Source organism: Brassica napus, chromosome C7 (genome assembly GCF_020379485.1).
Source record: "Brassica napus cultivar Da-Ae chromosome C7, Da-Ae, whole genome shotgun sequence".
Classification (NCBI taxonomy): Eukaryota; Viridiplantae; Streptophyta; class Magnoliopsida; order Brassicales; family Brassicaceae; genus Brassica; species Brassica napus.
The window spans coordinates 34,135,951-34,196,898 of NC_063450.1; the positions used below are offsets into that span (position 1 = coordinate 34,135,951).

The 60,948-nt window shown below is 35.9% G+C and overlaps 4 protein-coding genes, 1 long non-coding RNA gene, 1 other non-coding gene and 4 pseudogenes across 7 annotated transcripts; 9 read left to right on the plus strand and 1 right to left on the minus strand.

Annotated features, from left to right (window-relative positions):
- Positions 1–2,331: 2,331 nt before the first annotated feature.
- On the minus strand, positions 2,332–5,459 carry LOC125589825 (flocculation protein FLO11-like). 2 transcript variants are annotated; one of them, XM_048762387.1, is made up of 9 exons: positions 5,107–5,459; positions 4,646–4,727; positions 4,475–4,555; positions 4,303–4,377; positions 4,136–4,216; positions 3,968–4,039; positions 3,617–3,878; positions 2,813–3,508; positions 2,332–2,680 (listed from the first exon to the last, which is right to left on the minus strand). In XM_048762387.1, exons 1-9 carry the CDS (start codon positions 5,303–5,305, stop codon positions 2,492–2,494), a joined length of 1,737 nt encoding a protein of 578 aa, XP_048618344.1. In that variant the 5' UTR covers positions 5,306–5,459; the 3' UTR covers positions 2,332–2,491. The 2 variants fall into 2 exon arrangements, with proteins under 2 accessions (XP_048618344.1, XP_048618343.1); XM_048762386.1 differs by having other exon boundaries at positions 3,968–4,042.
- A 4,772-nt stretch (positions 5,460–10,231) lies between these two features.
- On the plus strand, positions 10,232–15,013 carry LOC125590567 (annotated as a pseudogene).
- A 2,598-nt stretch (positions 15,014–17,611) lies between these two features.
- On the plus strand, positions 17,612–19,217 carry LOC125590568 (annotated as a pseudogene).
- A 188-nt stretch (positions 19,218–19,405) lies between these two features.
- Positions 19,406–20,198, plus strand: LOC125589826. The gene is made up of 2 exons (XR_007326010.1): positions 19,406–19,805; positions 19,871–20,198. It is a non-coding gene; the product is annotated as an uncharacterized LOC125589826 (long non-coding RNA).
- A 599-nt stretch (positions 20,199–20,797) lies between these two features.
- LOC125589827 lies at positions 20,798–23,751 on the plus strand (annotated as a pseudogene).
- Positions 23,752–32,941: 9,190 nt separating this feature from the next.
- On the plus strand, positions 32,942–34,113 carry LOC125589829 (60S ribosomal protein L32-1-like). Its single transcript, XM_048762389.1, has 3 exons — positions 32,942–33,101; positions 33,591–33,772; positions 33,849–34,113. Exons 1-3 carry the CDS (start codon positions 33,012–33,014, stop codon positions 33,976–33,978), a joined length of 402 nt encoding a protein of 133 aa, XP_048618346.1. The 5' UTR covers positions 32,942–33,011; the 3' UTR covers positions 33,979–34,113.
- LOC125591007 lies at positions 33,372–33,522 on the plus strand. Its single transcript, XR_007326996.1, has one exon. It is a non-coding gene; the product is annotated as a small nucleolar RNA F1/F2/snoR5a (small nucleolar RNA).
- Positions 34,114–34,226: 113 nt separating the features above from the next.
- LOC125589828 (pentatricopeptide repeat-containing protein At5g46460, mitochondrial-like) lies at positions 34,227–37,829 on the plus strand. The gene has a single exon (XM_048762388.1). The coding sequence runs from the start codon at positions 34,475–34,477 to the stop codon at positions 36,596–36,598; it is 2,124 nt and encodes a 707-aa protein (XP_048618345.1). The 5' UTR covers positions 34,227–34,474; the 3' UTR covers positions 36,599–37,829.
- Positions 37,328–53,737, plus strand: LOC106411216 (annotated as a pseudogene).
- Positions 53,738–54,044: 307 nt separating this feature from the next.
- LOC106407950 (protein VARIATION IN COMPOUND TRIGGERED ROOT growth response-like) lies at positions 54,045–59,824 on the plus strand. The gene is made up of 4 exons (XM_022706398.2): positions 54,045–57,033; positions 57,163–57,841; positions 58,181–59,263; positions 59,355–59,824. Exons 2-4 carry the CDS (start codon positions 57,707–57,709, stop codon positions 59,361–59,363), a joined length of 1,227 nt encoding a protein of 408 aa, XP_022562119.1. The 5' UTR covers positions 54,045–57,033; positions 57,163–57,706; the 3' UTR covers positions 59,364–59,824.
- Positions 59,825–60,948: the final 1,124 nt, after the last annotated feature.

Below are 60,948 nucleotides of genomic sequence, written 5' to 3' on the forward strand. Positions count from 1 at the left end.
AGTGTACTATTTTCGTCTGGTGGAAATATCACGAGGTTCAGTACTTTCTCTGAATTCCTCTTCGAACCAAATGCCTCATTTGATATCATCTCTTTATAGTTAGGTTTTGCTTGTCGATGGTCTCTTGATTGATAAGTTTGTTGCTTTAGCTTTTGTTATTGTCTTTAGATTTTATTTCTGTCCTTCAGATTTTTTTCCATTTCAGCTTTTTGTTATCACGGTAATTATGTCAAATTTTTTAAAATTGTAATGAATTTCACATTTTTACCAAAGAAAAAAACAATGATGATTTGTTCCGATAGAGATCCACGTGTAAACAAAGCAACATAAGACATAACAACAAAGGACATACTACTGCGACTTGTACCACTTTCAATCCAGGTTTGATCATAAAGTAGTGCTAGTTTAGTGCAGTTCGGTAATGTACTAGACAAATTCCAGGGTAGTGTTGTATATTACGGTATGTGTGTCTAATCAGAGTTTGAGGCTCATAGACTTAACAATTATATCTGAAGTTTGAAGGTTGAAGTTTGAAAGAGTTGGTTTTCATTTCCTTGAATAATGTTGCTTTTGTTTGGTTTTCTTTTGGATCATGAATATTTCTTGGTATTCATTTCAACAGTGCTAATCTTTATTTGGTTTCAATTTTAATAAAGTTTTAATGCTGTTTTTACGTTTGTGTCTGATTTACAAGTTTTGTTCTGTATTTTTGTGTCTGATTTTAGTAAATAGAGGTTCTTTTAGCACATGATCTTTTGGTTAGCCATGATCTTTTGTTTAACGTATATGACAATCACTGATACATACAGATGCTGAGTACATTCAGATAAGTGTTCCTTACTTGAATACAGTAGTAAGTATTTTAAGGGTCTAACCAAGTACAAATTAGTGTTTTAGAATCTGAAACCCGATTAAAATCTGAAACCCGAAATCATATTGGGTTCAACCGGTTCTTGGGCATGTTATCAAACCCAAACCGAGACCAATCCAATTTTTATAATATTCGAATGAAGCTGATTTTTGTAAACCCAAAAATCCAAAGCTCAAACGTATCCGAGCCGAAACCTGATCGGAACCCGAATGCACATCCCTAATTACAAACAAACAAAAAAAAGCTAAAGAACTTAAAATTGGACAAACTTAGCATTCTTCATACCAAAAAACTACACTACACTATCGAAATCACTTGTAAGTTTTTGCCAAAATTTATTAAAGAAGTACATTAATTGAAAGCTAAATATGAATAATTAATGAAGCATAAATAAATTGATCAAACGGAAAATATACATTATCAATCGCAGTCTTTAAAACAGTTATTAACTCCAAACCGGAAAGAAGATTTCGATCAAATAGAAATGTCAATCGCAAATTAAGAATATAGACGTAAAAGAAACAGAACATCAAACTTCCTTCATCCTCCACCAAATTCCATCATTCTCATCATCAGCTTGGGGGGGTGAGAAGGTGATAATTTCTGCTATAAGAAAAAGACCAAAAACAAATCAGAATTCAAACCGGTTCAGTTAAACCGGATACCGCAGCTTTTCACTGTCACCTTAAATCATGTTGTAACGTGGGTTTCAGTGGATAAACCGTCGGTGCTGGTTTCCAAAAGATCTGAAAGAGTGATGCCCTGCCTGAGAATTAAAATCGAAACTGAATTCGAAGGCATGCATCAAAATAAAAATCTAGCGGGAACCTCACGTAGCCATTTGTTGTCGATATCTGCAGCAAAGAAATGAGAGATAGACATGTTTTCACCAACTCTCTGTTTCTCTTATCCACTCTTGCTTCGGCCAAATTACAAGAACGCTAAAGAGACAGATAAAGTAGAAACAAATGTCCAAATCGCTGTGTCATCGTCAAAAAACGCTAAAGAGACAGATGAAGGTTTTGAAAGAGAGCATCGGAACTGTGGCGTCGTTGTTGCCCGGTGAGGGAAACAGAGACGGTGGTGGGTTGTCTCTATCAAGGACTAATCAAGTGGCGGCCAGTGACGTTACCGCTGTTGCTGTAGTTCGCCATCTGAATTTTCGCCGGAATACCAGAAACCAGGGGTGGTTTTCTGATAATTGTGAGGACAAAGTTGAGTGGATAAAGGTAGGAATTTTCTTCCTGCTTTGATTATAACAGACTGAGACTTTTGAATTTTAATAACAGACTGATTTGTAATAGATGTCTATGATTTGTTACAACTTTTTTTAATGTATATATCAGCAGCTAAGATTTAACACATATGTTACGTCCATATGTAGTCTACCAAAGAGAGTAATTTGCCGTGTATATTATTTTTGATTATTCCACTAAAAGGAAAACAATCAATCGTTGCCATGTAAACATTGGAAGTACAAAAATGATGGCAAGATATCGAACCACAGGACAAACGTTATTTGAGTTTTTTTTTTCTAAGGCTAAAAGCATTATTTTGTACCTATAATGAAAGCTAAAACACTAGAAAGAAAGTCATCAGTTCTGAGCTGGTTGATTTACACTACTTGTCTCTTGGCCGTTGCTGGGTTTGGTCAGATGGAACACGTGTATTGTATTCTTGGTCCAGAGATGATGCTAATAAGTCAGCTCCGATTCTTTCAAAGTAAGCCTCCCGTTCCTGTTGGCTACGAGGCGGGTTGGCTCTGTAACTATCTTCTCCTTGCACACGCCACTCAAATAGGCTTCTACCCTGAGAGATAAAAAAAACCACGAACCAAGAATTAGAAGAAACACAACAAAAGCGTTACCCTACATGACAAGTCATCTTAGTTGGTATATAGATATACCAAAACCCTAAGAGAGATTTGATGGGATTTCACACCTGAATTGATGGCATGTGAATTCTTGAGACATCTTCATACCCCAACCTCGAGTTTGAACCATTACCACTCGACATGTCACGACCGTAGTAATCAGAACCGTGAGATGAAGGAACTCTAGAGGTTCTTGACGGCAAGATAGGTCTTGAGATATCTTCATACCCCAACCTCGAGTTCGCAGCGTTACCACTCGTCATGTCAAAACCGTAATCAGTACCGTGAGAGGAAGGACTAGTAGAGGTACCACCACTCGAGTTTGATGGCAAATGATTTCTTGAGACATCTTCATACCCAAACCTTGAGTTGCCACTCAACATGCCACCACCGTAAGCAGAATCGTGATAAGTAGGAACACTAGAGGTAGCTGACAGAGGCAAGGTACTGTTTCTGTACGGAGCAAACACTGAATTCAGAGACTCATAAATGGAAGTGCCGTCCTGTTCTGGCCAGGTGTGAGGAGAGCTCATCATCATATGACCATGATGCGCCAAAGTGTTGATGTTACTACCACCACCACGTTGCTGAAATGGTGCTGATGATGGCATGTTGTATCTCTCGTTCTGTGCTTGGCGCCACAAGTAAGGAGAGTTCATCACATTACCATACTGCTCTAAAGGAACCTGACCCAGTGAGTTATAGCGGTTCATGGCTTGTTGATTATTAATATGTGGTTCAGAGATAGGATAGGTTCCAAATCCCTGCAAAATTTAAAAAATCAAACCAAAAATATGATTCAGACAAGTCGTTTTTTAAGGATGGAAAAAAAAAGATTTGATGCTTTATGAGAGGAAAAAAAAAGAGTTTACATCGGTGGACATGGAAGTCATTGTAGCCATTGGAAAAGCTGAGTGTTGAGGATTTCTAGTAGCACCAGACTTAGTAGATGAGTTAAAGATTGGATTATTAGTAGCATCTGGCTTCAAGGGAGAATCAGCCTTGAGAGGAGCTTTAGTTACATTCTGTTTTGGTGGTGCATGTAAACCCCTCAAAACTTCAGCCATTGGTGGCCCAATAGCAGATATCATCCTAGTTTCTTGTCTCTTAGGTTTAACGTTTGGTAATAAAGGCCTGCAAAAGACACAATGAATGTCACAAAGCGAGATGCAGATATTGTTCAATGGACACAACAAGTACCACAACTCCAGGAAGATAGATACCTAGAAGATGGCACGGACAAGGGACGAGTCGAGGTAATTGGTACACTCCTGGCTTCACCGTTTGTTATAGCACTGCTAAGACAAGGATAGAACAAAGAATGTCAGAAAAAAAACAGCCATGGTTCACTGGCCAGAAGTACAGCAACTACTACAAGAAGATTTTGATACCTAGAAGATGGCACAGGCAAAGAAGGAGCTGCTTCATTGGAGCTAATTGGCACACTCCTGGTTACACCATTTGTAACATCACTGCATGGACAAAGGAATGTAGTTACAAGCGAGAAACAGCCATTGTTCGCTGGCAAGAGGTACCACAACTCCAGGAAGATAGATACCTAGAAGATGGCACGGACAAGGGAGGAACTGCTTCGCTGGAACTAATTGGCACAGTCCTGGTTTCACCAACATCACTGCAAAGATAAGGATAGAGCAAGGAATGTTATAACAAGCTTGAAACAGCCATTGTTCACTGGCCAGAAGTAAAAACAACTTCAAACAGATTGATACCTAGATGATGGCACAGGCAAGGAAGGAGCTGCTTCATTCGAACTAGTTGGCACACTCCTGGTTTCGCCATTTGTTAGATCACTGCAAGAAAAGCTCACAAAAAAATGAAACTTTAATTGACAAACTTAAAACATGTGACAAGAAACTAGCAGAGAAGGACACTAAACGAACCTTTGACTTGGAACAATTGGAACAAGGCTACTAGATGATGAATCAGGTAACTGAGTACTGGCTCCTTGCTCATTACTCCTCTCTGAACCACACGCACATTGTCAGAAAACATACTTGATGGACAAGAAATCCCAAAGCAAAGATAACTTTTCTAATTAAGGATGTTGAACACAAAAACAGAGCGATATTGCAGAGACTGTACAATATCAATGCAGAAGAAGCAATTCTTATTAAGAAACAATACAGAAGAAGAAGAAGAAGAAGAAGAAGAAGACAACTGTTCTTTAGGGTCTTTCCAGAAATAGATAAAATAGCTGTTGAGTTAACCCAAGCAAGGAAAATTGCCATGTCGACATCTCGTTACTCTGTTTCCTTTCATCTTCTCGCTATACTTTCGATCAAAGCAAGTGCTAAAGCGTAAAAACGAGAAAGGAAAGGAAGAAACTTTTGGAGAGAAACACCTTGCTGAGAAAGAAGACGATCGATGGCGAAGTTTTGGTTCATATTGCATTCTAGAAGCGCTGCACGGATCTCTTGTTCGGAGTGTTCCCTGAATATTTCCTGCAACCTCTGAACCGCCTTCGCCATGGCTACCTCCGCCGCGTTTACGTCGTTGGCTACGTCTTTCGCGCGCTTTTTGCTCGCTTTCGATTTTCCCATTTTCTTTCACAGTCGCGATTCTACACGCAAAAGAACGAACAAAAAGGATTCTCTCTCTCTCTCTCTCGCTGGCTTCGAGTATCAAGAAACCTTCTTTCTCTTTTCCCTCTCTCTCTCTCTCTCTTTCAATCTTTGGCCTTTTTTATACTGAACGGTTTTGTGAAACAGGAAAATAATATATTCAAATTAAGTATATAGAAGACGCTACTTTCTAAACTTTATTGAACAAATTATCGACATTCAACTTCAACTTCAACTTCATTCCATTTTTGGTAAATATTTTAAATTTTGAAACTTTATATTTTTAAATCTAATACATTAAAGTTTGAGGACATATTTGCAAATACTTCTAAATACTGGTGGTAAAACTGTAAGGGCTGATTAGTAATTTCCTTTTAAAACACTCCCAAATTTTTGAAGTGTCAGAAGAAAAGAAACGTTTTGCCTGCTGCAAATTAAGTTTCGGGTTGATTGTAACAATGGTGAAACGCAGCCGCCAAAATGTGGGTGTGTTCAGTACAAACAAAACAATACGGGCGTAAATTAATTTATAGCTAACATCAAGGACTAACTAATTCATGCAGGCACATAATTTCACGGTTACCATGTGAGATCCTTGCATCTTTTTTCTGCTTAAAAGATCCTTGCATCTTTTATCAAGTACAAACCCTTTCTGAGTTCTAGTAATCCCACTAAAGTTTTGGAGATCAATAATAGTAGAAAAAATCCCTGTAAAGACTTAATTTTATATGAATGTCAGTCTAAGAAAACTAGTCCATGATCCATGGGATTGCTTGACTAGTTGTAGTTTCACAAGATTTTGTGTTAAAGGCTCTCACCATAGAACATATAAGCGGAAAGCCCAACCTTTTTTTCTTCTTTACATAAGACAAGTTTTCTGTTCGGTCCTTATTTCTCTTCCTGTTTACTACAGAGATGGGCCTTAGAGTCCCAAGATGACCACCTGATACATTCATGAAGAGTAATACTATTAAGGGATGCAAGTTTCTTCTCTTAAAGACATGAAGTTGGCTTTTTTGCTTGTTACTCCAAACTCTTGTTCATGAAGAAAACTCTGTAATACTATTTCTGTTCTTCACACAATTCATTTCTCAGATTATATCTATGGTTAACATTGTTTTTACTTAACCAAAATCTCAAAAACTTGAAAAGATATTAAAGTTGTATTGCAACATTTTGCTCTGAATCCAGCTAGAGCCAACTTCTTTCACCACTCCTTTCTCTCTCATAATCTTCCTAATTAGAGTAACTTCTCTCCATCTATCTCATGGTAAGCATAGAGATTCGACATCACTAGATTGAACAAGGTTATTACTTTCAAGCAAAAGAAGACAATTCCATCACAACAACATCCGCCGATTCTCTTCCCTCTAAGGACAAAGTCTAATAAAAACAAGGAAGTGAATCAGTCGAAACAAGCAATGACTCTTCGAAAATAGCACCATTGACAGCAAGAGAGAGACTAAGAGCAGCTCATGCTCTTAACCAATACACAGAAGCAATACCGAAACAAACAAAACTCAAAGTGGGAAGCCAACTTCTTGATGTGCTTAAAGAGAGTGACAAGAAATCAAAAATATAACCGGGTTTACTAGAAGCACCAACCAACATGCTTGATATGTTTTATCTCCCTGGAAGCGCAAATATACTCGTCATTGCTTTTTCATTTGTGTTGCATTGTGATGTTTTCTCGGGATTTCATCAAAGCAGAGAGAGAGGGTTTTGTCACAAAAAAAAATTTGTGGCAATGTTAGCTCAGATACATACTTGAGAATGTTTATCACTTATCGCAAAGTAAATGATATCAAATTCCTTCCAGGAAAACTAAAATGAAATAGCAAAGAGTAGATGCTTCCTTCGAGTTCCTCTCATATCTTCTTCCACTGCAAAGATAAAGATCCACTATTAGTTATAAACCAGATGAAGCCATGGTATCAGGTATCAGATTCTCGAACTTACTTTCCGATCAATCATCCAGTAGCTTCTATTATTAGGTATGTTAATAGCTTTGGAGATGCCGATGAGTGATGATTATTGCTGGTACAATCGCAAACTGTAAGGCTTGGCAGAAACCAAATTTCTCAATGACTAGAGACACAAGTGTTGTCAATCCCACAAGATGGATAGTTCGTAGATGAAGCGAATGCCATGTTTGCCTTCAAGAAAAGAGAAAACAGATTGCGTAAGGTTCAATTAAAAAACTAACACAAAATAACTAAATTTTACCAGAGAGATGAAATCTTCCTCTTCAGAAGCACAAATGAAGATATGACTGAGAAAGTAGTTGCGATCGTAATTCTTCAAAGCCGCATCCACTATAGTGATTATGACAATCAAGTTTGGAATTGAATAGAGGTTCAATACAATCATGTGACTGAAAAACATTGTAGTGATGAATGAGATAGCCAACTTTGAGACAACTGAGATCTAAGGCTAAATTTTCAAAACCTTTCAGAGCATCGTTAACAGTTAAGAAACGATTATGTTCTTCAATATCCATTTCATTGGGGAAAAGTACATGTCTATCCTTCCATGTCTTGTACTCCGTACACAGAGCAGGAGCGTGTGGAGGGTAGATGTGACAAACGTTACAACAATTCATTCTGGAATTATTTCAGAGAGACTGGAAAACTCAGTGAAAGCCAAATTGATCACTAATTTTTGCTTCAGATTTTTGCATCATTGTTGAAGCTCATAGACAAGATGACTGTTAAGGTTGGTGAAGTTGTTGACTACCAAAGCACCAAATACATTGGTGTAGAAGTCAATGGCTGCGTCAATCTGTGTAGCTTTCACCAAAAGTTGTAGTTGTAACGATCCTTTCGAGCTAAAATCCATGGCTCTACAAATCATTTTCAGCTGCTGTGGAGTAGTCCCGCCGCTACGCGAGAATTTTGGTTAGTTCATTAATTTTTTTTGGGGTTATTGGGTACAATTTTTGTTCAATTTTTGATGAACAAGCAAACATAATAAACTAAAATGAGAAGAAAAAAAAACATAATGAATTACCTAGCTATGAATGCGAGATACACGTGAGATTAGTCTTTGAAGGGAACCAATCAAAGGAGAAATGAAGATATTCTAGGGTTTGAAATGGATATAGCATTAATTACTCAAAATCAAATTGTATGCCGTTTTTATGTAAAAATCCTCCACCCCTTAACTCTCAAAATAAAAAACGGCAGGTTTATTACTTTCTAAACTTTATTGAAAAAATTTCGACATTCAACATCAATTCCATCCCATTTCAGTTACAAGTCCATATAGTAATTTTGTGGATAAAATTGTAAATTATGAAAATTCTCTATATATTAATCGAGAATCATTTAAAAGTTGTAACATAGAGTTTGTATTAATTATAAAAGAAACTTACTAATGTGTTATTTAATTAGATTGTCAATTTACTTTATGTGACAGCATAAGAATCGACTTAATAATTTGTAAGTGCAAAATCAATTCGTCAGGAAGACAAGCTATGCGAAGCTGCACTTACAAACATTTTACCAGCACCATAATATTTTTTAAAAAAAGAGAGAGACAAATGGTCTAACCATATACTACGATCAATTGAATCATTTCAAAGTTAATAATAATATACAAAGAATCATACTATTGCAACATATGTCCTCGCGATGTTAGACAACTATACACTTTATGAGAATATAAGGATATTCATTTAAATCGTTGCCAATGTTGTTGCATAATAGCTGATCTCTAGGACATATATTGATGATGATCATATAACTCACATCATGATCTACTAACCATAGACTATGATCATACGAATCATTCTAAGTTATATAAATTATGACGACCAAGTAAATTATAGTTATAATCAATTGTATATTATACAATGTTTAAAAACCTTACACTTCCGTATCATCGTCTGAATCCTTATTACTGCGAAATGGTTAACAAAATATGTTATAACTTATAAGCATAGCTGATCAGCGTATGAATCATTTACCAAACATATGATTGCCTTGACACATTTTGATGATCGAATATTGTAGGATACTTTTGACGTATCTATATATGTTTTTTGCCTGTTTGATAGTGTGTATTTGGAATGACTCAATCTTTATTCGATGTTTGGTAAATGAGTATATTGTCTATTTACGGACATAATTTTGATGATAACATTGGTCCACTATTTTACATTAAGCCACAAAGGTAAGTTTTTCATTTTACATTAGGTCATTCGCAAATGGCTTATCATTTGTTGGATATTTGTTTTTGTACAATTTTGTAGTTTAACCAAAAAAATCGACACAACTTAAATAATATTATGTCCAAGAAGATTTGTACACTTATGAATTTTTTTTGACACATTATCGCTCATATTTTTGTGATCACTGGAAATTGAGTTCGATAGTCCAATTCTACACTAATTTCTGTTACTATAAGTTTAGAACTATTTTATAATTCTGCTTATCCCTTATATACACAAACTATTATGTGTGCATTTCCAAATACGAATTTACAAGACAATCGTATACAATTATGAATAAACAGAATGACCAAGTCAAAGATTGTTTTTACTCTATCAAGATTGAAATACACAATATTTCCGTTTTTAATATATGAACATTAAATTGTTTGTAATTGTATGTTAACGTAAACTCACCCTACGCGCATGCCTCAACCTAGTAATACTTTTAAATATAATACATAAAACACAAGGAATATTTGCAAATACGTATAGATACTGCTGGCATAATTGTAAGGGCTTGTCAAAAGAAAATAAACATCTTGGTTGCAAATTAAGTCTCTGGGAAACTGTAACCATTTATTAGTAAATGATGATCGCATTCATGAAGAAACATTGAAACGCAGCTACCACCAAATATGGGTGTGTTCAATACAAAGAAAACATTACATGCGTGAATTGATTTATTAGATACATCAAGGACTAATTAATAATAACTGGAGTCAAATTGAAATCCCTGGCCGTGAAACAAAAACTAAAACTAAAGTCGTGTCGTTCAATGGTGACTACGGAGGTTAGCACCGCCGTCTCCGGCATGAAACCAACGTCTCCGCCTCCAGAATCAGACGGCTCTACTGGTAAACCCTAATCATCTTCCTCTCTCTCTCTCTCTCCCTATTGCAGATTTCAATAAGTCACCTCATTGAGTTTCATCTGCAGATTTCCTTGATAACGATTGGCTAAAGGAATCGTTTTCAAGTGGAAGTCTTGATTTTGATGATTGGACTTTGTTAATCTCCGAAGTAGAGACTTCGTTCCCAGTAAGTCCGTTGCGTTACATTCCGTTTAACAGTACCTTATATCTCTGAGTTTCCGACGCTTTCTTGGTATTGTAGGATGATATTGAGAAGCTGTGTTTAGTTTACGATGCTTTCTTGTTAGAGTTTCCCTTGTGCCATGGCTATTGGAGGAAGTATGCTTACCATAAGATACAGTTATGCACTCTAGACGATGCTGTTGACGTTTTCGAACGAGCAATACAAGCAGCTACTTATTCTCTAGATGTATGGCTCGACTATTGCACTTTTGCTGTTGCTGCCTATGAAGATCCTCATGATGTTTGTAGGTATATCTTAATTTTATTGGTAGGCTTTGTGTTTCTTCATTAAGTAACCAATACAAGCTTACTTATCATTGCAATTTTTCTCTATGTAGTAGAGCATTTGGCTGAAAATTGTTCATCTTAGTTGACGATAGACTGCTAGTTTCGTTCAATTTCCTCAATCTATTGATTTCAACAAAAAGGTTTATTTCTGGAACTGATTACATAAACATATCCTGGCAGATTATTTGAGAGGGGACTCTCATTTGTTGGGAAAGATTATTCTTGCTGCGCTCTCTGGGACAATACATAGAGTTTCTCTTGGGTAAGAAGCAATGGAGTTCACTGGCACATGTATATATCCGGACCCTGAGATATCCATCCAAAAATTTGCATTTCTATTACAAGAAGTATGTACTTTTACAGTTGTTCTATAATGATACTCATGATGTTCTGTTACTCTGAGTTTCTGTGGCTTAAGTTCTACTTTTTTACAGCTTCAGAAAGATTGCAGCTTCTTTGAAAGAAAAGATTAAATGTAGAATAGATGTTAACGGAGACCTTTCTTCAGACCCTATGGAAGAAGATTTGGTCCCTACGCCTCACAGTGATGAGGAGATCTCTGTTGTTATCAGAGACTTTATGGGTCCTTCCTCTAGCTTCGCTGTGGCAAAAGCATTGCATGCGTACTTGTCAATTGGGGAACAGTTCTATCAAGATTCAGAGCAACTGAAGGAAAAAATAAGTTGCTTTGAGACACAAATCCGCAGGCCTTATTTTCATGTGAAGCCGTTGGACACTAATCAGCTTGACAATTGGCATAAGTATCTGAGCTTTGCAGAAACATATGGAGACTTTGATTGGGTACTTCTGGTTAGCTTTTACTCCTTTCTTGTTTATATTTTTAAAACTTTTTTAATTTCTAAATTGCAGGCTATTAAGCTTTATGAGATGCTTAATACCATGCGCTAATTACACTGAGTTCTGGTTCCGCTATGTGGACTTTGTTGAAAGCAATGGTGGAAGGGAGCTAGCAAACTTTGCATTGGCTCGAGCATCACAAACTTTGTCAAGGTATATGTGATTACAATTGCTGTTGTGTATCAGAAGGAAGATGAACCACTAGGACCTTACATACACTTGACGCCCTTGTATGTTTATTGTAGAATGAATCTGCTATCCATCTATTTAATGCACGGTTCAAGGAACACGTTGGAGATGCATCTGCCGCTTCTGTTGCTCTGTCCCGATGTGGCGAGGAGCTTGGTGTTGGTTTTGTTGAAAATGTGGCGAAGAAGCTAACATGGAGAAGCGTCTGGTATGGACCTACACTACTCGGTTCCTTTTAGTTTTGGTGATTTAGAGAGTAGCTAATTATTTGGTGTTCCATGTAGGGGAATTTTGAAGCGGCTGTTACTACATACAGAGAGGCTCTGAAGAAATCACTCGTTGGAAAAGAAAACGTAGAAACCACCGCACTGTTGTATGTTCAATTTTCTCGTCTCAAGTACATGGTAAGTAATGTTTTGACCCATGAAGATTTATAGCTTCAATCACCTGTCACTAAAATGTCATAATATAGAGTTCTGGGGACTGTTTGGGTCACTACGTTACCTTACCTTCAATGCATTGCACATTTTCGAAGGTTTCTTAATCTGAGGACTTGCTTTATTCTTAGATAACAAACAGTGCTGATGAGGCAGCTCAGATTCTGATAGAGGGCAATGAGAAAGTTCCTCACTGCAAATTACTTCTAGAGGTATGTAACGTGTGTTTATGACTGAAGTTTCTATCCCATTTGGAATTATAAGTCTCCTCTCTAGCATATATTAACATTTTGAAGGTTCAATCTCTGTTAATCTTTTTGCTAACAGGAGCTTATAAGACTCATGATGATGCATGGAGGGTCTCGACAAATAGATTTGTTAGATCCTATCATAGATAAAGAAATATCTCATCAGGCTGATTCCTCCGGCGGTCTTAGCGCAGAGGACAAGGAGAACATATCAAATTTATACATGGAGGTATTTCTTGTTTGTGGCTTTTTCTGTTTCGTTTTCTTTCAATATCTTGATTGCATTGAATGTGTTTGATACTTAGTAATCTCTCTCTCTCTCTCTCCTCTCTCTCTCTCTCTCTCCTCTCTCTCCCTCTCTCTCCTCTCTCCCTCTCTCCCTCTCTCCCTCCTCCCTCTCCCTCGCCCTCTCCCTCTCCCTCTCCCCCTCTCCCTCCCCTCTCCCCCTCTCCTCCCTCCCCCTCTCCCTCTCCCTCCCCTCCCCCCCTCCCTCCTCCCCCTCCCCCCTCTCCCTCCTCTCCCTCCCCCCTCCCCCTCCCCCTCCCTCCCCCCCCTCCCTCCCCTCCCTCTCCCTCCCTCCCTCCCTCTCTCTCTCTCTCTCCCTCTCTCTCTCTCTCCCTCTCTCCCTCCCCTCTCTCCTCTCTCCCTCTCCTCTCTCCCTCTCTCCCCTCTCTCTCTCTCTCTCTCTCTCTCTCTCTCTCTCTCTCTCTCTCTCTCCTCTCTCTCTCTCTCTCTCTCTCTCTCTCTCTCTTTTTAAGCAGTTTATTGACCTCTCTGGAACCATACATGATGTGAGGAAGGCTTTGGGTCGACACATTAAATTATTCCCACATTCCCACATTCTGCCAAAGCGAAGTTGCATGAGTCCCGTCCTTTGGGGAATTCACTCAGAGAGTTGATTCAACGAAGAGAAAAGACTCGTGAGTGCTTGAATCAGGACCTATCAACAAACAAGGCACTGGCAGCAAAGTTGTTTCGCCACTAGAAGAAAAGAAGACTTGCCTCTGAACTCTGATGCTGTGCTGTCTGACTATATAAACACCGAGCCTAATATGGAGTCTCACGTTGAAGGAACCAATAGTGTTGCAGATAGGGAGAAACTCTGCGAGTCACAAGTGATCTGTCTACGGGACTAAAGTCGGATGAAGATGGTGAACGCTCTCGCGAAGTAAGCCTACCAATACAAGCCACGCCAGAACCTGGTTTTGTCGCTAAACAAGCTCACTTCTCTTCCAGCTCAGCAGATACTGTGAAATCTGATGCTATAGAGATCCAACCCAGTGGCTTTAGAAGTCCCCAAAGTCACCAAAACCAAGAATTTATTAGGCAAGCTAGTCGAAACAGGTTCCAGAGAAGAGATTTTAACCAGAATCATAGAGATCCCAAACCCTCGCTCACAAGAGAGACCTCCCCAGATGTCATATTCTTCAGTCACACACTGGCCGTGGGGGTTTTAGCCAGCAGATGGCTGTTGCGCCTCGAGACAATCGCCCAATCTCACAGAGTCTGCAAACCCAGTGTCAGTGCTCTGCATACCCCATGGTTCAACCCATCCAATGCTTACCCTCAAGCCCAGACCCCTGGACAGCACATGAGTGTAGCCTCTTCTGACAATCCAGCAGCAGTGCAAAGCTCATTCTCACAGATTCCGCAGAACCAATATCAAGCCTCCGCAGCTCAGGTTCAACCATCCTTTGCTTATCCTCAGTCTCAGGTTCCTCCTCAGCATCCAGTGCAAAGTAACGACCAACTAGAAGGTCAGGTGCAGAGCAACGAAGCTTATAACCAGATGTGGCAACAATATTACTATTACAATTACTACTACCAACAACAACAACACAGTCACAGCTCGTGTCTGAACAACCACAACCATATCAGAATCCTCACCCGAACTAGATCCGAATCTCGTCTCAAACAGTATCAAGCTCAAGCTGGAACTCAGCACCCACACTCAGTCTCACAAGTGGAGCAATTCAATACACAGCACAGAGCCATGAACCACAAAATCAACGGCAAATTCTGTTCCAGCAACAACACCAACAACAAAGTGGTTTCAACAAGCAGCAACAATGGCAACAGCAACAGCAACAGCAACATATCATCTCTATATTCAACAACAACCACAGTTGCAAGGAGAAGCAAAGGCGATGAACAGAGACCCTCCTCTGTGCCACAAGTCTCCGCAAGGGCCAGCGACGTTCAAAAGGTTGGCTTCGAACTGTACATCTTTTGTTATCACCTTAAGAGATTACTAATATATACTATATGATATTCTTGTAGATTGGAGAATCTGGAGGACGTGAAGTAGAACACTCTCTGACACTTCCATCACCTCCATATGAGTTTCATGAAAGTCTTTAATTGTTGCAGTTCATTGTGTGTGTATTTAAAATTTTTAAAGTATACTTTTCATTTAATATTTGTAGTACATTTCCGTAAATTTTAAAATGTAGAAGGAATCTTAAACCGAAAGTTATTAAAAGTTGGAGGGCTTGGACACGCGTCAAATACGTGTGAGAGTATTCCAGCTGGGGTAATACTAGACACGTGTTGAGTTTGTATTGGAATAGAAGCGCCCACCAAAGGAACAATTCGTAGCCGTCGATTGGATCCAACAGGAGCCGTCATAAGTCAGTATTGACCGTTCGTGGAAGTTTTGCGAGAGAGAGAGAAAGAAACCCAGAGAGAGAGAGAGAGACCCCTCCTCAAGTAGTAGAGAAAGAGACCACAATCAATTAAAAAAAAAAAAACAAAAAAGAAGAAGAAGAACAGAAAGCTCTCTCTCTCTCTCTCAGAGGTCGGTCTTCAGATCCCTTCCGTCCTGTACGTTTGCCTTCTCCAAATTTCGATCCCTCCCTTTCCTTTTCCTCTGTGTATGTTTCTTTTTGCTTTTTTTTCAAGCTTTAACTTTTTTTTTTTGTGTTGTTTTGACTTTTCGATTTCTTAATTATGTGGTTGTTTGCTTTTCATTCATCCACGACGTTTGTTTGAGACCTTCCTTTTAAGCAAAATCCGCCTTTTATTGGGTTTTCTGGAAGATTTCCTTAATTATTGTGCTAAATGGGTTTTTAATTTGTTTTGATTCTTTCACTGACGGCTGGTTTTTTCTGTTCTCTGTTCTATTGACCGCCCTTTTATAGTAAAGCTGATTAATAGAGAATTCTTTTAATTTTCTGTTGAATTGTGCTGTGTGGTGGAAGTGTTGTTTATAATTGAGCTGATTTGTTGTTTCAATGATTACTTGTTCTGAAGATTAATTCTGGTCTACTGATTGATGTTAATTTTTTCTAATTGTTCTACGGTCTTGAAATTGTTTTTGAAACTTTTTGCTATATTCGCTATTTCGAGTTTTAGCTTATGATGTACTTGATTTTTCGATGTAACTGTTCTCTCTGATTCTGTCTGATTGTAGTTGGAATTGTACTTGTATTATTAGTAGTTCGAGCTACCCAGCTTTAGTTTGAGTTTTTGTTTCTTTTGTTTCTCTGATTGATTAGCTTAATATTTTTGAACCTATTGTTGACCATTTAGTGTTTTTCTCTTCGTTGTACAGATTCTGGGTTTTCTGTCTTCTGATACGTTTACTTTTTGGTTTTTTTTTTTGTCTTCTTTCGGTTTTCCTTCTGTCTATGATTCCATTTCATTTCAATGCTCCGTTTGATATTTTGTTAAAGAATTTCCTTTTTTTTTTGGGGGATCTTGGGGTTTGCTTATCACTTCAATGATTGATTGAATGTCTCGTGGTTCTCGTCTTTTTTTTTGTTTTTTTTTATTTTTTTTTTTTATGATTTAATTAGTTTTAAATGCAGCACAAATATTATAGTTTTTCAGAGATAAGGCTTTGATCCTTTCAGTAAAAGCCCTTCCTTGCCCCCCTCAAGCGTTCTTCGTTTTTCTTTTCTCTTCTTTCCCCTTCCTTCACCCGAGTTTTTTTCTTTTGCTTCTTCCCCCTTCTTCTTCTTCTTTTTCTTTTCTTTTCTTTTTCTTTTTCCTTCCTTCTTTTTCTTTCCTCTTCTGCCCTATTCTTCTGTTTTAAAAAACCACGATTCTTTGAATCAAACCGAATAAACGTTTCTCAGAGGGTCCTATATTCTGACAAAGCCATATAGGGGAGTTTACATGAAGAGCAAAACAAGACAAAAAGCCTCTGTGGTAAGTCGAAAGTCTCTAACGAAGAAGAAAGAGTGAGAAACCAAATAACCAACGTATAATAGAAATGTAGGTGGAACATCCTCTAGCGGGGGGGGAGAAGAAGCAAAGAATAAAGGTTTTCCCACAAAAGTAGCTCAGGGCACTTTGAGAAAAAAGGGCATCAGACAACCACAGCTTGAACTAAGAAAGCTGAAATAATGCCTTGCCAAGACGAAGCTAAACAAGCAACATTTCATTGGTTGAAAACCTGTCAATTTAAAGCTCTCAACTTTCTCCATTAGTACAATGAACATAATTGAATTTATTGTGGGTTCACGGTTGGGTCTCTGTGATGTGTCGTTGTCCCCTGTTTTCTATCAGGTATCGGATACTTTTTGCGGTCTGGATGTTATAAAACCAACGAGCCCCTGAAATGCTTGTTGACAACAGACACAACTCTCAGTTTCAGTCTAGTCAGGCGTTTGCATCTTCTCGTTGATGCTATCTTCTGAATCAGTCGCAAAATGCTATGTATGTTGATATATGTAGCTCGCATTTCCTTTATAACCTTTTGACTTTCACATGATTCTAGAGTACTAAACACTTGCTGTTCATTCTTGTGCAGGAGATGGCTTGCAATCATATCTCTCAACTGTCTGATACAATATTTCTAGCATTCCCTTGTTCTGAGATGATGAACTCGATGGAGCTGATCGTGCAGAGTAGCTGTTTCAGATCTATGTAAATTTTTGCACTTTTAATCTACTGGATGACAATACAACACAATTTATGTTTTTGTGTCATACAAACCCTCAATAATTGTCCCTTTACGTTACGGCAGGAAACTCTGTGCACTGGAAATTCCCAGGTGGGGAGGCGACGAGAGCAGCAACAAGATTTGCTTTGACAACCAGACGTGCAACGTTTCTGATTTCTTTATATCTGACGTTTTAATTGCGAGCTTGCCGTTTGATGAGAGTGGAAACAATGATGCTTTCACCGAGATAACCCCTTGCCTCATTTCATATTCCCAGAGCAGTACATGTTACTGCCTTACTTGGAAGATGGAGCAGCCAACACAGATGATGTCAAGTCAGATGCTGACAACAGGATTACTCTCGATAACCATGACTTCTTTCTGGCGTTCAACCGGACAAGATCACACAACATGCAACCGGAGGATATTGCTGAATCTGAACAAGCTGATGATTTTGATCCTCAGCTATTATAAAAAATCAGCCGGAACTATCGGACGTGTATCCAGCTATTGGCCTAGGGATACCCTAAGAAAGAAGGATGTGACCCTTGTCCTTGATTTGGATGGTATGTCTTCTTATTTGATTATGATTTGAGTTTGACTTGACCTTTCATGGTAGTCCTTATAATGAGCTCATTCGTTATAACAGCTGTTCCTTGAACTTGTGTCCTATATTGACTTATATTGGAAACTGAATGAGTTTGACTTATTTCTTCGTATAGATTGGTTATATGATTCAAATTCTAAATTTGGTATCACCCTTTACAATTTTGTGTATTGAGTAAGAAATATAGTGCAGCATTATATTGATTTTGTAATGTTGAATTTTTTACCGTTTCTCTTAGCCCACTATAGGTTGATGTTCTACTCAACTTACCAAATATCTTTTCTTTCTCAAATGCAGAAACTTTGGTCCATTCGACTCTGGAATCGTGCAGTGGTGCGGATTTTTCCTTTAGAGTCTTCTTCAATATGCAAGAGAACACGGTCTATGTGAAGCAAAGGCCACACCTGTACAAGTTCTTGGAGAGGGTAGTCGAACTGTTCCATGTCGTTATCTTCACGGCTAGCCACAGCATCTATGCTTCACAACTTCTAGATATATTGGACCCAGATGGAAAGTTCATATCGCAGCGCTTTTATCGAGACTCGTGCATTCTTTCGGAAGGAATTTACACACCAAGGATTAAACTGTTCTGGGTCTTGATTTGGCCAAAGTGGCTATAATTGACAACTGTCCGCAGGTACGTCATCTGGAGATCGGCCATGGATATTGACTATTTTCATTCATGTCTGGTGTTTCTTTATGCTTATCATGCACTCTTACTAAGAACACTGTTCATTTTATGAAAAGGCACATTCATCAACTTCATATCACATCACAAATCTAAAGCGTTATAGACACTCAAAGTTTTCCCTGTTGACCTGACCATCTAACTCTTTGTCTTTCTATTTGTTTTCAGGTGTACAGGTTGCAAATAAATAACGGGATCCCTATCAAAAGTTGGTATGATGATCCAACTGATGATGGTTTGATTACTACTACTCTCCCTCCTCCTAGAGACTTTGGCTGTTGCTGATGATTGTTCGGCCGCTATCATTGGCAGGAGATTTGGTAAAAGAGGAATAAGAGCTTCCTTCTCTTTTTTGTCTATATACATCGAGTGCAGATTCTGATTTCTCTCCTTGGTTTGAATTTTAGTCATAAAATGGCCCTTAATTTTTAGTTTCTTCACCTCTTTTAGGCTCTGTTGTAGTTAGGTTAAGTCAACAGAGAATAAGCTCTCTCTCCTAGTGATCTAGTGAAGAGTAAGTATTCTCCTTGCTTGCTCGCTTTTTGAGAGTAAGTATACCTTCTGCTGAATAGAAGAACTAGTTGTGGGCTTAAATCCTATTCTGTTAATGGTTCTTCTCTGCCGAGATAGATCTTGCAGATTGTTACAAATGTACAGTTGGTTTAAGCTGAGATAATGGATGTGTATAAATGAGTTCTTATTGAGTGAAATCATTTTGGAAGTTAACACCAGTTGCGTTCATGTCTTTCTCTTATACTGATAGTTAAACCTTTTTAGTTGCCTTTTACCAGTAATATAAACACGGAGAATGCTATGCTAATAATGCAGAAGTTGAGCTTGTATGGTTTATTTTAAAGGTTTTAAGCAAAGTTATTACACTTTTGCGCCTCTGGCCGTTGCAAAATTCAGATTAGAATCATACTTCGAGGTGGGAGAATACTGAAAATGCCATGATCGATTCAACTCCATGGTATATATGTATATAGTCTTGTATCCTCGTAAAAGTTTTCATGATTTTGCATGCCTGATGTGCAGATCTATCATCGAACGAAGTAACCAACTCTAACTATATTATACGCTTTAAGGAAATGACTGAGTAAGTTATGTTACATCCGTTTTTTACTTGTCAATTGTTTTTCTCTCTAACAGCTTCCTTTACTTCTGGCCTTTTGTTTCCCTCTATATCTAATCTTTTGGTTTGCCTTAGCTGAAGCCAATGTAATCTTTATACTAAAAGCTGTTTCCCAGTCTGTTAACTCAGTCCAAACGTGTTCCTGTCTTCTGTTTCATGTAGATAATAAGACTTATATAATACACTCACATTCGCAGATGATCAATAATATGTATTATCTCAGTTCCAGTAGTGTTTGTTGATCAGTTTCTGAGGGTTGCTTGTTTTGTTCTCCATGTGTGTGCTGTGTGATTGGTTTTAAGTTCATTAGTGTGTTTGATCTGTGATGTCGTCCGAGTGAGTGAATATCCCAGGAAGCAGAGCTCTGCTAAAAACCAATCTCAGGCTCTCTGTTTGCCCATTGAAGTAATATTTTTAACAGTTGGAATTGTATAATCCGTGACAAGAGATTTCATCAGTCTTTAGACATTTTATTCTCGTCGTATAGTAAACATTCCACATCTTTTGCAGAGAAACTTTTTGTCAATCATTCTATAGTAAACACTGTGAAAACCATTGTACAGTTATAATCTATAGTCCAACAACTACATACGCTTCCAAATCTAAAAGACATTTTATAATCTCGTGGTTCTATGTCAACCGGTTCTTCTACGGTATTTGCTCGACTTTAACGGTTAAAATTAGAACTCGGGTTATGATGTAAATCGGACGGTCACAAGAAGAGTGATTCTCAGACGGACCGCGGTCCTATCTAATTTAAAAGACATTTGAAAAAAATCCGTGGTTTAGAACTGATACGACGTCGACAAAAACAAAAGAACTGATACGACAGCTGAAACACTCTGAGTAGCTCAGAGTCTTTCACCAGAGATAATAATTTGGTCATTATCCATCCACACGCACCATTGCAACAGAAGTGTTAGGAAGAAGAGAAGATGCTGAGAGCTTGTGCGCTTCTCTGTTCCTCGACACCAATCACTTTCCCACCAGTTCAACTATTCAACCCCAACAACACTTCCCTTCATTTCCAGACCTTCGAACTATCTCGTCCCGTGTCCGCTTCGACTCGTGCTCCTTGTCACTTCAGCCTCGTGGGGGCTGGTGGAAGATGTAGCTTCACCGTTCGTAGCACCGGTACTTACGTTTCTTTAAAATTTTGGCTTAAAAAATAAATCTTTAGCAACTTGATTATCGAATAATTTTTATTTTCTTTTGCTTGGTTCCACTAACCAATTTTGATTTATTTTTAAAGCTTATTGGCAACTGGATTATTGAATTGATTGTAGTGTTGATTTGATTTGTTCTATGTGGTCTTTTATCTCTCAGCTACTGAGGAAGCAGTGGAAACCAGTAGTGACAGTAAGCTGGACTTGGTTGAAGTCGGGTTCTTGTCTGGTGTACATGGCCTCCAAGGGGAGATTTGCATCAAACCAAACACTGATTTTCCTGATTTACGTTTCTCTAAGGTAAAATTGTTTACAACAGAAGAGAAAAAACTAAGTTTGAGTTGTTATTTCATCCTCATTCTCTTTGACATTTACCTTTCCTTTGATGTCATTAGCCTGGTAGAATGGCTAAAACAACAGTTGATGGGACAAGATAAGATTGATGAGGTTGAGTTAGTGGAAGGCAGACCTCATCCAGCGCAGAAGAGTTGGATTCTCAAGTTTCGAGGGTTAGATGATGTTGATCAGGTCAGTGTGTAAAATGGATACCATATGAGAGAGCTTCAGAAGATACAGTTTGTGAGATGATTTTGTTTTCTTCAGGTGAGACAACTCGTTGGCGCAACGCTTCTTGCTGAGGAAGATGATCGTCCTGAACTTGACGAAGGAGAGTTTTACAGTCGTGATCTCCTAGGCGTGAAAGTTCTCCTCAAGGTTGTTATTTGGATTCGCCTCCTCTTATATCATAAAATGTAATAATACTTTAGTCTAAATCAGTCGTGCATTAATACAGGAGACTGGTCAACTTGTTGGAACTGTTGCTAATGTTTTCGACAATGGAGGAAATGATCTCCTACACGTTTTGCTTGATTCATCCATGGAAGCCTGCAACGGGAGTGCAAAGACGAACCAGCTTGTGTGGATACCTTTCGTAGATGCTATTGTTCCCGATGTTGATTTAGAAAGAAGAGAGATGTATATAACTCCTCCCAAAGGACTCCTGGAGGTGAACATGCGAGCTGATGAACTATCCAAGAAAGAAAGACGCCAGCTTGTGGCATATTCTTCTGCACTCTTTCATATTGAACCTTTAGTTAAGATCTTTCTTTTTTCTCTTCAAACTTTACGTTTCTGGTGATTTCAGGAGTGGAAAGAAAGAAAAAAGCAGCAGAAGAGGCTCATTGCTGCTAAAAAGAAGTTATGTGAGTTGGAGCAGAAGCATGTGTTCGATGGATTAAGGTTCGGAGAAAGTCTCAGAGGAGTTTGCTTGCTGATCATATCCTTGACGTTAACTCCACTCTGCTTCAGAAAGCTTTGCAAAGTATCGAGGATTCATCAAGAAGAGGTAAATAACTCTTGAAGAAACATCACAACCACTACGAGAAGTCTGTTTTTTCTCATTTTGGATCTTGATGAAACTAGATGGAACGTAACTGAGGAACTCAATGCGCTGAGAGCTAGAGAATCGGAATGTACTGTAAATGTTTCACGTGAATGCCTTGGTTTTGACGCAAGTGAAGAGAAAGTGGGTGATAACTTTAGTTTCCTTCAACAAGGGCAAAGTCTGTACTCTGAGGGAAAAGTTTCTATCTGTTTGGTTCTCAATGATCATGGGACTGAACAACTGGAAGGTGAGAGTGGTGCAGTCTCATACCTTCAGACGCTACTTGACGATGAGCAGAGGTTCTTAAAGGTAATTATAAGAAATCATGAATTTTGGTCTTGTCATTTTTTTATGCTTTTGCCAGATAACTGATGGGTTTACAAGCAGGAAGACGAACGTGCTTGTGTGCCACTCATTGTAGTTTCCCCTGAACATGCCATTGAAGATCTGCGGAACCTTTTTCAGGAAAATGATTATTTTGGATTTGAATCAGAAAAGGTGAAGAAGCTTTTACCTCCAAGGATAGTTTTGCCTTTCGCTTATCAGATTCTATTCTAACAAAGCTCATGATTTTACTAATATCTAGGTATGGTTTCTCAAAGAAGAAACACTTCCCGTAGTGTGTAGCTCACCAGAGGAACCGAAAAAGCACAAGATTTTGATGAAATCTCCATGGGAGATACTCAAGTCCCCTGTTGGCTCCGGAGGAGTCTTGAGCGTCCTTGCTTCACATGGAATCACAGACTCTCTTTCCAGCCTAGGAATCGATTATCTTCAGGTATCAGATTATTATCCAGCTCATATCAAGAAAAGTTTGTTCCCCTCTGACTTTCACCTTCAAATTTGGCATCTGTTATAGGTACACAGCATTGAAACAAGATCACATCACATCAACCGGATGCTAGTTGGATTCGTGAGCGCAAAAGGAGCGGAGATTGGGATTCAGGTGACTGAAGAATCTGAAGTCAAGAACTTGGAAATGATATTCACACTGAAGTTTCTGAAAAGATTGAAGGGCAAAATTGAGTTTGAAGCTGTGATGAAGATGAACTCACATGTTCAGATGGTTGAGAAAGAGTGGGTCGAGTCCGTACCAACAGAACCGAACTCGTCTGAGTTTCGTTCCGATATTTACGGAGTCTTGGGTGAGTGTTCATCACCAGCTAAGATCTGTTTGATGAACATCACAGTTTAGAACATGTATATGATATTGTTCCTTTAGTTTTTTTTTTTTTTGTTCATCCTTACATCTAAAAGTTTTTACAAAGACAGACAGGACAAGCCTGAGTTTTTAAGCAAGATACATAAAGCTTAGTATTAAATTACCTTTGTCTTTAGTCCATTATGTGACGTCCTTAGCCTTTTCCTTTGCATCATAGGCTGTGTTTTTATCATTCTCTTCTTCTCGTAAGCTTTATAAGTAAGTAGCTTTGCTCGCCCCTTCGTTAGCTTTGTCTTTACCTACTTGAGCATAGTTTTCTTCCCCTCCATGTATTTGAACCGTAAGCTAAATCTTCCCTCGAGTCTCTAGCATTCTCTACCAGATCTCTTCTCTGGAAAAACACAATTTTTTTCAAACCTACAAGGTAATAATTCTAAGTAGGATTAATAACTTGTCCTACACGTAAACCTCAGAACCACGTACTTAAGTTCCTTACAATCAGAGCTTAACTAAACTAGGATACATAACAGCCGTGAGTGTAACAGTATTACATGTTACTTTAGCTAGGCTTGTTCAAACATATTCGTATGTAACTTTCTATTCATTTGTTTTATCAAAAGAGACTTTGAAAGGGTTAACGCCACAATATAACGGTTATTATGTTATCATGATAAAGACAATGGTTTACGAAACTAAGAGTTCTATAGTTAAAACTCTAACTGCATCAAAGTCTAGGTGGTGTGTTAGTTATCAAGCTAGTCTCATGCACTAGAGGTCCCGGTTCGAGCCAGGGCAGATTTTACTTTTTTGTTTTCATGGTAAAAAGTACTCTAACCGAACCACACGTTGCTTTATTTTAATTTTATGACCCTGGGAACAACAATCTTCCGTAGAAATCCAGATTGATAGTAGAAAATACAAGCTCAATATTTAGACATAACCGTAGATTAATTACCATTTTTGTACAAACACATCTCATATTATGTAATTAGGCGTAATTTAAAAGCAGAAAATAGACTAAAACAGAGCAATATATGAACCTAAAAACACATAGATATCTTACTTATCAGTTATGAAGTACACAAGACACATCTAGCTGGTAGGCCTGAGACGGATCGGATATCCACGTAATTTTAAGGTATCCGGATCCGGATCCTTATCCGGCGGATCCTTATCCGGCGGATCCATAATTTTATTATCCTTATCCGGATCCGGGGTTCTCGGATATCCGGGTGTCGGATATCCTTCTAAAAATTGTAATATCCGGCGGATATCCGGATTCGGATTTGGATCCTTAAAATAAATAAAATAATAATAATAATATATATAAAATATTAAAATAATTTAAAATAATAAATATATAATGTTTTTAATTATTTCTATGTATAATATTACAAAATTTACATAAAATTTACATATACTATTATAAAAATGAAAATATATTAAATAAAGTTAGTTTTTTATATAGATATTACTATTTTTGAAATAATTATTAATAAAACTTACGGATCCGGATATCTGGACTAAAAAATCAAGATATCCGGATCCGGATCCGGCTTTGACGGATCCAACATTTTATTATCCGGATCCGGATTCGGCTCCTCCGGATATCCGGATTTTCGGATCGGATCCGGATCGAATCTCGGATCGATCCGGATCTCGGATAAAAGTCCAGGCCTACTAGCTGGTGGTGATTAGTTATTTATATTATAAGACAAGACAAGCAACTTATGTCTTAAACTTGGGAACAAAAATGCAAACTTTTATAAGACCTATCAGACCACATAATACATTATTAGCTTATGAAAAAAAGAGAAAACGGAAAGCAGTTATTATTTAAGGACCATACTTCTCCACATGATAGAAGGATCGAAACACACATTTGTTTCTGACTTTGTTGTTCTTTATCATGTGTTCAGTGCCTTATTCTCCTCTGCTTCTACTAGTGCTAGCAGGGCCGGGCCTGGATACAAACCCATCAAGCATTTGCTTGAGGGCCGATCAATATAAAACCAATTTTGGGGCCAATTTTTCAAATGTTTAGGTAGTAGAGATGGTGAGAGCAACTGTTATTTGAGTTTAAATGTTCGGCGTCCTGCGTTCGAAACCTAACTAATGCAAATGTCAGGCACGGCCCTGAGTGCTAGCATTATGATTCATGCCCATGGTGTTGTTGAAGCTCTGTTTTGGCTTGTTTGGATACTCTTGATTTACACGGTAACTGTTATTGGTTAGTCAAAGGATTACCAACCAGATCACTGGATCCAACAAGGTTCCCAACAATAGTAGTAACAGTAGGAGAAGAACCACCAGTAGATCCAAGAAAATCGTTGGTTTCTTCTTGATCACGAAAAGGTTGGTGATGATTAACCTGTTGGGTCTCAACAGGAACAACCTGAGGAACAGATGGTTGATCTATCCTTGGACAGTTGGTTTTACGGCCACTTCCACCAGTTGATATGTCCTTAAAGTCCCACCATGAGTCAAGAGTCGACGACAATTCTTGCAGGTGTAGCGTGGCTGAGACAAGCTATAGTTGTTGTAGTAACAGAACCTAATGTTGTCTGAGTAACCTTTGTGGTGGAGGCTTCTCTTCATCCATTTCTCTCAAGAGCTATACTTGGTTTTGTTGTTGTTATTATGACTTTTGGTTCTTTTATAGGTTCTTCGGGCGTAGAATTTGAAGAAGAGACAATATTGTTTTTAAAGACTAAGATTATGAGCAAAATATGTCAAATATTGTGTATTAATAAAATCTAGAGAGCTATCTACCCACAATAAATTTTAGGCTAAGTTTAGTGAAAAACTAGGCTTCTTCTTCTTAACTCTTGGATGTATACAAAGATTAAAGAATCAAGAAGATATTACTAATGAGTCAAGTGGTGTAAACATAAACAATATCTAGGAACATTGAGAGTATAATGCCAATTTAAGGCAAATAAAGCTTATATTTAGGTGTTTACAATGAAGGAGAGTATGTGCGAGCATACATGCTCACGCGCACTTCGTATAATATCTTCACAAGATTTATCATCTTTAAAGAGATACAAATGTTATTAGAAGTTTTGTTGATGATGATACATAATATAAAGAAAATAAGTATTTAAACAATAATTTTGAATTCCTATTTTCCGAAATCGACAAAACACTTAGAAAATTAACTTTCTAGAGCTTTAATAAGAAGAAAATACAATGTGTGTAAGTGTGTTAAGAGATATGTTTAAGGAGTTTATATTGGCGCATCATAAAAATTTATTGTTAAGAGATATGTTTAAGGAGTTTTTTCATATATAAAATGGATAAATCTTGTGAGGATATACAAGGGTTCAACAAAACTTTTTTGTATCGAATTAGTAACCTGAATGAAACTTACAAAACACGTATAAAAAGTTTAATAGTAATTAGGTTTGATAGTTATTAAAAAAGGGTGATAAAGAAAGAAAGTGATTATATGTGTGCGAAATTATTTTGTAGCAGAAACTTATGTATATAATTGACCATATTTTAATAGAATACAAATAGTGGGGATTAAAAGTCTAAGCATCGAGCAATAATGAATATCAAGAAAGCAAAGGACTCATAACAAAAGAGTTTCTATTTCGAGTAGTCTTCTTCAAGACCAAGTAACTGAACACTTAATCAAGTAACCAATTGTCAAAAGTCTAAGTATCCAGATATAATAAATATCAAAAAAAGCAAGGGACTCATAACAAAAAGGTTTCTATATCGAGTAGTCTATCTTCGAGACCAAGTAACTAAACACTTAACAAGCAACCAATTTTCAAAACCACAAATCCCCTCAATATATCAGATTTCTTGGATTTGACATATTTCCTCTATAGTCCTGACAAATGATGCATCTCAAAAGCGTTAGATTAAGAGGGAAGAACATAAACTCAAAAGTGCATATTATTTGAAAGGGTTCATGCCAAAATGTAATAGCTGTTCTTTTTATCAAATAAAATTATAAAATTAAGATGGTTTGCTGACTAAGCAATCAAATTAAAAAAGAAGAAGAAGTAGAAACCGGAACAACCATCAGCCTAAGAACGGGCACAAATACTTGTTATCTTCCCTGTTTTTGTTACTAGGTCCCTACTTGATTCGTAAAATTAGGTATTTGTTTTGACAAAATCGTCTATCAAATATTTGTTCTAACTGCTTGTCGAGTACTTACTGTTAAATTAAAAGTAACTATTTAGTATTTGATGGCTAGTTACTTGGTTTTACACAAACAGTTTTTTTTTCTAGCCTATGGGGATATGCAACAAGTGAATAAAACATAACTACATAAGTGGTATATTTGTAGAAGTATATTAGAGCAACTCCAATGATATTATTTTATCATGGAATTCTTAATTATATTTTGTATATGTATATATAAGTATATTAAAATTCCTGGAAACCCAACCAACAATATCCAAATTGAATATTATTGGTTGAGTTTTAATAAATTTCAGTATACTCTTGTTTAATATATATACGTATACAAATATATAACTTAAGAACTTCATGGTAAAATACTACCATTGGAATTGCTCTTATACTTTTTTTTTATATACTTCAATGGGATGAATATTGCTGGGGTTTTTGCCAAAACTAACCACAACTTGATTTTAACCCCAAACTTATACCCAAACTTGAATCAAATGCAAAACTAACCTAAAAGCCTAGTGAAATTACAGCTCAGCCCCTTGTGACCAAACAAAAAACAGAAGCCATTTTTACGAATATAGCCCTAGTAAATCGTCTGAGTCGTCTGAGATGTTGGAAGTCGTCTGGACGACTGAAGTGTAAGTCGTCTGGTACCGGTTTATTTTAAAAATAATTTATAAATCTTGTAAAAAATATTTTGATGCGTGAAAAATAAAAATCAAGTAATTATAAACAGTTTTAAGTGATATAAATTAAGATATGATAAAATTGATTTGTTTTGAAGATAGATGAAGTGGAAGTAGTGAATCATGAAATACTTTGGTTTAGGAGTTTGGCAAACATATGTTGTAGTATTGTATGTATTGTTAGGTTAGATTTTGGAAAACTAAAATGTTTTTTTCAAAATTAGTTTTCACCTATATGTGTTTATTTTGTGTATAGTAAACACTTTTCAAGTTTGATTTGATTTTATGAAGTCTTTAATTAGATAATTAAGTTTAGGGGTTATGTTAGGGTGTGGACGACTTATATTTCAGTCGTCTGTTGAATAATTTACTCGGACGACGTATATTTTAGTCGTTGTTGAATATTTACTCGGACGACTTACATTTCAGTCGTCTGGTGAAGAAATTAAAACAGATGACTTACATGTAAGTCGTCCAAATATTCCCGCCTAAATTTTTTTAAAAAAAATATTTTTCCGCTTAAATAATTTAAACCAGACGACTTACTTGTAAGTCGTCTGGAAAGTCTTCTATTTTAGTTTCCCGCTAAAAATATTTAATTTCCCGCTAAAATATTTAATTTCCCGCTAAAAATATTAAACTCTTCTGGACGACTTACATGTAAGTCGTCTGTTTTAATTTCTTCACCAGACGACTGAAATGTAAGTCGTCCAGGAAGTCGTCTGAGTAAAAATATTTAACTAATTGGATTTTTTGTCTCCCTATATAAAGAAAATTTACACATTTTCTCTCCTCCTCTCAAATGGCTGCAACAAAAATGTAATGTTCATCATTCTAAAACTCTCCAACCTCTCTCTAATCTCTTTGACTTGAAAACACAAAACTTTATATGAATTTTTCAGTTTTGTCTCATGTATTTCTTACTAATCTATCTCTTTTGCAGGTTTTTAATCAAATGGTACTCATCTTCCACTAATTTAAAGGTAATCTATTAATTTTAGATATGTATTTTTGTGTGTTCTATAAATGTAGATTTATCTAATCTTCCACTCATTTTCTCTATTTTTAAGTCATTTGAACGTTTTTGGATATGCAGGTTTTTCAGATCTGGATTTGATATGCAGGTTTTTCAGATCTGGAAGACTTCTTGGACGACTTACCTGTTAGTCGTCTGGAAGTCGTCTGGACTTCTTGGAAGTCTTCTGACAAAGTCGTCTGGACTTCCAGGAAGTCGTCTGGACTTCCAGGAAGTCGTCTGGACTTCCAGGAAAGTCGGATCGTCTGACTTAGGAAGTCGTCTGAACTTCATGGAAGTCTTCTGACGAAGTCTCCTTTCATAATAGATCTGAGCGTTTTGGTAAGTTCTTATGTCTGATTTTCTTCATTTGGTAACTTCTTGTTGTATAAAGTTCTTACTTTTTTCCAAACTAAAACTCTCCAAACCCACTCTAATCTCTTTGACTTGAAAACACCAAACTTTATATGAATTTTCCAGTTTTGTCTCATGTCTTTCTTACTAATCTATCTTTTTTGCAGGTTTTAATTAGATGGTACTCATCTTCCACTAATTTAAAGGTAGATCTATTATTTTAGATATGTATTTTTGTGTGTTCTGTAAAGGTAGATTTATCTAATCTTTCACTCATTTTTTCTGTTTTTAAGCCATTTGAACGTTTTTGATATGCAGGTTTTTCAGATCTGGATTTAATATGCAGGTTTTTCAGATCTGGAAGACTTCTGGGACGACTTACCTGTTAGTCGTCTGGAAGTCGTCTGGACTTCTTGGAAGTCTCTGACAAAGTCGTCTGGACTTCCTGTAAAGTCGTCTGGAAGTCGTCTGAACTTCCTAAAAGTCTTCTGACAAAGTCGTCTGAACTTCTTGGAAGTCGTCTGGACTTCTTAGAAGTCGTCTGGACTTCTTAAAAGTCGTGTGGTCTTGTCTACTCAAGTGGAATCCAAGCTTGTCTTTGTAGAGGAATGATCTATAATAGTTTTGTTTGTGGTCTGTTTTGTGAATTGCATGTCTACTCTTTTAGTTGTGAATTTTTTGTAAAATCAGTAATAATGTTTTCCAAGATGTATTAAATGTGCTAACAATGTGTTTACACATTTACAAATCAATGAAATAATAGACTTCAGTAGCCTTTTTCTTATCTTTGGATCTCTCATATGCAATAATAAACTCCAATGGCCTTTTTCTCATCTTAATAAACAAGAATGTTGGTAGCTTTATATTGATACAACATTTTAAGAAGCATTTTAACCCTTCTTCCAACTCATAACAATAGTCATCATTATTGTCTATAACAATAATACTTAAGAGATGGAAACAAACAATAGTAACTAGTCAAAGCATATCATATTTTATTATAAGTTTGCGTTGAAAAACTTAGTCAAATTTAGTAAAACTAAGGGAGAGAACATATTTGTAAATATGAGTTTTACATATCTTGAAGTTACTTATCACTCTTAAAAATACAAGTTATTCAAAAACTAACGTAGAAGACTTAAAAACTAGCGGAGAAGACGCGAACGACTTCAATCTAAGTTGTCCAGACGACTAAACTATACGTCGTCTGGTCAACGCAGAGGTTATTTTTGCAATTGACTTTGAAATCTGTTATTTCGGACGACTGAAAAATAAGTCGTCTACTATTGTTTGGCTAAAAAAAAACTCCAAAAAGCTAGACGACTTACATTTCAGTCGTCATAGGTTTTTTTGCATTTGACTGGATATTTCAGAAGTTTGACTTTTCTGGACGACTTACATTTCAGTCGTCTAGTGAAAATTAAAATAATATATTTTTTTAAAAGTAGACGACTTACAGTTAAGTCGTCATAGGTTAGTTTTGCAATTGAAAAAAAAACTTCAAGATTTAATTATATACAGACGACTTATAATTCAGTCGTCCACGAGACGACTGAAATGTAAGTCGTCCAGGATTTACGAGGTTTGACCAGAATCTCAGAAAAAAATCCTGGACGACTTACAAGTAAGTCGTCTCGTGGACGACTGAATATAAGTCGTCTGTGTATAATTAAATTTTGAAGTTTTTTTTTCAATTGCAAAACTAACCTATGACGACTTAACTGTAAGTCGTCTACTTTTAAAAAAATATTATTTTAATTTTCGCCAGACGACTGAAATGTAAGTCGTCTGGGGAAGTCAAACTTCTGAAATTATCCAGTCAAATGCAAAACTAACCTATGACGACTGAAATGTAAGTCGTCTAGGTTCTTTGAAAATTTTTTTGAAACCAAACAAAAACAAACGACTTAACTTTCAGTCGTCTCAGGTTACAGATTTCAAAGTCAATTGCAAAAATAACCTCTGCGTTGACCAGACGACTTCCAGGTAAGTTGTCTACAGCCAGACGACTTCCCAAGTAAGTCGTCTGACGAACAGATCTGGAAAAAAACTCGATGTCATACCTTAAATTGGTGAGATAAGTTCCTTAGCATACATAAGGCTTCTCCAAGCACACAGAATCACAAACGAAAGTAACCCACCCAGAATCGTTAGCTTCTATGACTCTATGAACCATAAAAAAATTAGAATCAAAATCTTGGGTTTTTTTAGCTCATTGTGGAGAGAAAGTGAGAGATATGTTGTGTTTAGTTCACAAGAATGGAAAAAGAAGAAGGGTAAATCGATTTTGGGAGCATTAAGAGCTTCAAATTGGTTGTTCATGGTGGTTGTGGTATTGATGACAATGACAATCTTGTAATTACTTGAAGATGATGAGGGTGAGAGTAAAAATGTCATTTTCGAAAAAAAAGAAAAAAAATTGATGGCATTTTCGTAAATTATATGAACTTGTTGGGTGAATAGGGCAAAACCAATTTTCAAAAAAAAAGGAGGTTAGTTTTGTGTTTGACTTTAAGTTATAGGTCAATTCTGCAAAAAGCCCAATATTGTTCTCCTTTCTTTTCAAGTTGACTTAAATAGAAAAAGTTTTTAAAAAAAAGAATATTATGAATAAATTTCTGTAGCTTATCTGAAAAAGTTTTTTTTCAGCTTTATGTTCATAGTTGAAATAGTTAAAATGGATTTACAATCACCAATAACTAACAAGTAATTATTATATAATTTGCAAGTAACAAATAATAAAATGAGACAAGTAATTTATAAATACACTATTTTTAGCAAGTATTTGAAACTGTAGGTAACTTATTTTAACAGATCAAGTGCAAATCCAAAATTATATTATTTGTACAAATCAAATTGAATATGAAATATACTGAAAGAGATAATTATAATTTTTCAATTTAATTTAGATATTTTTAATTTAGTAAAAGGAGAGAAGACAGTCTCTACATATTGGGCTGATAGCCAAATTCAAATTTTCTTTAGTATCTTACAGTTTAAAACGGGCTAGAAAGTGGGCCTAAGCCCAAAATCATGTGCGACAGAAACCCTAGCGTCCACCTATAAAATGTTATTTGCGCAGTGAGGAGAGACGCCTTCGAGATCTTACGCAAGGAGCAGAAATGGCGGTCCCGTTGCTAACGAAGAAGGTCGTGAAGAAGAGGTCTGCCAAATTCATCAGGCCCCAGAGTGATCGCAGAATCACCGTCAAGGTACCAACTTGTTTGTTCGCCTTCATTGCTAGCTCATTTTAAACTTTCTAGCTGGTAATCGAGGTGAAACATTATCGCTATACGTTGCTTTGTTGAGATTGATGATAGCTTTGTTCTTCCGGAAATTTTAGCTTCGATACTTAATAATAAGTGTTCGATTTGTGTTTGTTTTCTCGAATTGATTGGACTATTGATCTTGGTTTGAGTAATAATAATTTGCTGAAAGGATGAGCTTTTTTTTTATAGTTTCAATCTTCATTTGCATACGTATAATGCCCTTAGGTATCTGGTGGCTAGGATTTAAATATTGTTTCTGGTCACTTCGTTTTTCTAGGGCATAAAGTAAAATCTCTTACAGGTCTTGCGACACAGTTTGCTTTAGTTCCATAAGCTTACTGTTACTTTAACCCTGTTTACATTTCAGATTCTCCAACAATGTATGGTTTCTTTTTGTATCTGACGCTGTTTGGGTTTTGTTACTGTGTTCAGGAAAGCTGGAGGAGGCCAAAGGGTATTGATTCCAGGGTGAGGAGGAAGTTCAAAGGTGTCACCTTGATGCCCAATGTTGGTTACGGTTCTGACAAGAAGACCCGTCACTATCTCCCCAACGGCTTCAAGAAGTTCGTTGTTCACAACTCTGCTGATCTCGAGTTACTCATGATGCACAACAGGTACATACTCTCCTCGAAACCATCTCTGATATATTATTGTTAATGCGGCATTCTAATGGTATGTTTGGCTTGGCAGGACTTACTGTGCGGAGATTGCTCACAATGTATCAACAAAGAAGAGGAAAGCCATCGTGGAGAGAGCTTCCCAGCTTGACATCGTCGTTACCAACAGGCTTGCTAGGTTGCGTAGCCAGGAAGACGAGTGATAGATGAAAGCCCCTATGTTTCTTTTATCTGTCATTATTGGCAATTTCTCAGTTTATCATAACTTCACCATGCGGATTACTGAATGTTTTTTTTTATCGTCGTTTCTGGTTTTAATATATGACCAATTCAGAATCTTTTCGTACATTCGACAAAGTATTATACACAGCGGGTTTTCCTTATTAGCGAATCGTAACTAATTCGAACGAAACTTCAAACCTTTTTTACTCCTCAAATTTGAATAGCAACGTTACTTTCGAAATACATGGTTACGTTGATTCAGGCTGTGATTTTTCTGTCTTGTAAGAGATGCAGCGTATCTACGTTTATACAAAATCCAAACACAAACTAGGACTGTTACAGTCTGCTACTAACAATACAGAAGCATCGTTACTGAGATAAAGAATACAACTCAAATCATTGAACCGGATCTTGAACCATGTGATTTGGTTAAACCATTAGTTAACCGAACTCCAATCTATATTTGTTTATTCGCCAATGTTGAGTATCGCAGAAATGATGAGAGGCGCCATTTTTCAAAGATTTAGATTTCGAGCATTCTCCCTCCCCTGCCTTGATTCTTACGTTGTTCATGGGAGTTGCTACAGAACCTTCTCAGCTGCCACAGAGCTCCGGAGTCGCGAAGTTTCGATATGTAATCACTTGCAAAACCGTAGACTCGACGAGGCTCGAGATGTTTTTAACCAGGTTCCGTCTCCTCGTGTGAGTCTCTACACCAAGATGATCTCTGGATACGCGAGGAGCAACAGATTGGTTGATGCGTTGAATCTGTTCGACGCAATGCCTGTGAGAGATGTTATCTCGTGGAATTCGATGATAAGTGGCTGTGTGGAGTGTGGGGATATGGATACCGCAGTGAAGCTGTTCGATGAAATGCCTGAGAGAAGCGTTGTTTCCTGGACAGCGATGTTGAATGGGTTTCTTAGGTCGGGGAAGGTTGAGCAAGCGGAGTGGTTGTTTTATCAGATGCCTGTGAAAGATACTGCAGCTTGGAACGCCATGGTTCATGGGTATTTACAGCTTGGTAGAGTAGACGATGCTTTGGAGTTGTTTGAGCGAATGCCTCGGAAGAATGTGATTTCTTGGACCACAATGATCTGTGGGTTGGACCAGAATGAAAGGAGTGGAGAAGGTCTTGTTTTGTTCAAGAACATGCTGGGTTGTTGCATTAAGGCGACTTCAAGAACATTCACTTGTGTAATCACTGCTTGTGCAAATGCTCCAGCGTTTCATATGGGTGCACAAGTTCATGGTTTCATCATCAAGTTGGGGTTTTTATCTGAGGAATACATGTCTGCTTCGCTTATAACGTTTTATGCAAACTGCAAAAGAACAGAGGATTCAAGGAAAGTTTTTGACGAGAAGGTTCGTGACCAAGTTGCTGTGTGGACTGCTCTATTGTCAGGTTATAGTCTGAACAAAAAACATGAAGATGCCTTAAGTGTTTTCTCAGAGATGTTGAGAAACAGTATCTTACCGAATCAGTCAACATTTGCTAGCGGATTAAACTCTTGCTCTGCTTTGGGATCATTGGATTGGGGTAAGGAGATGCATGGCGTTGCAGTGAAACTTGGTTTAGTAACTGATGCCTTTGTGGGTAATTCTCTAGTTGTCATGTACAGTGACTGTGGAAATGCAAATGATGCCGTTATGGTGTTTACTGACATCTTAAAGAAGAGCATTGTCTCTTGGAATTCAATAATTGTTGGCTGCGCGCAGCATGGACGTGGTAAATGGGCCTTTGTCATATTCGGTCAAATGATTAGATTAAACAAAGAGCCAGATGAGATTACTTTCACTGGCTTGCTCTCTGCTTGCAGCCACTGCGGGTTTCTACATAAAGGAAGAAAGATTTTCGAATACATGTCAAGAGGACCAAATCACATCGATAGAAAGATTCAACACTACACTTGTATGGTAGATATCTTGGGAAGAAGCGGGGAACTGAAAGAAGCAGAGGAGCTTATCGAGAGCATGCTTGTGAAACCTAATGAAATGGTTTGGTTGGCTTTACTCAGTGCTTGTAGGATGCATCATGATGTTGACAGAGCCGAGAAAGCTGCTGCTGCCATTTTTCAGCTGGACTCAAAATCAAGCGCTGCTTATGTCTTGTTGTCTAATACATATGCTTCTGCTGGTAGATGGTCGAATGTATCGAAATTGAGAATAAAGATGAAGCAGAAGGGGATAATGAAGAAACGTGGGAGCAGTTGGGTTGTGTTTAAAGGGAAAAAGCACGAGTTTTTCTCAGGTGATCGACCAGATAGCTTGAGAATATATGAGAAGTTGGAGTTTCTGAAAGAAAAGTTGAAGGAGCTTGGCTATGTACCTGATTATAGATCTGCTTTACATGACGTTGAAGACGAACAGAAGGAAGAGATGTTGTGGTATCACAGTGAGAGGCTTGCTATTGCGTTTGCGTTGGTTAATACAGTCGAAGGAAATGCAGTCACAGTTATGAAGAATCTACGAGTTTGTGAAGATTGTCACGCAGTGATTAAGCTGATCTCAAGAGTTGTGGGACGTGAGATTGTTTTAAGGGATCCAACTCGGTTTCATCATTTTAAGGATGGGATATGTTCTTGTGGGGATTATTGGTAGACAAGCGACCAGAGAAGGTTACAAACTTTGATTCTGTGATGTGAGAAACTTTAAATTTTACTAAAATATGGTTATGATGTCAAATCTACAAGTCTATTCGAAATCCAGTGAAGGAGCATTCTGAGCGTGAATTAAAAGGATGTGGCATGCTGCTTCCCGAGAACGGTCAAGCCCTGGGTAACCGACCTTGTAATGGAAACATTCTTCACAAGTTGGTGGAGGAAACACAAGCAACAATGCTGACTTTGGAGGCCATGACACCGAACACAGCCAAGAGTGTGGAGACAGCGCTGTAGGGAGAAATCCAGATACTCTTTCACATGTTTGTGAACTGATGAAGAAAATGTTGTTAATGATGGATGCCATGAGACTGAGCAAAGTGACGAACTTGTAGTCAGCGTTGTAGAGGCACTGAGAAACAGCAAGCGAATGCGGGTAAAAACAGAATACTCTTTCATAATTTAAATTACTGGTCATCTTTTGGTGCAGATTACGTGAAAACATTGAAAAAAGTATGTAGGGACTTGGTGATATATGGCGTTGATTAAGTCATCGAATAGGACAACTAGCGTGTGGAAAAACCGGAGAACAACAACGACGAAACTGCTAGCCAGGACGAACGTGAGGCTATGATACTATCTCCTCTGATATTTTATCTTTCTATTCAGAATATAAAATCACGAAGCTGCCTCTGAGTTTCCTACACACACACTCTCTCTCTCTCTCCCTATGGCATCTCCATCTTCTTCATCCTCCTCTTCTCCCAATTGGCGATACGACGTCTTTCCGACCTTTAGAGGAGAAGACATCCATAAAAACTTCCTCAGCCATTTTCTCAAGGAGCTGGAAAGGAAAATGATCGTTGCTTTCAAAGACATGGAGATGAAGAGAAGCCAGTCTATCTGGCTCGAGACTGTACAGGCCATTAGAGAATCGAGGATTGCAGTGGTCTTGTTCTCCAAAAACTACGCATCTTCAAGCTGGTGTCTGAATGAACTGTTGAAGATCGTGAGGTGCAAAGAGGAGTTGGGCCAAATCGTGATTCCCGTTTTCTACGGTTTGGATCCTTCCCAGGTGAGGAACAGAACGGAGACTTTGGGAAGATCTTTAAGAAGACTTGCCAGAACCAAACAAAAGAAGTGAAAAATCAGTGGCAGAAAGCGTTGACTGATGTAGCTAATATCCTCGGATTTCATTCTGAGAACTGGTAATAATTAAATCAATTTATTAATCTTGTTATAAAAAAAACTAGAATTTTATTGTATCGAAAAAATTTAAATAAGGGCAAAATTTTATACCCGTAGGAGAAGATAATACTGATAACAAGAGAGGATGTGTTATTAGAAGGAAAAAGAACGGTGTGTTTACAATCGATCGAAACGATCGTTTATATAGAAGAAAAATTCACTGTGCAAATAGTGCAGCGGGCTCCACATCTTTTTATTTTCAACAATTTCGGTGGCTGCTTTTTCTGACTTTCATAACACTCCCCCTTGGGGACCGGTGTCACTATCCACTCTCGCTTAACGTCTTTGTTGCCTCGTTAAAAACCTTTCTAGGAAAACCCAATGGGAAAAACCGTAGTAAGGTAAAAAAAGTACAACTACGTAAGCTCCCCCTCGAATGAGCAGTCATATATCCTTCTGATGACGCATTCCAATGTTATGGACATGTTTTCTGAACACCGAAGTCGGAAGTGATTTTGTGAAGAGGTCAGCTGCATTGTCGCATGATTGGACATATCTTACTTCAATCTCTTTCTTCTTCACGAGCTCTTGAGTGTATGAGAAGAACTTCGGATGAATATGCTTCGTTCTATCGCTTTTGATATATCCGTCATTTGTTTGAGCAACACATGCTGCATTATCTTCATATAAAATAGTTGGCTCTATATTTTTGTCAATTCCACTGCTTGAACAGATGTGTCGGCTTATTGATCTTAGCCAAACACATTCTCTACTTGCTTCATAGAGTGCAATGATCTCAGCATGATTTGAAGAGGTAGCCACAAGCGTTTGTTTCTGAGAACGCCAAGATATAGCAGTGCCTCCGATCGTAAAAACATATCCTGTTTGCAATCGGGATTTGTGTGGATCTGAAAGATATCATGCATCTGCAAAACCAACAATTTGACCATTTGAATCTTTAGGGTAAAATAAGCCTAAATCAATAGTCCCTTGTAGGTAACGAAAGACATGTCTAATTCCATTCCAATGTCTTCGTGTTGGAGATGAGCTAAATCTTGCTAGAAGATTAACAGCGAATGATATATCAGGCCGTGTACAATTTGTAAGGTACATCAACGCTCCAATTACACTTAGATATGGTACTTCCGGACCAAGTATCTCTTCTTTTTCCTCAGGTGGTCGAAATTGATCACTTTCAATGTTAAGTGATCTGACGACCATCGGAGTACTAAGGATATTAGATTTATCCATATTAAAGTGTTTCAACACTCTTTTGGTGTATGTAGATTGATGTACAAATATACCATTTTGAAAATGTTCTATTTGAAGGCCAAGACAATACTGTGTCTTTCCGAGATCTTTCATCTCAAATTCTCCTTTTAGATATTCTGATGCCTTTTGTATTTCCTTCTGAGTTCCAATAATATTTAGATCATCAACATATACCGCGATTATCACAAATCCGGATGTTGTTTTCTTGATGAAAACACACGGGCATATAGGATCATTCACATATCCTTCTTTTGTTAAATGTTCACTGAGACGATTGTACCACATACGTCCAGATTGTTTTAACCCATATAATGATCTTTGCAATTTTATTGCACATAACTCTTTAGGTTTGGAACTTAATGCTTCTGGCATTTTAAATCCATCAGGGATTTTCATGTAGATATCAGTATCTAATGATCCGTATAGATAAGCTGTAACAACATCCATGAGACGCATCTCAAGATTTTTATCAGCGGCTAGACTCATCAGGAATCTAAATGTGATCGCATCCATTACAGGAGAATATGTTTCCTCATAATCAATATCAGGTCTTTGATAAAATCCTTGGGCTACAAGGCGAGCTTTATACCTTGTAATCTCATTTTTCTCATTTCGTTTTCGAACGAAAATTCATCTGTACCCAACTGGTCTCACATCTTCAGGTGTGAGTACAATAGATCCAAACACTTTTCGTTTGTTAAGTGAATCAAGTTCGATTTGTATTGCTTCTTTCCATTTATTCCAATCATGTCTCTTTTGACATTCATATATGGATTTCGGTTCTGGATCATCGGTATCTTCATTTACCTCATTTGACATAAGATATGATAAAACATCACCAATGTCATCATTTTCATTCATTTTCCATATCTTTTTTATTATGGATGTAATTAATGGAAATCTCATGATTATCTTTCGATTAATGATGCTCTGATTCATCAGAGTCCTTATCATTTATTTCTTCCAAAATATTTTCTGCTATTTTGGGTGCATCATATATTTCAGCTTTCTTCTGTTTCCTAGGATTCTTATCCTTAGAACCAACAGGTCTACCACGCTTCAGGCGTGTTTTTGGCTCTCGTGTGTCATCCTCCTTTTCTTGTTCATTTGGCATTTTGATACGAGCAGGAGCATTTGCAGCTGGTATATGAGATTTAGTTACTGTCTTGGTATCTGCAAATGCATCAGGTAGCTGGTTAGCTATACTCTGTAAATGCATAATTCGTCTAACTTCTAGTTCTGACTCTTTAGTAGGAGGATCAAGATATAACAATGATGGTACACTCCATTTTATATCACTTCCAACATTTTTGTTTTCTCCCCCTAGAACTGGGAATACATTTTCGTCAAAATGACAATCAGCAAAACGTGCTGTAAAGACGTCACCAGTCTGTGGTTCTAGGTATCTTATAATTGATGGAGAGTCACAACCAACATATATTCTCAACCTTCTTTGTGGTCCCATCTTTGTTCGTTGTGGTGGTGCTACAGGCACATATACTGCACAACCAAAGATTCTTAAATGAGAAATATTTGGTTCTCGACCAAACGCTAATTGTAGTGGGGAATACTTGTGGTATGCACTCGGTCTGATGCGAATGAGTGTTTCTGCGTGCAAAATAGCATGTCCCCATATAGAGGTTGGAAGTTTTGATCTCATGATCAATGGTCTTGCAATCAGTTGCAGACGCTTAATTAAAGATTTAGCCAAACCATTTTGCGTATGAACATGAGCCACAGAATGTTCAACTTCAATTCCCGTTACCATACAATAATCATTGAATGCTTGGGATGTGAATTCACCAGCGTTGTCTAATCTAACTTTTTTAATATTATAATCATGGAACTGTGTCCGCAGTTTGATTATCTGAGTTAGAAATCTCGCAAATGCCATGTTTCGAGATGATAATAGACAACGTGTGACCATCTACTGGATGTGTCAATTAATACCATAAAATAGTGGAATGGTCCACATGGTGGATGTATCGGTCCACATATATCACCTTGAATTCTTTCAAGGAATTTTGGTGATTCTTTATCAATTTTGGTTGGCGATGGCCTTACGATCAATTTTCCTAGAAAACATGCAACACGTGTCATTTTATTCCCTTGAGAAATCTCCTGGATTTTCAGTGAATGACCATGTGAGCTCTCTATGATTCTACGCATCATTGTGGTGCCCGGGTGACCGAGGCGATCATGCCATAAATTAAAATCTTCTGGATTTTGTTTTACCATAAAATTTGATTCGATTGCATTGATATAAGTATGGTGTAATCCCGAAGGAAGTTCTGGAAACTTTTCCAATATGTGTCTTTTGCCAAATTTATCAGAAGTTATATATATACACTTCTTTCCATTTTCAGTTACAGACTGAGTATCATATCCTTGACGATATATGTCTTTAAAACTCAACAAATTTCTTGTGGAATTTGGAGCATATAGTGCATTATTTATGGAAATTTTTGTTCCATTTGGCGATGTAAAGTTTGCTTTACCATTTCCTTCAATCACGTCTGCAGGACCTGATATTGTATTGACAATAATTCTTTTTGGTTTTATATCTGAGAAATATATATTTTTTCTCAAGATAGTGTGCGTTGTTCCACTATCTAGTATACATATCTCTTGAATCTCTTTCTTAGATTTTGTTCCATTTGCGTTTTGATCCATTTCTGAAATTATCATAAACATTAAACAAAAGTGAAACGTGAAATTTATTCATTAATTATATAAAGAAAACACACAATAATTATACATATATTGTTGTTAAAACAACATTGTTCTTTCAAAACATAATTATTATACATTACAAATGAGGACTATTCAGTAGTCTTATTAGAAACATTTCCGTACTCTTCAAGAGTATTCTAGTCCAGCTCATTTGCGAAATCAGAGGATTCAAGGTATGAGGTCCCTTCAACGTTTTCCATGAGGTTCACCTCTTTAGCCTTTCCTTTTATGGACTCTTGATATAACTTGCACAAATGTGGGGGAGTACGACAGGTACGGGACCAATGTCCTTTACATCCACATCTGTAACATACAGTCTCACTTTTCTTTGTGGTATCCTCTTCGGTTTCTTTGCCTTCAGGAGGTTGTTCAGATCTAACCCATTTGTTAGATCTAATACTTTTAGGATAGTAAGGCTTTCCACGTTTGTTGTTGAAACGCCTACCACGACCTCAGTTGGTCTGGTTTCTCCTTTCCGAATATTCTACCGCCGTAGCATTCACTTCGGGAAATGCCTTGGCTCCCGTAGGTCGGGAATTATGGTTTTTGATTAGTAACTCATCGTTCTTTTCAGCCAACATGAGTGTTACCATCAATTCAGAAAATTTGGTGTACCCACATTTTCTGTAAATTCGGGATAAGACGTTGTGTTCTTTGTGGAAAGTACTGTATGTCTTGTCAAGCATTTTTGCTTATTTTAATTGTGCAACTATCCTTAAGATAGTGGAATTGTAATCTCTAACCCTTTGGAAATCCTGAAACCTCAGGGTTTTCCACTCTTCAAGAGCGTGAGGGAGATTGATTTCCTTTTGATTATCGAATCTGTCTTTCAAGGCTTGCCATAGTACGGCTGGGTCCTCAACGTCTCCATAGTCGTGAGTTAGATTCTCATCTAAATGCTTCTTCAGGAAGATTATTGCTTCGGCTATATGCTCGGGTGTCGATTTTTACCGACTTTTATCGTTTCGGTTATCTTTTTTATTATAAGATAAGATTTCACATTTGTGACCCATCTGACATAATTTTCGCCGGTTATTTTCAGAGCCGGGAACTAGAGTTTCTCGATGTTTGCCATTTGTATTTCTAAAACACAAAATAATAATTTTATTAGAACTTCATAATTTAAAAACCGTTTACATTAATCATACAAGCAATAACAAGTAAATATAATGTAAACAAACATAAGGCGATGTTAATGCCAAAATATTCATCAGTGGTTCCTCCAACAAAAATAAAATACATAGCCGAAAAAATATAAATCGCACATAAAATTAAAGCTAAGTGACTCATCTTCATTGCGATTGAAAAACCAAAATATGGCGATTTGAAAATTTTGAGAGGAGATGAAATGTTTTGGATGAGTGAATGAAGTGAAGAATGAGTTGTATTTATAGATGAAAATCACTGTTCATGACCGTTGAAAAAGGGTAAAAATTTGAAATTTTTTCTTTGTGACCGTTGGGGTTAAATCGAGTGCACCGAAAATCAGTCTGAAAATATCGTATTAAACGGTCAATCAAATCTATAAAATTTCATAAAAATTAATAAAAGTAAAAAATTATGGCAATGAAATATTTATGTTATGACAACAAATCATGCGACGGCTCAGCCGGTCAATGCAGAGTAATAAATAAATTGTACGGCGGCTCGGCCGACCAATTAGCAATAAACAAAATATAAGGCGGCTCAGCCGTCCAGTTAACAATAAATAGAATATAAGGCGGTTCGGCCGACCAATAAATTAATTAAAATATTTATAAATAATATAGGCGGTATTCCGGCCATTATAACATAATATAAATAATAATACATGCGGTATACCGACCATTATAGCAGGGTATATATGATACAATAAATTTTACCGAATTGCAGAACGATCGTGCTGATAACGTGTTATAAAAAAACTAGAATTTTATTGTATCGAAGAAATTTAAATAATGGCAAAATTTTATACCCGTAGGAGAAGATAATACTGATAACAAGAGAGGATGTGTTATTAGAAGGAGAAGGAATGGTGTGTTTACAATCGATCGAAACGATCGTTTATATAGAAAAAAAATTCACTGTGCAAATAGTACATCGGGCCCTACATCTTTTTATTTTCAACAATTTCGGTGGCTGCTTTTTCTGACTTTCATAACAAATCTTTTCTTGTATTTATTATATTAGATAAGGAACCTATGTCATGGAACTCATTTTATAGAAATAAGTATGCCATATTTTATAAAATAACATTTTCCAAAAATAAATACGACATATTTGTATTATAAAATTATCTTGCATGCAACTATATTTTTTTTATTGAAAATACTAAATCTTTAATCATGTTTGGTTGTAATAAATTAGAAATATGTCAACTATTCCTTAATCATGATTTTTACGAATATATAAAATAGTACTCCCTCTGTTTTTCATTGTAAATAGTTTAAGTAAAATTTGTTTGTTTCAAAATATAAGTAGTTTTCATAATTTTAAGTAATTTTTACTTTTATTGAGTATAGTGTAACCAATCAAATAATATATACTTATTTATGATTGGTTTAACTACACCTAATTTATATATCAAATGCTATTTTTGGAAAAATTAATAACTTTTTTAATATTTGTGCATTCACCTAAAACTACCTACATAAAAAAACAGAAGGAGTATATAATTAGTAATAAAACTTATAAATTAGAAATATGTCAATTAATAATCAGTATCTTCGGTTATTAAATTTATATTTGATAATACAAAATAGTGTTGGTTCGTTAGTATAAATCATAGTTTTCAATAAACTTTATATTTAAAACAAAAATATATGATCACATAGAAATATAATAAACTTTATTTTTAGTTATTATTCATATCTGAATATTTGAATTCTTTAAAAGTATAACAAATAAAAATATATGACCACATGAGAAAAGTAACATCATAAAAACAAAAAAAATACACCGGTGGGCACTTTAGAAAATTTATAATTAATACCTATTATTAATAGAAATAATATAGGATAAGACAAAATTCTTTGTAGGATAAGTCAATCTAATTTTCATTATGGCTAATATATATGAATAATAACTAAAAAAATCAGTATTTAATGTATGTTCTTAAGATATTTGATGATCAGTTAAAAATGTATATCTTTTTATCTCGACTACTTATTTATTTTTCATTATGTTTTTTTCAATATTCATGATTCTTTATATAAAGAGTTAAATATTCCAATAGTTAACAATCAAACATTACAATAGTGAGTTAAGAATTATAATTGCTAATATCAAAAGTTGAAAAGTTTCATCACCAAAGTCTATTGTTACCAATAATTTCGACGGTTTATCATAGTTGTAATAGTTCGTTACCAAATGTTGCTATCACTAATAGGTGCAATAGTTTATAATATATCATTTTATAAAAATAATTAAATTACCTAAAAATCAAATACACAAATATATTTGGACAATTTAATATTCTTTATATGTATATAAAATAGATATGAAAATGAACTAGAATAACTCATTAAACAATTATGCAAACTTTAAGATAAAAGATATATCCTTAGTTAAATTGAGAATCCTTTAAAAATATATGATGTTTATAAAATAGGACACACATCTTTGGACAAAAAGATACTTTTAAAAAATCTATAAAAAATTTATGATAAAAGAGAAATTTTTATACATTTTTAATTCAATGTAATTTTAACATGAAAAGACACATCTTTATGAAAAAAAAACTCTTTATATATTTAACTATCTTTTAAAAAACTCATGCAATATTTAGAATGAAAAACGAATCATTTCACATACTCGAAAAGATAACCAAGAGTTATAATGGTTAACACCAAAAATTACAATGGTTCATCACAAAATTCTACCATTACCAATAGTTGCAAAGATCCATCACCAAAAGTTGTAATGCTTCATTTTATCTGTTGCAATTTTTTATCTAGACAAATATAATAGTTCAGTTAAATGGTATAAAAAATCCACTTAAATATTCAATAATCATTTCTCATTTAAATGTAATTAGAAATTTAATTAGTAAATAACACATATATATAACTCATGCATAAATTAAAATGTGCATATAATTTTTCTTTCTTGGTTTACATTTTTTAATACTTTGTCTAAATAGACGTGAGCATTTTATGTGAAATATGAATAAACGAAATTTAATCAGACAAATTAAATGCACCAAAACATGATTATAAACCATAAAATATAATTGAAAAACTATATATTTAACTTTTTAAATAAAAGTGCCTTACAAGCCAAATTACCTTAATATTTTTAAGATATTTTTTAAAAATTCTTAAAAATGTACATAAAATAGATAGAAAAATGAAAGAAAAAAATTCGTTAAAAACATATGTAATTTTTAGAATGAATAGATATGTTTCTAGACATATTTTAATGATTTATTAAAATAAATAGAATAAAAAGACACATCTTTAGAGAGAAAAAAGACAACTCTTTAAAAATCTATGCAACTCTTAGAATGAAAATATATATTATTAAGAAGACACATCTTAAATATTTTGACAACCACATTATACTAGATATTGACGAAATACCGTTTCACATGTTTTCTATATACAGTAGAACCTCTATAAATTAATAATATTCGGACTTTGAAATTTTGTTAATTTATAGAGATATTACTTTACAAAAGTTCCCTTATTTTGATTTCTTATTTTAATATATATTTATTCTAAGATAAGAAAAATATTTGATTTTAGTGTATAGACATTAATTGTTATTTTTTGAAATTTGAAATTTATATTAATTTGTGTATATAATAATAGGTTATTACTTATAAAAAATATAAGTGTAAGAAAATATAAAAATAATTCCATTGTGAATATAAAACAAATAATATAATAATAGATTATTATTTATAAAAAATATTTATACATATAAATTGTTAATTTATAACTTTAATTGGACCATCTACTTACATAGAATTTTCTAAAAAAATATTATCTTATTATTTTATCGATTTGTGTCAAATTTTGAACCGATCCAAGTTGGGACCAGAAAAATTTATTAATTTATAGAAATTATTAATTTATCGAATATTAATTTAAAAAAATTATACTGTATAGCACATTAAATTAAGAAACGTTTAAGATCGGTATGTGGAGTTAACGGTTGACGTTGGTTTGATTTGTGAATAGTCGTAAGTGGACTCACAGAATAGTTGCAACTTTTACTTAATTTAACTTTTATAAAAATTCTGATTGGATACAACTCTATAAGGAAACTAAGTGTCGTGTTTTCCGTAAGATTCGCATACACGTACAGTTTGTTATATATATGATAGCTGATGATATCATACGGTTAATTACGACAGTAATGAAATGAAAATGGGTTGTCGTTAAGATGTTACAAGAATCATTAAGGGTTAGTGTTTGTTTGTTATGTGGTCAAGTGTTCCATATGGTAACGGAACATGTAAATTTATAGTATTTTATTAATTTAAAATGCTATATACAGAAAACATGTTAAATTTAAAATGCTACCGTTGCATTTTAAGAATAGATAATTTGTGTTATGAAATATCAACAGAATATAAAAATGATTATGTTATGAAATATTAACATAATATTAATTAATAATAATTAGGAGATACATGAATAACAAATAAAGTTTTTATGTTTGATTTGTTCAAAATCTTTGTTGATCAGTTGAAAAATAGATATATTCTCTCTCTTTATCGCTACTTCTTATTTGTTTTAAATTATGATTTACCAAATACACACAACTCTAAAACTCTTTATAGAGAGTTGAAGGTTGCAATGATTAATAACCAAGCATTATAATGCTTAGTAAGAATTATAATTGCTAAACCAAACATCGCAATGGTTAATCACCAAAGTTTATCGTAGTTGTAATAATTCATCTCTAAAGGCTACAATCACCAATAATTGCAAATTTATATATATATATATATTATAAAATATATAAACTATCCAAAAAGTTTATGATCTGAAAATTTATAAATAATTTTAACATTTTTAAATGTATAAAAAATATATAGGAAATGAAATAAAAGATAACTCATTAAAAGGTTATGCATATTTTAGGATAAAATATATATCCTCAGAAATTTTGAAATCCTTAAAATTTTTATGCAGTTTATATAATGAAAAACACATCTTTAGACAAAAAAAGAACTTTTACAAAAATTATTAGAAAATTTTATGGTGAAAATATATATTTTATACTTTTTTACAATGTATAATTTTAACACGAAATATACATTTTTATGAAAGGACACCTCTTTATACATTTCAATAACCTCATAAAACAAACAAGAGCTTGATCTGCGCGTCTGCGAGGGTTTTCATTTTGATTTTTATTTTATAAATTGTTTAATGACATTTTAATCACATATGCTATTTAGATTTTTAGGTTCCTACGAATCTATCCGGACCCGGAAGGATCCCAGTCGAACCCCGTCCAAAAAATTATAATATCCGAATGGATTTTAATTTAAAAACCCAAAAACCGATATCCAAAAAAAATCAATTCGTACTCGAATGGATACCTAGATTCCCATGTCTAAATGATTTTGTAAAAAAAAAAATCTTTGTTAATCGGTTTGAATTTTTATCCCGAATGAAGCAATTTCATTCACACATGTAAAATTATTATGGTTAACATGTAATATAAATGATGTCGAATTGCTATAGTCAATACAATTAATGAAGTAGTTAGGAAGAGTGAAAAAAATAAGATGTAACAAAAGAGTTATAGAAATAGGTAAGTTATGTTTTATACTTTGTAATATATAGTATCGATTTAATTAGAAAAGGCAATAAATGAATTAGATAGAATTAGTTAAAAATGAATGAAAATCTTTAAGAAACCACTTAAAAATATGCACTTATTATTTTGTATTAACAGATATATGTATTCTACTTGTTTCATGTTTGCGTATTGATGTTTCTTCTTATTTAGCGCTGGTGAAGCTAAGATGATTGAAGACATCACCAATGATGTTCTGGGTAAACTGAATGTAACCCCATCAGAAGATTTTGGGAACTTTGTTGGCCTCAAAGATCATATGAAATTATGAGTTCATTATTGGATTTGGAATCCAAGGAAGTGAAGATGGTTGGGATATGGGGTCCTTCCGGAATTGGCAAGACTACCATTGCAAGAGCTCTATATAGTCGACTCTTACGTCATTTCCATGGTAGAATCTTCATAGACAGGAGTTTCATATCTAAGAGTAAAGAAGTTTTTAGCAAAGCCAACAATGACGACTATAACATGAAGTTGCACTTGCAAGAACAGTTTCTCTCTAAACTGTTAGGCAAAGAGGGCATAGAGGTAGATCACTTAGGTGCGGTGAGAGAGAGGCTAAAGCGTCGAAAAGTTCTTATCTTTATTGATGACTTGGATGATAAAGTGGTGCTAGACGCCTTGGTGGGTCAAAATCAATGGTTTGGAAGTTGGAGCAGAATCATTGTGGTAACAACGGATAAGCATCTGTTAAAGTCCCATGGGATTGATTGCATTTACGAGGTTGAGATCCCATCTGAAAACCGTGCTCTTGAGATGTTGTGTCGATATGCCTTTAACAAAAACGCTCCAGATGAAGGCTTTGAGAAGCTCGCAATTGAAGTTGCACAACTTGCGGGTAATCTTCCCTTGGGTCTTAGAGTTTTGGGTTCGTATCTGCGGGGCAGGGGCAAAGAGCATTGGATAAGCTGTCTGCCGATATTAAAGGATAGTTTAGATGTGGACATTAAACATGTATTAAGAGTCAGTTATGAAGGGTTATCTGACGAAGATCAAGCCTTATTTCGTCACATTGCATGTCTCTTCAATTTGGAGAAAGTTGATGACATCAAGCTGCTACTCGCAGATAGCGGCTTTAAGAGCGTTGAAATTGGGCTTGAAAACCTAGTTGCAAGGTCTCTTGCACATGTAAGATTGAATATTGTGGAAATGCACACTTTGCTACAACAACTGGGTAAGGAGATCGTCCGTAAACAGTCCCACAATCCTGGAAAACGAGAGTTCATTGTGGACTCTAGGGATGTTTGCGATGTACTTGAAGACTCTGTTGTAAGTTTTTTTTAATCTCACTCTATAAGAATAAAACCATTTCTTGGTTTTTAAAAAATCATTTCTTTTGATAAAAGATACTTTCTCCGTTTCATTATAAGTGTCACTTAGACACTTTTCAACATATTAAAAAATTGATTGAAATGTATTTATGTTCTCAGTAATTATATATTTGAGGTAAATAAGTTTATTTATTAGATCAATGTATTTTACAATTAATATTCAGCTAAAAGCAAGTAAAAATTATATTGAAAATCTAAAACGACACTTTTTATATAACAAAAAAAAACTAAAATGACATTTTTTAAGAAACAGAAGGAGTATGTCTTAGGAGGTTGTTAAGCTAATGATGATCTCTTTCTTAACTCTCAGGGTACAAAAAGGGTTTTAGGTATATCATTAAATATAGATGAGATCGGTTGGTTTTTAATACATGAGAATGCTTTCAAAAAGATGGGCAATCTCCGTTTCCTAACAATTTTCACGAATAAATATATGCTCGACAAAAAAAGTGCACTTAACTGACAGCTTCGACCATTTGCCGCCTAAACTCAAATTGTTGTGTTGGGAAGGATATCCAATGAAAAGTTTGCCTTCTAACTTTTGTCCTGAAAGACTGGTCAAGCTCAAAATGAAGAATAGCAAGCTCAAAAAGTTGTGGGATGGATCTTGGGTAAGTTTTGCACAGATTAAAATTGTTATTCTCGTACCGTTTACATGACAATCATGTCACACTAACTTCTGCTTTGTTCTGTGTTTTTCTTTCTTGAATACAGAACCTTACATGTCTCAAGGAGGTGAATTTGTGGGGATCTGAAAACCTAAAAGAGATCCCAGATCTTTCCAGGGCCACTAATCTTGAGAAGCTTTATCTTAACTATCGTTTGAGTTGGGTGAAGAATCCTTCCTTCATGCAGAATTTCAATAATCTAACAAAGGTGGAAACTCTTCCAACCCCCATTAACCACGAAACTACAAAAGGTCTCCCCGTCGCAGAGTTTTGCATGGGTAACTTAAAATTTGAGAAACTATTGGAAGGAATACAGGTACGTCTTTCGAAAAGTTCACATTTAACCTCTTTTTACTAGGCATTTTTCTAAAAGAATCGTTGGTCAAAGTTGTGAAGTGTAGTTTAAGTTTGTTCAGGAGCTAAAGTATTTTCCATATATACCACTATGGTTATTTATATAGCAAATTACTATTGGTTGGGGGAAGTGTTTAGTGTGAGAAAACTTGCATGTATAAATAAAACTTAGAAAAGTGAATATCAAAGAGACCAATCTTTTTGTAATATATAGAGGGAGTAGATTTCTTGGAAGATGCAATATATCTGATGCATGGTTCTAAAAATCAGTATAGGTGTGGCACCTACGCCTGCGCGGTAAATTTTTCTTAGCCGAAACGATTTTCTTAAAATCTGATTTATACAATTTAAATTGATTTAAATTAACCTTTTAAAATAGGTTTAGATTTTTTTCTAATTGATTGAAATTAGTCTAGTTTTTTTAATTACACAATAATGTTAATACAAATCCACAAGTTTTTCTAATTTCTTTTGTTTTGTATATTTAAATTATCAAAATCTATTTAGCAAAATAATAATTATCAAAATAATTTTATAATTAAAAAAAAAAATTTAAATATTTTATATAAATGTAAAATAAATATAAAATAAATAATTAAATAATTCGTCAATGTTTAATTAGGCTCTTTTTGGTTTAGCCGCTTATGTGCATGGGAATGACGCTGCCTGCCTCTTTGAAGGTGTTGTTTCTCTGGGATTATATAAATTTTAGAGTCATATTGTCATCGCAGTCATTTATTAAAAATATATTATATTTTCAATTAAAAGAACAAAAAAATAAAAACGCTTATACACCTTCCAATGAAATAATCAAATCTAGAATTAAAATCAAAGCTCGAAATTTTGAAAATAAAAATAAAAAACAAAAGAGAAGTATGAAAGAAAATGTTTTCACTCTTCCATATTCAGTGTTCATCAAAGTCATGTTTCGTCAAGTGAAACTCTGTTAGTTTATAAATAAGAAAAAAATTGTGAAGAATTTTTTCTAGTTATTATCCATCAAATTTATAATCTTTACTTCAATTTAATCAATGCTAAAAGAAAGCAAAATGATTAAAAGAAGAAGACTAAGAAAATAAAAAGCCTCAGTTACGATGACTTGTTATTTAATTATATTTTAAGTGTTTTCAAATTATGATTCTTTATTACTATAAAAATATGGTAATAATTATTAACAAAAGAATAACTTATATAACAAATATATTTTTCATGTGACGTTATAAAATATGTACATATTTACATGTTTTTACTTTTGATCGGTTTTGTTCGGTTTATTCGGTTTAATCGGTTATAAACCAAACCATATCCAAATCCTACGGTTTTTATAAAATCATATCCATTCGGTTTATATGATATATACCAAAACCACACTATATTGTCTATTTCGGTTCGGTTCGGTATGGTTCGGTTTTACCGTATTGGACATGCCTAGTCAGATTTCCCAAATATGGTGGAGCTTCCTTTCTCTATTCAGAATCTCTATAACCTAACGGACATGAAGATTATAAGATGCACGGATCTGGAGATTCTTCCAACTGGAATCAACCTTGTATCTCTGGAACGACTCAATCTCAATGGATGCTCGCGCTTGAAGACCTTTCCTGATATCTCAAGAAACATCTCATCCCTTTATCTAGAAGAAACTGCAATAGAAGAGGTTCCTCCGTGGACTGAGAACTTCTCCAAGCTCAAATATCTACTCATGCAAGGATGCAGTAAGTTAGAGTACGTATACCTAAACGTTTCTAAACTGAAACATCTCGAGTGTGGGGCATTGTCTGGTGCTGATTTGAGCGGTTATCCAAGTGGCATAGCATTGGAAGGAGAGATTACTGGCACGGAGTCACAAGCCTCCTCTTCTGGTCTAGACAACAATGTCCCAAAAGTCGAGTTCAGTTTCATCAACTGCTTCAAGTTGGATGAAGAAGCTGTTCTTCAACAACTCTCTTACGAGAAACTCATCTTGTCCGGTGAAGAAATGCCGTTGTACTTCACTCACCAAACTACGGGAACCTCTATGGCCTTCCCTCTTGTTCAGACCTCTCACTCTCCACCATTCTTCAGGTTTAGGGTTTGTGCAGTGGCTGTTTTCGACTGTAAGCCCACCTCTGGTACCATTGGAGTCGTTACAAAGGTGAATTGTCAATTCAAAAGCAGACTCGGAAGTTACTATGATGCCCCCTATCAACACGACTGCTTCTTGGTATATCAGAACGGTAGTTATCTTCTTTTACTAGACTGTGTTGTCCCTCTGAGGAACGAAAATGCTACTCCAACGAAAGTGGACTACGATTACGTGAATATACAGTTTGGTATGAGTAGTAATGAGTTCAAATTAAAAGAATGGGGTATACGACTCTGGGAGGACTGTTCATCAGTGGAAAACCGACTTGGTAACACAAACACTATTCCACAAATTTGTGAAGCCGATGAAGACAATGTGGTAAGCATTAAGCATGACCTATACATAATACCTTTTCAGGATCTGTTAGATTATAAATTACTCAATTTATTATTTTCCTTTTTTTCTGCAGACGACCTGAAGAAACTTTGATTCTTTGATTGTGAATCTTCATGAAACTAGCATGGCAATGAACCAAGTCGCCTTGCTGGTTCTAATGGAGGACATGCAGAGATTCTTCACTTCCTCCCTGGCTGAAACTTTGATTCTTTGATTGTGAATCTTCATGAAGCATCCTCTGTAAAGAAACTACGCACTTCATCAATAACTTCTCGGTAGTATATTTTGTGATTGGTTCTGATAAAAAGAGTTCTTATTACTCGGTCTCTGCTTACTTATTGAATTATAGCAAACGTGATTTTTTAACTTAAAAATGTTCATTATAAAGATGTTAGGTTGATCGGTCAATCATTTACTCATATGACCCATTAACAATCAACTCATTTGGGTTATGGGTTGATCCATTTGGCCCATTTTGACACCCTATATATATAATAAATTTTATGTATAATTGCACAAAAGTATCATGTGCTCTAGTGGTATACTCTTTGTATGTAAGCAATGCAGTACCTGAGTTTGATACTTATTTTTAATTTTGTTTATTTTATTTTAATTACAGACTATAAAATAATTTAGTTTATATTAATATAGCAATGGTAACACGTGGTTTGGTGGTGTATACCTTGTTTCGTAACACGATGGTTCTGGGTTCGAATATCTGCTTTTGTTTTTTTAACGAGTGTCAGTTTCGTAATTAACTCTTCATCTTCCATTTGGGTTTTGCCGATTCTGCAATTTTGTTATTCGGCCGCCATAGATTTAAATTCAAAGAATCTTCAGTTTTTATGGATTTTAATTGTTGTTTACGTATCAAAATTATAGGTTTATCAATACTCAAAATCGCGAAAAAAAACTTTGGAAATTCGAGCCTTCTCACCGTGTTTTAGAACGAACAGAACATGAGAGAGAGAAACGTGTTTGGGGGTGGGGAATAGGATAAGTGGGTTAGATCCGGTTAGTCCGGGCGGATGGATAGGTTTAGGTTGAGTTTGTAAATACTCTAACACCTCAAGGATAAGATAGTATTTGGCCACATTTTCGAATTAAAAGAAAATAGAAAAGTAATTCATTTGAAAAGTGGGGCATAATAGAATTTTTGTTGGAGGTTGTAGGGTAACGCAGAATAAAGTCCATTATGGCGTTAGAGCACGTTTATCGGCATGTCTTAGCCGCGCTCCTTAGGATAATTAATTAAAAAAAATTATGAAAGATGAAATTAAAACGAAGGCACGTCCTCTAATTAAGCCCACGAAGTCACGCCTCTTAGGGCGACGTGGCACTTCGCTATTGGACAGAGGAACGGTGGAGTCGAGATTCATTCATTCTTTCTTTCCTTTCTCTTCTTGGTTCCTCTCCTCCTCGACGACAACGGCGATTTCGAAAGCCGTCTCGGTGGATCTCGTCGACGTCTCTGTTGGTTTCTATCGTCGACGGTCGATCTCGTCGACATCTCTATCGGTTATTCTCTCCCCCTCGGTGGTTCGTCGTGGAAGGAAACAACCAATTCTCTCTCTGTCGGTGGATCTCGTTGAAGTAACCGGCGATTTTTCTCCCTCTGGGTGGATCTCGTCGAAGGAAACGGCGATTGCTCTCCCTATCGGTGACTCTCGTCGAGGAAGGAAGACGGTGACCTCTCAATCGGTGGCTGTCTTCGAAGAAGCAAAACGGCTCTGTTTCTCTCGTGGTGACTCTCTGAGACGAAGACAAACGGCGATTGTTTCTGAAGGGAATCAAAAGGTAAAGCGTCTCTTTGCTTATTTCAACTATGCTTGTCTTTGATTCTTGTTCATGAACCGTAAGAAATGGAAAAACTCTAATATTTTTAATTTGTTTTCTGTCTTTGTGTCGTTACATGGATGGATCAAGAGGCATGATCCTTGCATGATCCATGATTGATAAAGAGCCGTGAAGTGGGCACAATGTTCATGCCGCCACGATTGTAAAGGTAAATCCTTTCTCATTGATCTTTGTTATTGGATAAATCCTGGCAATGATTTTAGAACTGGATAAAACCTCTATCTTAGCTCGGTAATTGTCGGATCGGATCTAGTTATTGGATAAATCCTTATTCAATGGCTTACTATCTCACCGATGGTATTTATCCGAAATGGACAACTTTTATCCAATCTATTTCACTACCACAAGGTCCGAAAGCGGCTTTATTTGCTCAATGTCAAGAAGCTGTCAGAAAAGATGTCGAGCGTGCTTTCGGAGTCTTGCAAGCTCGATTTGCCATTGTTAAAAATCCAGCACTTTGTTGGGATAAAGTCAAAATAGGGAAGATTATGAGAGCATGTATCATACTCCATAATATGATAGTAGAAAACGAACGAGATCAACACACTCAATACGAGGTTTCGGATTTCCAACAAGGAGAATGCAGCGGAAGTTCACATGTCGATCTCACATATTCAACAGATACCCCTACAAATATCGCCAATCAGATGGGTGTTCGAATAAGAATTCGTGATAAACAAGCGCATCAACAACTGAAACGTGATCTGGTTGAACATATATGGCGTAAATTTGGACGTGATCAAGACACAACTGAAGTATAATGCCGCTTTCAAATTATTATCGTTTAAAAGGTTATGTGAGACTTTGTTTTATTTAATAAATAAATTTTATCTTTTAAAAAAAATATTGTTTAAATTTTAGTTTAATATTTTTAATTGTTAAGAAACTTAATTAAGATACTATCAATAAACCACTATAATTAAGTGTATCTTAATAATGTCTCTTAGCTTAATGATAATCATTAAAAATTCATTAAGGCCCACCTAAGAACCACTTAAGGGTTTTGCCTATAAACATGCTCTTAAGTCAACAAATAGGAAACCTCCGTCAACTTGCACTTGAAAAGTGTGAGAACACAATGACGAAACTGAAATGTGAACAGATGATAATTTCTCCTTTGATTTCTTTTTTTTTTTTTGAATCTTTCTATTCAGGATATAAAATCACTAAAGCTGGCTCTGAGTTTCCTACTTTCCCTATCTCTCTATGGCATCTCCATCTTCTTCATCCTCCTCTTCTCGCAATTGGCAGTACGATGTCTTCCCGAGCTTCAGCGGAGAAGATATCCGTAAGAACTTCCTCAGCCACTTTCTCAAGGAGCTGGAAAGGAAAATGATATTTGCTTTCGGGTAATCTTCCCTTGGGCCTTAATGTTTTGGGTTCTGCTCTGCGGGGCATGGACAAAGATTATTGGATAAACATGCTGTCGAGATTACAGAATCGTTTGGATGGGAATATTGAAAGAGTATTAAGAGTCAGTTATGAAGGGTTATCTGACGAAGATCAAGCCTTATTTCGTCACATTGCATGTCCCTTCAATTTGGAGAAAGTTGATGACATCAAGCTGCTACTCGCAGATAGCTTTAAGAGTTTTGAAATTGGGCTTGCAAACCTAGTTGCAAGATCTCTTGTACATGTAAGATTGAACATTGTGGAAATGCACACTTTGCTACAACTACTGGGTAAGGAGATCGTTCGTGAACAGTCCCGCAATCCGGGAAAACGAGAATTCATTGTGAACTCTGAGGATGTTTGCGATGTACTTGAAGACTCTGATGTAAGTTTTTTTTAATCTCACTCTATAAGAATAAAACCATTTCTTGGTTTTTAAAAAATCATTTCTTTTGATAAAAGATACGTCTTAGGAGGTTGTTAAGCTAATGATGATCTCTTTCTTAACTCTCAGGGTACAAAAAGGGTTTTAGGTATATCATTAAATATAGATGAGATCGGTTGGTTTTTAATACATGAGAATGCTTTCAAAAAGATGGGTAATCTCCGTTTCCTAACAATTTTCACGAATAAATATAAGCTCGACGAAGCGGTCAGATTGCACTTACCTAACAACTTCGACCATTTGCCGCCTAAACTCAAACTGTTATGTTGGGAAGGATATCCAGTAAAAAGTTTGCCTTCTAACTTTTGTCCTGAAAGACTCGTCAAGCTCAAAATGAAGAATAGCAAGCTCGAAAAGCTGTGGGAAGGATCTTGGGCAAGTTTTGCATAGATTAAAATGGTTATTCTTTTACCGTTTAGATGACTATCATGTCTCACTAACTTCTGCTTTGTACTGTGTTTTTCTTTGTTGAGTACAGAACCTTGCATGTCTCAAGGAGGTGAATTTGTGGGGATCTGAAAACCTAAAAGAGATCCCAGATCTTTCCAGGGCCACCAATCTTGAGAAGCTTTATCTTAACTATCGTTTGAGTTGGGTGAAGAATCCTTCCTTCATGCAGAATTTCAATAATCTAACAAAGGTGGAAACTCTTCCAACCCCCATTAACCACGAAACATCCAAAGGCCTCCACGTCGCAGAGTTTTGCATGGATAAATTAAAATTTGAGAAACTAGTGGAAGGAATACAGGTACGATTCACATTTACTTAACCTCTTTTTACTAAGCATTTTTCTAAAAGAATCATTGGTCGAATTTGTTTAGTGTAGTACTGTAGATAGTATTTAAGTTTGTTCAGGAGCTAAACTATTTTCCATATATACCATTATGATTATTTATATATGTTTTCTATATGTAGAGCAAATTACTATTGGTTGGGGGAAGTGTTTAGTGTGATAAATGTGCATGTATAAAACTTAAAAAAGTGAATATCAACGGACCAATCTTTGTGTAAAAGATAGAGTGAGTAAATTTCTTGGAAGATGTTATTTATCTGATGTGATTTCTTTTAACATCTTTTTTTTGTTTAGCCGCTTATGTGCATGGGAACGACGCTGCCTGCGTCTTTGAAGGTGTTGTTTCTCTCAGATATCCCCAATATGGTGGCGCTTCCTTTCTCTATTCAGAATCTCTATAACCTAACGGACATGAAGATTATAAGATGCACTGATCTGGAGATTCTTCCAACTGGAATCAACCTTGTATCTCTGGAACGTCTCAATCTCAATGGATGCTCACGCTTGAAGACCTTTCCTGATATCTCAAGAAACATCTCATCCCTTTATCTACAAGAAACGGCAATAGAAGAGGTCCCTCCGTGGACTGAGAACTTCTCTAAGCTCAAATATCTACTCATGAGAGGATGCAGTAAGTTAGAGTACGTATACCTAAACGTTTCTAAATTGAAAGATCTCGAGTTGGTCAACTTTTCGCAGTGTGGGGCATTGTCTGGTGCTGATTTGAGCGGTTATCCAAGTGGCATAGCATTGGAAGGAGAGATTACTGGCACGGAGTCACAAGCCTCCTCTTCTGGTCTAGACAACAATGTCCCAAAAGTCGAGTTCAGTTTCATCAACTGCTTCAAGTTGGATGAAGAAGCTGTTCTTCAACAACTCTCTTACGAGAAACTCATCTTGTCCGGTGAAGAAATGCCGTTGTACTTCACTCACCAAACTACGGGAACCTCTATGGCCTTCCCTCTTGTTCAGACCTCTCACTCTCCACCATTCTTCAGGTTTAGGGTTTGTGCAGTGGCTGTTTTCGACTGTAAGCCCACCTCTGGTACCATTGGAGTCGTTACAAAGGTGAATTGTCAATTCAAAAGCAGACTCGGAAGTTACTATGATGCCCCCTATCAACACGACTGCTTCTTGGTATATCAGAACGGTAGTTATCTTCTTTTACTAGACTGTGTTGTCCCTCTGAGGAACGAAAATGCTACTCCAACGAAAGTGGACTACGATTACGTGAATATACAGTTTGGTATGAGTAGTAATGAGTTCAAATTAAAAGAATGGGGTATACGACTCTGGGAGGACTGTTCATCAGTGGAAAACCGACTTGGTAACACAAACACTATTCCACAAATTTGTGAAGCCGATGAAGACAATGTGGTAAGCATTAAGCATGACCTATACATAATACCTTTTCAGGATCTGTTAGATTATAAATTACTCAATTTATTATTTTCCTTTTTTTCTGCAGACGACCTGAAGAAACTTTGATTCTTTGATTGTGAATCTTCATGAAACTAGCATGGCAATGAACCAAGTCGCCTTGCTGGTTCTAATGGAGGACATGCAGAGATTCTTCACTTCCTCCCTGGTTGAAAAGACGCTCTGGGGTAAAAACAAAATGTCATAAACCTTCTAAGTAAGAACCTAAAGATTCTGTCACTGACCAAAGAGTTTGTTCGTTGGTGATTTCATACGCTGCCCTTCGTTTTCTATTTTTGATCAAGTTATGTTTTAGTCTATGAAGTGAAGTGTCTGCGGCTCTGTTTATTATAGTTGATGTAATCTTATGTGAAATAATATGTTTCCCTCTCTTTGACTTCATTTGTTGAAACGTTTTGTTTGTGTGTTTTGTTCCTACAAGAGACTTGAAAAAAACTAATCTGATGTTCTTCTTTCTCTGTTCTGAATGGTGTTAGAATTAAACTGATTTGGTTGGAAGTAGGGAGTATGTTTCTGCTTGTGTCTCTTTGCCTGAGCCTTTTCTGGTTATTAGTAATGAGTCCCTTTAAGTATCCACAGACAATTTAGTTAGACTTTTGTTGTGTACTTGGAAGATTAAATTCACTACTTCGGTCAAATCAGTTACTTGGGCTATTAAATCGGGTAATGGATTATTGGTATAGTCACCATCCTTTCTTTAGCCATGAAAGATATGATGATAAGAGGATCCATATATGGCTTTAGTTTTCATGGCGTGTCAAACTTTTTTATGCATGGTTACTAAAGTAGTGATATTGACTCTCAATTAGTTTCATTTATATCTATTTACGTGCATGATAACCTCATTACTTAGTTTTCTATGTTTGAATTTGATGTATTCACTATTCAGATGCACATAAATAATATTTAAGTTCTTTATGGTTCCAACTCAAAACTGGATTTACCTTTAAAAATTTATATACTACTCAAGGTCCTGTCATTGTGTTGAAGGCATGAGCAAAGTCTATTGCTGGCTGACTTGACTCAAGAGTAATGTTGGCATGTTGATGATGAGTTGTCGTTAAGTATGGCTGATGATTTGCTGAATTTAAGGACTCGCTTCTCCTGTATCTCCAACATTGATATTGTGCTATGTCGAAGAAAGGGAATGGTTCACGGTGCTTGATGACGTTAGCATTTACATGACTAATGTAGATTAGCAACCGGAGCGTCAACATTGGCGAGAAGATCGGACAGAGATTTAAGCTTATTAGAGTAAGTTTGAATTTTAAAGATCATTATCAAACTGAATGGCTTTGGCTTCCTTGTTATTGGGGAATTGATTTTTAATCCGGATCCAGATGTCTCGAGCAGTTCCGCCTGGTTTGAATGATCCAGAAGCAGAGGGATTGTTTTATCAGATACATGTGAAAGATACTACAGCTTGGAACGCGATGGTTCATGGGTATTTACAGTGTGGTAAAGTAGACGATGCTCTGGAGTTGTTTAAGCAAATGCCTCGGAAGAATGTGATTTCTTGGACGACGATGATCTGTGGCTATGTACCTGATTATAGATCTGCTTTACATGACGTTGAAGACGAACAGAAAGAAGCGATATTGTGGTATCACAGTGAGAGGCTT

Coding starts and splice junctions, on each gene's coding strand:
- LOC125589829 (XM_048762389.1), top strand. CDS start 33,012: ATGGCGGTCCCGTTGCTAACGAAGAAGGTCGTGAAGAAGAGGTCTGCC. Junction 33,102..33,590: donor ATCGCAGAATCACCGTCAAG/GTACCAACTTGT, acceptor TACTGTGTTCAG/GAAAGCTGGAGGAGGCCAAA. Junction 33,773..33,848: donor TTACTCATGATGCACAACAG/GTACATACTCTC, acceptor TTGGCTTGGCAG/GACTTACTGTGCGGAGATTG.
- LOC106407950 (XM_022706398.2), top strand. CDS start 57,707: ATGCAGAATTTCAATAATCTAACAAAGGTGGAAACTCTTCCAACCCCC. Junction 57,842..58,180: donor AACTAGTGGAAGGAATACAG/GTACGATTCACA, acceptor TTTTTTGTTTAG/CCGCTTATGTGCATGGGAAC.
- LOC125589828 (XM_048762388.1), top strand. CDS start 34,475: ATGTTGAGTATCGCAGAAATGATGAGAGGCGCCATTTTTCAAAGATTT.
- LOC125589825 (XM_048762386.1), bottom strand. CDS start 5,305: ATGGGAAAATCGAAAGCGAGCAAAAAGCGCGCGAAAGACGTAGCCAAC. Junction 4,217..4,302: donor TTGTCCGTGCCATCTTCTAG/GTATCTATCTTC, acceptor TTGTCCATGCAG/TGATGTTACAAATGGTGTAA. Junction 3,879..3,967: donor TTGTCCGTGCCATCTTCTAG/GTATCTATCTTC, acceptor TGTCTTTTGCAG/GCCTTTATTACCAAACGTTA.